The 72,089-nt window shown below is 46.2% G+C and overlaps 7 non-coding genes across 7 annotated transcripts; 4 read left to right on the top strand and 3 right to left on the bottom strand.

Moving 5' to 3' along the window:
- Positions 1 to 2,435: 2,435 nt before the first annotated feature.
- Positions 2,436 to 2,508, bottom strand: trnav-uac (transfer RNA valine (anticodon UAC)). Its single transcript has one exon. It is a non-coding gene; the product is annotated as a tRNA-Val (tRNA).
- Positions 2,509 to 8,769: 6,261 nt separating this feature from the next.
- Positions 8,770 to 8,841, top strand: trnaw-cca (transfer RNA tryptophan (anticodon CCA)). The gene has a single exon. It is a non-coding gene; the product is annotated as a tRNA-Trp (tRNA).
- A 17,422-nt stretch (positions 8,842 to 26,263) lies between these two features.
- Positions 26,264 to 26,346, bottom strand: trnal-cag (transfer RNA leucine (anticodon CAG)). The gene has a single exon. It is a non-coding gene; the product is annotated as a tRNA-Leu (tRNA).
- Positions 26,347 to 37,797: 11,451 nt separating this feature from the next.
- On the bottom strand, positions 37,798 to 37,869 carry trnaw-cca (transfer RNA tryptophan (anticodon CCA)). The gene has a single exon. It is a non-coding gene; the product is annotated as a tRNA-Trp (tRNA).
- Positions 37,870 to 48,090: 10,221 nt separating this feature from the next.
- trnan-guu (transfer RNA asparagine (anticodon GUU)) lies at positions 48,091 to 48,164 on the top strand. Its single transcript has one exon. It is a non-coding gene; the product is annotated as a tRNA-Asn (tRNA).
- Positions 48,165 to 60,876: 12,712 nt separating this feature from the next.
- On the top strand, positions 60,877 to 60,949 carry trnav-cac (transfer RNA valine (anticodon CAC)). Its single transcript has one exon. It is a non-coding gene; the product is annotated as a tRNA-Val (tRNA).
- Positions 60,950 to 66,741: 5,792 nt separating this feature from the next.
- Positions 66,742 to 66,815, top strand: trnan-guu (transfer RNA asparagine (anticodon GUU)). The gene has a single exon. It is a non-coding gene; the product is annotated as a tRNA-Asn (tRNA).
- Positions 66,816 to 72,089: the final 5,274 nt, after the last annotated feature.

Below are 72,089 nucleotides of genomic sequence, written 5' to 3' on the forward strand. Positions count from 1 at the left end.
CTTCTTCCTACCTTGAAACCGATTGTCTGTCCAAGTCTTTCACAGTCCCTTCATAATTCCAGTGTCGAGAACCAAGGGTCAGCGAGCGATTCGGAACCACTCATATAAGGTCAGAAGGGCAAGCTGACCCCCTGAAAACCATCCCTTACACTGCCGGCCACAACTCCTTCATAACCGATCTTATTCCTCTCACTACTTCTTTACCCATGGATTCCTCGTGAGGTTGTGGTGACCTGAAATTTCTAAAATCTTAATTTAAAACTAGAACTCTTAAACATTCTTGAACTCATATCGTGTTATTATATACATCTGCCACCCGTCTCCGACTGGCCAAGTTAATCCCTGTTCTTCTCCTTCCCTTATTCAGCCTCTGGTTTGCCTGTGTGGCCGGCGGTAAGGCGGTCTGTACCACAGGACCCAGAGTGTTCTGACTGGAGGTGTGCCTGAGTCCCACATTATCGGGGGAATGGCCCCTCTGGGGCAACAACACACTTCCCCTTTAGGTGTGGCTGCTGAGTTCATTTCATTAACTGAGGATTCTGCACAGCCGGGGGCTGTAGGCTGGGGACTCTCAGTTAGTGGCTGGTCCACCACGACCTCTCCTGTGAGTCGCTCACCGCCGAAGGCTGCCGGCTGGGGATCCCTATCCGTAGACTGATCCCTGATCTTGGGTATTCTGGAACGGATGGCCAACCTCCCGGGGCTGACCCACTGAAACTGGGCACTGGTGACCACGGTGTCTCCGGGAAGCGAGCCGGGACAGCTTTGTCAGGAATCTGTTTGAACATCTTAAACAGATTCACTGGCAGGCTGCTAACAACATGGGCAATGAACTCAGCACTTTAGCTTGAGTGTTCAGGACAGAACGCGCCCCTGAGCATGTATGAGGAAAAAGCTCCAGAAAATATTCTCGGCCAGGGAGCTTTCGCTTGTGAGGTGAACGTGTTAAGCGCGACACTGCGGAAACATCTCCACTTTCAGCACCAGGTCAGACAGAAATGTGAAGCGAGCAGGTGGACTGCAGAATCCCACTTTTAAGGAGTTGGTCGTGGTGTCAAACAAAGAGTTTCACTAAATGATTAAAAATAAGAAATGTCAAAGTCGAACATGCATCTCCAGAGGAGACTGCGATCTGAACACAGCACCTTAAACAACTCCGCCACCCTGAGTATTCAATGCTAGATGTGGCCACCTGCAGATTGATTTTGAACTTTTGTGTCCTGACACATGAAATAAATGAGGGCAGCAGGCGTATCTCTGCCTGACACCGGGGAAACAGTGAGACAGATCTTGGAGCAAGGGTCTGGTTATTGCCAAACAGCAAAGAAAATATTTTCTGGAAGAACAATGTTGAAAATAATTGCAACCCCAACATGATTAGAACACACAACCTTTCAATTTGGAGTCAGGCATGCTACCATTGCCTGACAAGGTCCACACATGAAGTCTGAGATGTTCGGCGATATGAAGGTTTCACAATACAAGAGGCTTTCAAATCCCCGCCGATTCCCACCAGGTGTCAGAAGCAGCGCTCACCTGCCAGTCACCGTATGTTTTTTTCTTAAACTTTTGTATTGTTTTCACGGGAAAGCATCATTAATTAACCCCTCACCTTCTTTTGCACAATGAAAGAAATGCTAACTGAGGGAGAGTCGATACTTCAATCATTTGTCCTGTGCTTTGGGGAGCGGGCAGTGAAGTGGACCTGAGTCCATGATTGCATCGGCCATGATCGTGTTAAATGTCGGAGCAGGCTCGAGGGGCGTATGGTTGACTACTGCTCCTATTTCTTATCTTCTTATGTTCTTATGCATGTTGACCCATTTTACTCACTGTATTTTATGAGTCTGGTTCAAAATCTTCATTGCTGATGACACCAGGATTCTGGGGCAACTTTTGTCAAATTTAACAGCACCGGTTATTCCGACCGTGCACAGAAAATAGAATCCTATGGTGCTCCTTTTCAGATTCAATGCAGCAGGATTTCAAATAAAGTAAAATAATTTTACAGTGAAAAGATTTAGAAGTGTTACTTGTATTTGTGTCTTTAATTAAACTTTGTGGCGTCTGACTCCAGTTCATGCCTCTGCTGAATAAGAAAGGAGGTTTTGACGTTGACCAGACTGCACTGCCCCTGATATTTGTGAGCTCATCCTCTATATTCAGTGGTTTCTCGCCCTTTGATGGGCTGCAGTGTGGCGGATATCACGTTGGCCTCACACGCGAAAGGTCCCCGGTGGATCCGTTTTCTCTCACTCAAAGTTATCTATTTATTGGTTAAATAAAGAGCAATTCAGGATTAAGGGAGCCCTTTTGCCAGGAGAATAAATAGCAAATAAAAACAGCAAATTCTGCAAATCTCAGCAAATCAGGCAGCATTTGCCAGGAGACTCAACTCGCCTCCGATTGTTCCCATTTCGCAAGTTTAAACAAAATGTTTCTGCCTGGGATCGAACCAGGGACCTTTTGCGTGTAAAGCAAACATGATAACCACTACACTACAGAAACCACTGGTACAGCAGCCCCAACAGAGGAGAGTTGACCAGTGAGCTCCCTCTGCTGATCGGGAATGAGGAGGCTCACCTGAAACAACTTCTGTCGCACACTGCAAGTTCTCAATCCTTCTCCTCCACTGCCCTTTACAGAAATGTCACGGATCACCCAGCCACCGTGTTCACTTCCACATCCTCACAGTGGGGCCACAGAGGCTACTACCGTTTCCCCGCGATCAGTGAACTCACCCAGTTTGTATAATTAAACCCGGAACACGTGCCCGGCAAAGGGCAGGAGAAGCCAGATAGTCTGTAAGCTCGGTCTATCACAGAAAGTATTGGTATTCATGGTGCTTACAGCAATTATTAATCGTCTCACAGACCTCAATTATTTTTATGCGATGAATTGATCGAGTATCGTTACCACGTCAGTGCGGCAGATCTTAACCCCTCGACCACCAGGGAACAGTTATGATAGATGTTGATATATTTATATATATTTATATAAGAACCTGAATATCAACGGCTAGCTACCTTGACCTCATGGCGAACAGCAGTGCATCTAACTTTGAGTGAAGTAAATTGTTCCACAATGAAACCCATTTCATCTTTTGTTCCCTTTTAAACGCTAGAAACTGAGACAGGGGGAATACATAGAGAAATAAAAGCACAGGGATATAGACAAGAGGAAGAGAGAAGGGGAAAGATACTGTCCCCACCCAGAACTAATGCAGAAACCCCTCTGCTGCGCTCGGGGTGGCCACCCGCAGCCTGGATACACTAACGGGAGAACACCAGCGGCAGGTCGGGGCCATAAAAGGAACGGCGAGCGGCCCTGGGAGCAGCTTGGAGGTCCCGGGAGACTGCTCCAGGGAGCAGCGCGAGCTGGTGCAGGAGGGTGGCGGCAGCGAAGTGTGATGTCATCAAGGTCCAGGTCAGTGATTGGAGCGTGGGCAGATACAGCAGGAGCGGCGAGATCGGGACGAAGGAGCGGCGAGAGACTGTGGAGGGATGTGATCGGGGCCCAGGGGAGGCATGAGTTCAGGGCCAGGGGCCCAGGGGCCCAGGGGCCCAGGGGCAGCACAGACCAGCCCACTCTGTGATATGTGTGCACACTGGGTCCGTGCAGCAGAGCTGGTCTCCAGTCGTCGTGTTTAACCCTTGGCACTGGACGAATACTTCGAACTGTCAAGCCCGTGTGATGGCTGGGGTGCAACGGCCAGCACACGTTAAAAAAAATCCACGCACAGGCATCTTCCACCCTTCAACATACATTTCAGGGCCTGGAATATTGAAACACCTGTGAACTCATCCTTCTTTGGCGAGGAAGCAAGTCATCCTCTCTTCGAGGGACTGCCTATGATGATGATGAACTGGATTTGCTGCAGTCCGCGGGCAGCAGGTGATGAAAGCGGGCGTGAGAGGGTGAGTGACAGGTGGGCACTGCTTCTGATGCTGTCTGACCCACGCTGGGAGTGGCCGGGGATTTTAAAGCCCTTTCATTGCACCAATGCAGGGCAAATGAAACTGTGTTTCAGGAACCTTCATGTTTCCAAACATGGACAATTTGCACTGTAGACCTCGTGGTGCAACGGTAGTGTGTCTGACTCCCGATCAAAAAGCTGTGTATTCAAATCATGTTGGGATCATTGTTCTTCAAAAGTTGCAAACTTCTTTGCTGTTTGGCAATAACCTTACACTTGCTCCAATGTTTGTTTCCCTGGTGTCAGGCACAGATATGCCAGATGCCTTCATTTACTTCATGTCACAAGACACAAAAGTTCAAAATTTAAATGAACTTACAGTCTGGATGGCCGAGCCGTCGAAGGTGCTGCGTTCAATTTGCAGTCTGCTCTTAAAGCGCGGTTTCAAATCCCTTTTCTTATTTTTAGTCATTAAGCAAAACTCATTTGCTTGGCACCACGACCAGCTCCTTAAAAGTGGGATTCAGCAGTTCACCTGCTCGCTTAACATTTCTGTCTGACCGGGTGCTGAAAGTGGCGATGTTTCCGCAGTGTCGCGGTTAACACGTTCACCTCACACGCGAAAGCTCACCGGGTGGGAATATTTTCTGGAGCTTTCTCCTCATGCATGCTCAGGGCGAGATTGTTCTCCTGTGAAAGGTCATATGATCAGAAACATGTAAGGATTAGGAGCTGGAGTAGGCCATTCGGCCCCTCGAGCCTGGTCCACCATTCAAGAAGATCCTGGCAGTTCTTCGACATCAAGTTTAAACATCTGGGGCGGAGCCAACAGGCGCCTGGCTGCAATCAGTGACAAAAACGTTTGCTGTAGCAGAAGCACAGCGAGCTCAGTTGATACAGCGTGAGATTTTTAATATCAGATTCTCGGGTTCGAACACCAAGTTTGTTGATTACTTTTTAACTACATTTTATGTTGCTTTCACGGGAATACATCGTTAATTAACCGATGATCTTCTTTTGCACAAATAAAGAAATTCTAACTGAAGGAGATTCCATAATTGGATAATTTATCTCTGCTCTGCAAGTTAACTCTTAAACCATAAACCATTTTACACACTGCTTTCGGGGTCTGGTTCAAAATGTTCATTGCTGGTAGCATCAACAGGAGACTGGGGAAACAGTGAGACTGACTTTAGAGCAAGGGTCTGGTTATTGTGAAACACCAAAGATAATATACATTCTGAAAGAATAACATCGAAAGGAAATGACACCCGACACCCAGAAAGAAGTGTTACGACAGAAGATGAAATGCTGCATCCCTTTCTGCAAAAAATTCCTTTCACAAACATTTCTCTGACCGAAGCTGCACAAAACAAAAATGTTCGTTTCCAAGTCATTAAACTCCCGAATTTCCGCTTCACCAGAATCTCCTGAATCAGATGCCTCTAGTTTTGCCGACTCAATCCATGTCCCTTTGCAATGTTCTGCTTCCACCCACACTATAAAATGTGCCGCTAACTTATAGAATCATGGAATGGTTACAGCACGGAAGGCCATTCGGCCCGTCGAGCCAGTGCCGACTCTCAGCGAGTCCCACTCCCCCGCTCTTTCCCCATAGCCCTGCAATTGTTTTTCCTTCAGACACTTATCCAACTCCCGTTTGAAAGATAAGATTGAGTCTGCCTCCACCACCCTTTCAAGCCGTGCATTCCAGATCCGAACCACTTGCTGCTAAATGGTCATCTCCTGTTGCTATGTGTAATGTCTGGGAAACACGAGATCAATTCCTGCCACACTCACAGACTTCCTAAATATAGCACCGTCTTTCTATTCTCATAAAACCAGCTCCTGAAGTGTAGGCCAGCTGTGTAGGTGAAAGCTCTGGTTATGTTCCTAACATCACTTCAATTGCAGTGTTTCCGTAGTGTAGTGGTTGTCACATTTTCTTCACCCGCGAATGATCTTTGGTTCGAAACTGGGCGGAAACATTTTGAAAACCCGTTTAATTAAATATTAGAAAAAATGGATTTATTCGTATTAATGCTTCAATATTAACAAAACACAATGTCCCACAGCCTTGTTAAATTTTCTGATATCTATGTTCAGTTCTGTATACACTCAAACTCGACAGTTCAACTGAATGCTCATAAAAGTATTGGAGTGGGAACTCACTGGATAACAGCACAGCTGGCAATGTTTGCAGAATATATTCGTGACACCAAAGCACACAATGACAAGCTGGAACTGTGCGGCACAGTATCCTCGGGGAAAACAGTTGAAGTCCCTGAGAGGGCTTAAACCACCAACTTTTTGGTTAACACCGAACACCCTAACCCATTGCGCCACAGAGACTGACACAAGTGCATACTGCAAGAAACCCCAAACCAGGGCGTCCGTCAGTTAAAGCTTCAGATTGCTCCGATCAGTTGGAACTTGTCCACTCTCAGTTGCACTTTTCCCAAATAAAGGGTGGGACATTCATTGTGGATGTGTGGAAGCAGTCTGATCCCGCACACTGCAGACACTTCCATGTCACTGCCAACCAGCTCTCCCGCAACCGGTGTGATCTACCTTCCAGCCTTCTGGTGCCTTGTCTGTGACAAAGTATTCTGATTGTCCCGAAGCCTTATTAGGTTTGAATTCCTTTTCAGCTCCTGACTGCGGATATTCCTGTGATTAAACGGGAACTAAATGCTTGCAGGGACAGTTGGATTCACCATTTCTTTGCTTGGTGAAATTTCAAAGATTGAAAGTGACGCACATCAACCCCAAACCTCGTCACCTACTCGCTAACCGCTACACGCTGCTCCCGTGAGATGGAAGCCCAGTTGCTGTTTCAAGCTTGAATGCAGGTACAAGCAGAACCCTATCAAAGAAAGTCCAAGTCCCTGAGGCACCTGATTATTTGCACCAAACTCCTTTGTAAAGAGTTGAGGTTCGTGTGGGGTGATTTGGGCACATCTTTCCCCATACTACAACACTTCAAACATAACTCAACGGCTGTAAAGCGCTTTGGGGCGTCATGAATTCCTGAAAGGCACTGCAGAAATGCAAGTCTTCCTTTGCAAAATTTCTATGCAATTTCAAAACTCGCCGGCAAAATAATGGACTCGTCCAGGATTGGAACCCAGGACTTCTCACAAATTTCATTTAACTTCGACTCATCTAAAGTCACACCTTTAGATCAATGAACCAACTGCTTGACAATCATAACGGTAATGTATAGCCATTATAAAAGCAATTTTTTGTGTGTGGCTGCTCTTGATTAGAGAAGCACTTGAGACGGAATCAGTGACTTTGCTTTTTCGACCTGTCTTCTGAAGCGCCGCACGATCCCACTCCGACAGTCAATGAGCTGTTGAGACGTTAGTGTATCCAGGCTCTGGGTGGCCACCCCGAGTGCAGCAGAGGGGTTTCTGCATTAGTTCTGGGTGGGGACAGTATTTCCCCTTCTCTCTTCCTCTTGTCTGTATCCCTGTGCTTTTATTTCTCTATTTATTCCCCCTGTCTCAGTTTCTAGTGTTTAAAAGGGAATAAAAGATGAAATGGGTGTCACCGTGCAACAATTTCTCTCGCTCAAAGTTAGATTCACGACCGTTGTGCCATGAGGTCTAGACAGCTTGCCGTTGACATACAGGTTCATATATAAATATATATTTTTATATTTATACAAATTATCGAAGCTGTTCCCTGGTTGAGTGGTTAAGATCCCGAGCATTAACCCTTTCCATTCTCAATCAGTTCATCGCAGAAACATAATTGAGGTGTGTGAGAGGATTAATGATTGCTGTAATCGCCGTTAATAACCCCACTACTATCTGTTACAGAATGAGCTTGCACACTCTCCTGCTTCTCCTGCCCTTTGCCGGACACATGTCCCGGGTTTAATTTTACAAACTGGGCGAGTTCGCTGACCGCGGGGAGACGGTAGGAGCCTCTGTGGCCCCACTGTGAGGATGTGGAAGTGAACACGTGACATTTCTGTAAAGGGCAGCGGAGGAGAAGGATTGAGAACTTCCAGTGTGGGACAGAAGTTGTTTCAGGTGAGCCAACACATTCCTGATCCTCCTCTCTTCTTAGGTAATCCCGGAGTCGAGGATGACTTGCTTCCACATTAAAAATCAGTGGTGATCAGCACAGAGGGAGCTCACTGGTCAGCTCCCGTTTGTTGAGGTCCCTGTGCCAGAGGTTTCCCTAGTGTCGTGGTTATCACGTTTGCTTTACATATGCAAGGTCACCGGTTCGATGCCGGGCGAGAACATTGTGTTGAAATTTCCTATAGGGGAACAATCGGAGGCGAGTCTTGTCTCCTGGCAAATGTTAACTGACCTGCTGAGATTTCCAGCATTTGCTGTTTTTATTTGCTCTTTATTCTCCTAGCAAAAGGAATCCCTTATTCCTTAATTGCTCTTTATTTCACCAATAAATAGATAACTTTTAGCGAGAGAAAATGGATCCACTGGGGAACTTTGGCGTGTCGGAATAACCGGTGCTGTTAAATTTGACAAAAGTTGCACCAGATTCCTGGTGTCGCCAGCGATGAGGATTTTGAACCAGACTCCTAAAACACAGTGTGTAAAATGGGATATGGTTGAACAGTTAACATGCAAAGCACAGAACAAATGATTGAAGTATCGACTGTCCCTCAGTCAGCATTTCTTTCATTGTACAAAAGAAGATGACGGGTTAATTAATGATGCTTTCCCGTGAAAACAACACAAAAGTTAAACAAAAACATACGGTGACTGGCAGGTGAGCGCTTCTTCTGATACCTGGTGGGAATGGGCAGGGATTTTAAAACCCCTTGTATTGCGGAATCTTCATATAGACGAACATCTCACACTCCCTGTGTAGAGCTTGTGGCGCAACGGTAGCGCGTCTGACTCCAGATCAGAAGGTTGTGTGTTCAAATCACGTCAAGGTCACTGCTCTTTTGGGTAATCCCGGAATTAATATTTTATTTGCTGTTTGGCAAGAACCAGACCCTTGCTCCAAGGTCTGTCTCACTGTTTCCCCGGTGTCAGGCAGAGAAACACCTGTTGCCCTCATTTATTTCTTGTGACAAGACACAAAAGTTCAAAATCAACCTGCAGGTGACCATATACAGCACTGGATAGTCAGGACAGCCGAGCGGTCTAAGCTGTTGTGTTCAGTCTGCTCTGAAAGTGTGGGTTTGAATCCCACTTCTAGCACCTTTTATTTTTAGTCATTAAGCAAAACTCATTTGCTTGGCACAACGATCAGCTCCTAAAAAGTGGGATCCTGCAGTTCACCTGCTCGCTCAGCATCTCCGTCTGACCTGGTGCTGAAGTTGGAGATGTTTCCGCAGTGTGGCCGTTCACACGTTCTCCTTACTGTCATGTATCTCACACCACTCTACAGTTCTAAGTCATTTTGAACATCTCTTTCAGCCAGGTGTGGGTACCTTCAAAGGGGCTAAAGTTAAAATCTACATCACACAGGATGCCAGACCGGTCCATCACAAGGCTAGAGCTGTGCCTTATGTGATGAGGGAAAAGATTGAACACGAACTGGACCTGCGGGAAGGCTTTATCTCACCCGTGGAATTTAGCGACTGGTCAAGTCCCATCAGCCCCGTCATGAAGCCTGATGGATCCGTACAAATCTGTGGGGATTACAAGTCTACCATAAACAGAGTCTCCCTGCAGGACCAATACCCGCTGCCCAGAGCAGAGGACCTATTTGCCACGTTGGCTGGAGGAAAACTTTTCTCGAAACTAGATGATACATCTGCGTATATGACGCAAGAACTGACCGAAGAGTCTCAGCTACTCACCACCATCAACACACATCGAGGCCTTTTTATGTACAATCGATGCCCATTCGGCATCAGGTCGGCAGCTGCTATATTCCAGCGCAACATGGAGAGTCTGCTCAAGTCCATCCTGGGGACGGTTGTGTTTCAAGATGACATACTCATCACGGGCAGGGACACCGACTCCCATCTCCGCAATTTGCAGGAAGTACTAAGTCGATTGGATCGAGTAGGCCTAAGAGTTAAGAAATCCAAGTGTCTGTTTCTCGCGCCTGAAGTTGAATTTTTGGGCAGAAGGATTGCCGCTGATGGAATCTGCCAACAGAATCAAAAACCGAAGCAATTCGTCTGGCACCCAGGCCCTGGAATATCTCGGAACTGCCTGCCTTTCTCGGGCTATTCAATTACTTTGGGAACTTTATACAGAACTTGAGCACGCTGCTGGAGACTCTCCACATGCTACTCAGAAAGGGGTGAGATTGGTTTTGGGGGGACGCCCAAGAACGCGCCTTCAATAAAGAACTCAATCTTCTATGTTCCAACAGTGTTTTAGCCTTTTTTGACCAAGGTACAAAGTTAGTTCTTACATGTGATGCGTCAGCGTACAGGGTCGGGTGCGTTTTACAGCATGTCAATGATGCGGGTAAATTACAACCCATTGCTTATGCCTCCAGGTCACTTTCGCGGGTGGCGTGCGGGTACGATATGGTTGAGAAGGAGGAACTCGCGTGCGTGTACGGTGTCAAAAAGATGCACCAATAACTTTTCGTGGCCAAGTTCGGGTTAGAAACCAACCATAAACCCCTCACGTCCCCGCTACCTGAGTGCAAGGCAATAAACGCCAAAGCCTCGGCACGCATTCAGCGGTGGGCACTCATGCTGGTGTCTTACGACTACACAATAAGGCACAGACCAGGCACAGACAACTGTGCCGATGCACTTAGCAGGCTACCCCTGGCGAACACAGAAGGTTCGGACGAACAGGACTGTGAGATGGTCATGGCAATCAGTGCCTTTGAATCCACAGGTTCGCCCATGATGTCGCACCAAATCAGAGCCTGGACGAAAGATGCGTTTTAACTGGTGACTGGGCAGAGAGCCGCGATGCCTGCCCCGAGGAGATCAAACCTTTCCATAGGCGCAGGCATGAACTATCACTACAGGCAGACTGCCTGATGTGGGCAGCCGAGTAGTTATGCCCTTGCGAGGCTGAGAGGCGTTGTCCGGGAGCTCCACCGCGAGCACCCGGGGATCGTCCTAATGAAGGCCATAGCCAGATCCCACGTCTGGTGGCCTAGCATTGACGCGGACTTGGAGCTCTGCATCCGTCGGTGCACCATTTGTGCCCAACTCAGTAATGCCCCCAGGGAGGCCCCCTTAAGCCCCTGTCCCTGGCTCACAAAAACCGTGGTCGCGGGTGCATGTAGACTATGCGGGCCCATTCATGGGCAAAATGTTCCTCGTAGACGTTGATGCATTTTCAAAATGGATCGAGTTCACCATTTTAAACTCGAGCACTACATCCACCACTGTGGAGAGCCTGAGAACCATGTTTGCAATGCACGGAATTCCTGACATATTGGTCAGTGATAATGGTCCGTGCTTCACTAGCGCAGAATTTCAAGAATTTATAGTTGACCACGGGATAAATCACGTTAAGACGGCACCGTTAAAGCCGGCCTCCAATGCCAGGCGGAGCAAGCAGTGCAGATCATTAAACAAGGCATGCTCAGAATCCAAGGTCCCATGCTGCAGAGCCGCCTGTCGCGACTGCTGCTGGCATACAGATCTCGTCCACATTCGTTGACTGGGGTTCCCCCCGCGCAACTATTGATGAAATGAACCTTAAAGACCAGGCTCTCGTTAATCCTCCCAGACATGCATGAAATTGTTGAGGCTAAGCGCCGGAAGCTAACTGAGTACCATGACCTAAATTTGAGGGGGAGGTGGAATGAGATAGGGGACAAAGTGCTTGTGCTAAACTATGGCAGGGGTCCCAAATGACGTACAGGGACAGTAACAGGCAAGGAAGGAAACAGGCTACTGGTTGTACAAATGGACAATCGCCAAACCTGCCGGAGGCATGTAGACCAAGTAAAAAGTAGATTCACCAACAATACTGCAGGACGAGAGGCAGACTACAGTATGGAACTCACACCACACCTGGTGGACTGACAGAGGGAACAACATGAGGAAAGGGCAGTCTCAACAGACAGCCCAGGCGAGATACCAGCAATCACACTGAAAGAAAAACAGGCACCAAGGCAAACAACTGAACCACAACTAAGACGCTCCACGCGAGAGCGTAGACCACCTGAGAGTCTGAATCTATAAAGACAATAAGACCTTGGGGGAGTTTGATGTCATGTATCTCACACTACTGTATATAACTGTATCTTACCATGCTATACATGACTGTAACTAGATATGACCTGTAACCACAAGCATACGTTACCACCAGAGGTGCACTTGTAGGAGACACTGCATACCTGTTCCACACAGGTATATAAAGGCAGGTCTCAGGCAAGTGTGGCACTTGAGAGCTGTGAAATAAAGGTGCAGGTCCAGAGTGACCTTGACTTCAGCATGTGCCTCGTCTGAGTCTGTACTGCAGGGTCAGGACTTTACACTTACAAGCGAAAGCTCACCGGGTGGGAATATTTTCTGGAGCTGTCTCCTCATGCATGCTCAGGGGCGAGTTTGTTCTCCTGTGAAAGGTTATAAGATCATAAACATGTCAGGATTCGGAGCCGGAGTAGGCCTTTCGGCCCCTCGAGCCTGGTCCGCCATTCAAGAGGATCCTCTCAGTTCCTCGACAGCAAGTTTAAACATCAGGGGCGGAGCCAACAGGCGCCTGGCTGCAATCAGCGACAAAAAGGTGCATTTGGCAGAAGCCCGGCTCGGTCAATCGGTCGAGCATGAGAATCTTAATCTTGGATTCAGGGGTGTGAGCCCCACGTTAATTGTTAAAACATGTCCCATTTTACACACTGTGCTTTAGGGATCTGATTCAAAATGTTCATTGCTGGTAACATCAACAGGAGACTGGGGAAATAGTGCAACTGACTTTAGAGCAAGGGTCTGGTTATTGTGAAACAGCAAAGGAAATATCAATTCTGGAAGAATGACATCGAAAAGAAATGTGACCCCGACACCCAGAAAGAAGTGTTAAGGCAGAAGATTAAATGCTGCATTCATCTGTGCAAAATATTCCTTTCACAAACATTTCTCTGACCAAAACTGCACAAAACAAAAATGTTCCTTTCAAATTCATTAAACTCCCGAATTTCCGCTTCACCGGAATCTCCTGAATCAGATGCTTCTTGTTTTGCCGACTCAATCCATGTCCCTTTGCAATGTTCTGCTTCCACCCACACTATGAAATGTGCCACTAACTTATAGAATCATGGAATGGTTACAGCACGGAAGGCCATTCGGCCCGTCGAGCCCGTGCCGACTCTCAGCGAGTCCCACTCCCCCGCTCTTTCCCCTGAGGCCTGCAATTGTTTTTCCTTCAGACACTTATCCAACTCCTGTTTGAAAGATAAGATTGAGTCTGCCTCCAGTACATTCCAGATCCTAACCACTCGCTGCTAAATAGCCAGCTCCTGTTCCTATGTGTAAAGTCTGGGAAACACTGGATCAATTCCTACCACACTCACAGCCTTCCTAAATATAGCACCGTCTTTCTATTCTCGTAAAACAAGCTCCTGAAGTATAGTCCAGCTGTGTAGGTTAAAGCTCTGGTTATGTTCCTAACATTACTTCAAATGCAGTGTTTCCGTAGTGTAGTGGTTGTCACATTTGCCGAACACGCGAAAAGTTCCTGGTTCAAAATTGGGTGGAAACATTTTGAAAACTTGCTCAATTAAATATTGGAAAAAATGGATTGATTCATATTCGTGGTTCAATATTAACAAAACACAATGTCCCACAACCTTGTAAAATTTTCTGATATCACTGTACAGTTCTGTATACACTGAAACTCTACACTTGAACTGAATGCTCATAAAAGTATTGGAGTGGGAACTCACTGGGTAACAGCACAGCTGGTAATGTTTGCGGAATATGTTTGTGCAGTCAAAACGCGCAATGACAAACTGGAACCGTGCAGCACCGAATCCTCAGGGAAAACACAGTTAAAAACTTCGCTTCTGTGTGGGCTTGAACCACCAACTTTTAGGTTAATAGCCCAACGCGCTAAACCATTGCGTCACAGAGACTGACGTAAGTGCACACTGCACGACATCCAAAACCAGGGTGTCAGTCAGTTAAACCTTCAGATTGCTCCGACCGGGATGGAACTTGTCCACTCTCAGTTGTACTTTTCCCAAATAAAGGGTGGACATTCAGTGTGGATGTATGGAAGCAGTCTGGTCCCGCACACTGCAGACACTTCCATGTCACCGCCAACCAGCTCTCCCACAACCGGTGTGATCTGCCTTCCAGCCTTCCGGTGCCTTGTCTGTGACGAAGTATTCTGATTGTCCCGAAGACGGTATTCGGTTTTAATTCCTTTTCTGCTCCCGACTGCAGATATTCCTGTGAATAAACGCGAAGAAAGTGCTTACAGGGTCAGTTCGATTGACCGTTTCTTTGCTTGGTGAAATTTCAAAGATTGAAAGCGACGCACATCAACCCCAGAAAATGCTGGAAACACTCAGCAGGTCGGGCAGTATCTGTGGAGGTGGGAAAGTGGGAATGATCGATGGGTTTGTTTGCGGCTTTGATCTGCTGCTGGGAAGTGAGGCAGCGCTGCAGGATGCTTTTTTTCGAGGTGTAAGCAGAGGTTTCCGTCGTGTAACGGTTATCACGTTCGCCACACATTTGAAATATCCTCGATTTGAGCACGGACAGAAACATTGTTTTGGAGAATATTTTTTTGTGGAATACATTTTTTAAAAGTAGCCCCAGGTTCCTTGTATCATGATCGATGGGCATTTTAACTCACTCTCCTAAAATACAGTGTGTGTAAAATCAGATAGGGGATAAAAGTTCATCAATGATTAAAGTTCCTTAACTCATTAAAGTTCAGTTCTTGAATTTTCCATCAATTCATTTCATAAACATAATTGAAGTGTGTGAGAGAATTAATAATGGGCTTTAATCGTTAAGGACCCCATTACTTTATGTTATACACCCAGGTTACACACTCTCTTGCTTCTGAAAGAGTTGAGGTCCATGTGGGGGTGATTGGGCACATCTTTCCCCACATTACAAGTGTGTCAGGAAACCAACCATCCAAAGCCCTTTCATTAACCACAGTGGTTCCCGCAATTGTCTGGTCTCAAAGCGGTTTTAGTCCTTGTCAATATCTCTTGTCCATTAACCGATGTTTCCCGATTCTGTCGGTCTCCCTGGCTCTCTTCAATCTGTGTGTGGCCACCTACGGATTGGATTTCAATGAATACCTGTGTTTGTGTTTTCAATAACAACAGAAAATGTTTCTTATATATTTCTTATGTTCTCTCCAAATCCTCGATATCTTTCCTAAATTGTGGTGCCCAGAACTGTAAACAGGATCCAACTGAGGCCTAAGCAGGGATTTATAAAGCTTTGGTGTAAGTTCCTCACCAGTGTAATCTATTTCACGTTATAAAGCCAAGGGTCCTGTATTCTTTTTTAATAACCTTATCAACTTGTCTACCCACCTTCAAATATTGCTGTGTGTAAATCTCTCGGTCACTCTGTTTCTGCATCCCCTTTAAAACAACACCATTTAGTTGAAGTTTCCAAAGATCACCACCGTGTGTTTCCCAGACCTTACACAGAGGGACATAGGAACAGGAGGAGACCATTTAGCCCCTCGAGCCTGTTCCACTATTCAGTGAGATCATGGCTGATCTGATCTTGGCCTCAGCTCCACTTCCCTGCCATCTCCGCCTAACCCTTGACTCCCATTACGTTCAAAAATCTGTCTACCTCCACCTTAAATATATTCAATGACCGAGCCTTCACAGATCTCAGGGGTAGAAATACAAAGATTCACGCCCCTCTGAGGGAAGAAATTCCTCCTCATCCCCATTTTAAATGGGCAACCCCTTATTCTGAAACTATGTCCCCTCGTTCTAGATTCCCCCACGAGGGGAAACATCCTCTCTGCATCTACCCTGTCTAGCCCCCTCAGAATCTTACACCTTTCAAAGATATCATCTCTCACTCTGCTAATCTCCAATAGGTAGATCCCAACCTGTTCAACCATTCTTCATAAGACAACCTTGTGAACCTTCTGTGAAATGCCCCCAATGTAAGTTTATCCCTCCTGAAATGAGGAGAGCAAAACTGTACGCAGTACTCCAGGTGTGGTTTCACCTGTGCTCTGTACAGTTGTTGCAGGACTTCCGTACTTTTATATTCCATCCCCCTTGAAATAAAGGCCAACTTTCCATTTGCCTTCCTAATTACTTGCTGTATCTGCATGCTAACTTTTTGTGATCAGGAAGGCCAATGGTATCTTGGCCTTTATTGCAAAGGGGATGGAGTATAAAAGCAGGGAAGTCCTGCGACAGCTGTATAACGTATTGGTGAGGCCACACCTGGAATACTGCATGCAGTTTTGTTTTCCATATTTACGAAAGGCTATACTTGCTTTGGAGGCAGTTCAGAGAAGGTTCACTAGTTTGATTCTGGAGATGAGGGGGTTGACTTATAAGGAAAGGTTGAGTCGGTTGGGCCTCTACTCATTGGAATTCAGAAGAATGAGAGGTGATCTTATCGAAACGTGTAAGATTATGAGGGGGCTTGAGATGGTGGATGCAGAGAGGATGTTTCCACTGATGGGGAGACTAGAACTAGAGGGCATGATCTTAGAATAAGGGGCCACCCATTTAAAACTGAGATGAGGAGAAATTTCTTCTCTCAGAGGGTTGTAAAACTGTGGAATTCCCTGCCTCAGTGAGCTGTGGAAGCTGGGACATTGAATAAATTTAAGAGAGAAATTGACAGCTTTTTAAATGATATGGGGATAAGGGGTTATGGGGAGCGGGCAGTGAAATGGAGCTGAGTCCATGATCGGATAAGCCATGATCTTATTGAATGGCGGAGCAGGCTCGAGGGGCCGTATGGCCTACTCCTGCTCCTATTTCTTATGTTCTTCTGTAAAAGGACTCCCAGATCCCTCTGCTCCACAGCATTTTGTAACCTCTCCCCATTTACGTAATTATTAGCTTTTTTTGTTTTACCGACCAAAGTGAATAACCTCATATTTCCCACATTATACTGCAGCTGCCAATTTTTTGCTCACTCACTGACCCTATCTATATCGCTTTGCAGATTGTTTGCGTCCTCCTCACAACTTGCTTTCCCACCATATCTTTGTATCAGCAGCAAATTTGTCTACATTACAAACATGCAGAGCCCAGAACAAATTATTTTGCACCCTGGCGATGTTTTCCCATTGCCTTTGAAGGCGTATTACGCAGATTACCCAGAATGAAACCGTACATTTAAGATTCATACTATGAGGGAAAATTGCACCTTATTTTATTAGTTCGAGGTGTTTCATTAATTGATTTGACATGCTGTATTTGTTTCAGGTGCTGTGGAAAAATGGATCCTTACTCATTGCTGACTCTAAGTTAGAACAAATGAGTGTTCGACAGTAAAATGAGCACTGCACTTTAATTGAGAATTACATATCCAGAGTTATAGTAGGTAGCCGCACACCGCAGTGAAGTAGAGCAGACCCGAGAGACTCAGCTAACATTTGGAAAGTAATCACTGAATTAACACAGAAGAGTGCAAAACATTCATCAGAACAATGTACAATCAATACAATGTGTCTGATTGTGTTTGAAGGAACACGGCCATTGGAGAGAGAGCATCATTTCCAATTACATTATATAATAAGTCTGATCAACATTTTCCAGTTTTGGGACGTTTAGCTTCAATTTCGGAATTTTGCATTTAAACATATTCTATGTTATGAGGGACTCAAATCAGCGGCCGTAATGTGTTTGTTCAAACTACAGAAACTAATTTCAACTCTGTTGCATCTTGACTGTCCCAGTGGGGAGCCCACAGGATATAATTGAAAGGCTCCAGGAATATTTCAGAGTTTAATTCAGAGAGATTGCCGAAAGCATGAAGAGGCAGCATCGCTTTACACAGAAAATGCCTAATACGTCCTTACTACAGAGTATAAATACACATGAGGCCCATGCTTGAGAGAAGGTCAGTCTGTGACCTGTCCTTTATTCCTTCGCACTCAAGTGATGAAGGTGGGTGGAGCTTCCCCTTTTATACCTGAAGGTCCAAGTTAGGTGTATCTCCCACCGAGTGGTCAGTGTTCTCACGGTGTACAACTTAGGTCAGTTTATACATGGGTTACAATGCTGGTTGAATACATGACATCACCTCCTACTCCAAAGTCTTATTGGGATCACAGGTTGAGTCTCTCTAGTGGTTTACGCTCCCTTGTAGAGCGCCTGAGTTGGGGCTCCAGTTGTTGGGCGCTGGCCTGAGCGTCTGCTGTTTGCAGTGCTCAGGCCTGTCCGGACTGCCCACAGTGACTGGGCTCTCCTCCCTTTGGTTCCGGTGTTCGGTCACCTGTGGTGGAGTGAACTCTATATCGTTCTCTTCCTCTGCTTCTTCTATGGGGTTGCTGAACCTCCTTTTTGTATGATCCACATGTTTGCGGCAGATTTGTCCATTGGTAAGTTTAACTACCAGAAACTTATTTCCCTCTTTGGCAACCACAGTGCCTGCGAGCCATTTGGGCCCTGCAGCGTAGTTGAGGACAAAAACAGGGTCATTTACATCAATACATCATGCCCTCGCATTCCTGTCATGGTAGTAATATTGTGACTGGCGCCTGCTCTCGACAATTTCTTTCATGTTGGGGTGTATAAGGGATAATCGGGTTTTGAGCGTCCTTTTCATTAGTAGCTCTGCGGGTGGAACCCCTGTGAGCGAGTGTGGTCGGGATCTATAGGCCAACAGGAGGCGTGACAAGCAGGTTTGTAGGGAACCCCCTTGGAATCTGAGCATCCCCTGTTTGATTATCTGCACTGCTCGTTCTGCCTGGCTGTTTGAGACTGGCTTGAACGGTGCCGTTCTAACATGGTTAATTTCATTGCCTGCCATGAAGTCCTGGAATTCAGTGCTTGTGAAGCACGGGCCATTGTCACTGACCAAGATGTCCGCTAGACTGTGGGCGGCGAACATTGCCCGTAGACTTTCTACCGTGGCAGAGGATGTGCTTGAATTTAAAATGTCACACTCGATCCATTTGGAGTAGGCGTCTACTACAACCAAAAACATTTTCCCCATGAAAGGACCTGCGTAGTCCACGTGAATGCGTGACCAAGGCTTGGCCAGGGGCTAAGGGGGGCTTCCCTGGGCGCATGGCCCAGCTGGGCACATGTGTTGCACCTGCGAACACAAAGTTCCAGATCTGCGTCTATCCCTGGCCACCAAACGTGTGACCTGGCAATTGCCTTCATCGTGACAATGCCCGGGTGCCCATTGTGGAGTTCTCTGATGAACACCTCTCTGCCCATCTGGGGCATGACTACGCGGTTTCCCCACAGTAGGCAATCGGCTTGAATCGAGAGTTCATCCCTGCCCCTGTGAAATGGTTTAAATTCCTCAGGGCATGCCCTGTACGTGGCTGCCCAGTCCCCATTCAGGACACATTTCTTGACTAGAGACAATAGCGGGTCTCTATTTGTCCAGACTTTAATCTGACGGGCTGTCACTGGTGAGCCTTCGCTTCCGAAAGCTTCAATAGCCATGACCATCTCAGCACCATGCTCGGTAGCCCCCTCAGTGGTGGCAAGTGGGAGCCTGCTGAGTGCATCAGCGCAGTTTTCAGTGCCCGGTGTGTGCCGAATTGCGTAGTCATAGGCAGCTAACGTGAGTGCCCACCTCTGTATGCGGGCCGATGCGTTTGCATTTATGGCCTTGTTTTCGGCCAAAAGGGACGTTATGGGTTTGTGATCTGTCCCCAGCTCAAATTTTCTGCCAAACAGGTACTGGTGCATTTTGTTTACCACATATACACATGCGAGCGCCTCCTTTTCGACCATCCCGTAGCCCCTTTCTGCCTGGGACAGACTTCTGGAGGCATAAGCTACCGGCTGTAACTGACCCTTGGCATTGACATGCTGCAACACACACCCGACACCATAGAACGACAGATCGCACGTTAACACAAGTTTCTTACATGGGTCATATAGCGTTAACAGATTGTTGGAACATAACAAATTGCGTGCTCTATTAAAAGCCCTTTCCTGGCTGTCCCCCCAGACCCATTCACGACCTTTGCATAGGAGCACGTGCAGCGGTTCCAGCAGCGTGCTCAATTTGGGAAGAAAGTTGCCAAAATAATTCAGGAGCCCCAGGATTGAACGCAGTTCCGTCGTGTTACGGGGTCTCGGTGCTCTCTGGATCGCTTCCATCTTGGATGCAGTTGGGCTGATCCCGTCTGCTGCTACCCTCATCCCCAGGAATTCTACCTCTGGAGCTAGGAAGACGCACTTCGCAGTTTTCAGGTGCAGACCTACCCGGTCCAATCTGCGTAGCACCTCCTCCAGGTTGTGGAGGTGTTCTTCAGTTTCGTAACCCGTAATGAGGATATCGTCCTGAAAAACCACCGTCCCTGGAATCGACTTGAGGAGGTTTTCCATATTTCGTTGGAAGAGAGCGGCGACCGAGCGAATCCCGAACGGACATCTGTTGTACTCAAACAACCCCTAGTGTGTCGTGATGGTGGTCAGCTTCTTCGACTCACTCGCCAGCTCCTGGGTCAGGTAAGCTGAGGTCAGGTCCAATTTTGAAAAAAGTATGCCACCGGATAGCGTCGCAAAGAGGTCCTCCGCTCTCGGTAGTGGGTACTGGTCTTGGAGTGACACCCGATTGATGGTGGCCTTGTAATCGCCACATATCCTGACTGACCCATCCGCCTTGAGCACTGGCACAATCGGGCTCGCCCAGTCACTGAATTCGACTGGCGAGATGATGCCTTCCCTCAGGAGGCGGTCCAATTCGCCTTCCATCTTTTCCCGCATCACGGGCGGCGCCGCTCTGGCCTTGTGTTGTACTGGCCTGGCGTCCGGGTTTATGTGAATCATTACCTTGGCCCCCATGAAAGTGCCAATGCCGGGTTGAAATAATAAGTCAAATTTGTCCAGGACCTGTGAGCATGATACTCGCTCCACAGAGGAAATTGCATTGACATCGCCCCATTTCCAGTTCATGACAGCAAGCCAACTCCTCCCCAATAGTGGGGGCCGTCCCATGGGACAATCCAGAGTGGCAACCTGTTCTCTGAATCTTTGTGGGTCACGACTACCGTGGCGCTGCCTTGCACCGGAATGATCTCCTTGGTGTAAGTCCGTAGCTGTGCGTCAATCGGCGATAATTTTGGCCTCCTGGCTTTGGATGCCCACAACTTTTTGAACTGTTTGATACCCATCAGGGACTGGCTGGCACTCGTGTCAAACTCCATTGATACTGGGATGCCATTGAGGAGCACTTTCATCAATATTGGTGGCGTCCTGGTGTATGAACTGTATACGTGCTCCACATGAACTCGCTGAACTTCAGCTTCCAGCGATTTCCCCCAGTGTGCATTTCTGCAATTTCTGCAGGCATTTTGCTCATCTCTGCAAACTCCGGCTGAATGTATGCCTCCACGCCTCCAGCATGAGTTACGGTTTGAAACTAAAGATCCCTTTCCAGTCGATCGTCCCTGACTGCCCCTGTTATTGTTCTTGAGTGCACTATTAACAGGTGTTGATGGCCCCATTACTGGCCGTATTGTCCCTTGCAATGGCGTGAATCACTGTTTAGCTTGCCATTGTCTCTGTCGAACTCCCCCTCTGGGTTCGACAACATGTTGGGGCATGCCTGACTGACCTTGTCTGCCTGGAGAACTGTGTGCTGCTTTAACAATGTTGAATCTCTGTCCCAACCATTCCTTAACACAGTACCTCTCGTCTGTTCTGCTAGTGGCCATGCTCGCGTGGTTTAAATCCCAGTTTCTTGTCGCCATTGATAGGTCCTTACTTCACAGTATAAATGCACACAAGGCCTATGCTTGAGAGTAGGTCAGTCTGTGACCTGTCCTTTATTCCATAGCACTCAAGTGATGAAGGTGGGTGGAGCTTCCCCTTTTATACCTGAAGGTCCAGGTTAGGAGTGTCTCCCACCTAGTGGTCAGTGTTCTCACGGTGTACAACTTAGGTCAGTTTATACATGGGTTACAATGCTGGTTGAATACATGACAATGCCTGCGACATTTTCCATCATTGATAAAATATTCTACGTGATCCTTGCAGTCACTGCTCTTCCTGGTCAGTGATTATATTCATTGACGTTGTGTAACTCTGTGTGTGATCCATATTTGGCCTTGTTCTGTATCTGACAATGTAGTGATGACCATTAAATGATAGGGGCAGTGACATAATTTCAAAAAATCGGAAGTCCACATTAGCCAAATTCCCACTGCTCATTTATGCCATTCCTTTAACAGAAACCGTAACTCTGTACTCTGCAGACATGCAAATTATGAAGTTATTGCTGTTGTTGGAACACTTTGTATACTTGCACCTGCCCTCGGCACTAAAAGCTCTCTTTCTTACTGGGATTCGCTGTCACAATATGGTTGTGAGAGCTGAGAGGCACTGGGCAGACTGCAATATCTGACCGGACTGAATCTGTATTACTGGGACTATCTGTCATTGTACAACTGTATTGAGTGTCGTTCATTGACTGGGGTCGAACATCTGACCATAGTGGCCATGTAATTGCTGGAATTCTTTGAGGATACAACGAGCATGGTGGATAGAGGTGTAGCGATGGATGTGGTGTATTTAGATTTCCAAAAGGCATTCGATAACGTTCCACACAAAAGGTTACTGCAGAAGATAAAGGTACGCGGAGTCAGAGGAAATGTATTAGCATGGATAGAGAATTGGCTGGCGAACAGAAAGCAGAGAGTCAGGATAAATGGGTCCTTTTCCGGTTGGAAATCAGTGGTTAGTGGTGTGGCACAGGGATCAGTGCTGGGACCACAACTGTTTACAATATACATAGATGACCTAGAAGAGGGGACAGAGTGTAGTGCAACAAAATTTGCAGATGACACTAAGATTAGTGGGAAAGCGGGTTGTGTAGAGGACTCAGAGAGGCTGCAAGGAGATGTGGATAGGTTAAGCGAATGGGCTAAGGTTTGGCAGATGGAATACAATGTCGGAAAGTGTGAGGTCATCCACCTTGGGGAAAAAAAAACAGTAAAAGGGAATATTATTTGAATGGGGAGAAATTACAACATGCTGTGGTGCAGAGGGACCTGGGGGTCCTTGTGCATGAATCCCAAAAGGTTAGTTTGCAGGTGCAGCAGGTAATCAGGAAGGCGAATGGAATGTTGGCCTTCATTGCGAGAGGGATGGAGTACAAAAGCAGGGAGGTCTTGCTGCAACTGTATAAGGTATTAGGAAGGCCGCACCTGGAGCACTGCGTTCAGTTTTGGTCACCTTACTTAAGGAGGGATATACTAGCTTTGGAAGGGGTACAGAGACGATTCACTAGGCTGATTCCAGAAATGAGGGGGTTAACTTATGATGATAGATTGTGTAGACTGGGTCTTTACTCCCTGGAGTTCAGAAGGATGAGGGGTTATCTTATAGAAACATTTAAAATCATGAAAGGGATAGACAAGATAGAGGCACAGAGGTTGTTTCTATTGGTGGGGGAGACTAGAACTAAGGGGCACGGCCTCAAAATAAGGAGGAGCCAATTTAAAACCAAGTTGAGAAAGAATTTCTTCTCCCAGAGGGTTGTGAATCTGTGGAATTCTCTGCCCAAGGAAGCAGTTGAGGCTAGCTCATTGAATGTTTTGAAGTCAAAGATAGATAGATTTCTAACCAATAAGGGAATTAAGGGTTACGGGGAGAGGGCGGGTAAGTGGAGCTGAGTCCACGACCAGATCAGCCATGATCTTATTGAATGGCGGAGCAGGCTCGAGGGGCTAGATGGCCTACTCCTGTTCCTAATTCTTATGTTCTTATGTTCTTATGTTCTTATAACACGGCGATGAGAATTGTACAGTGTACAGCAAGTGTGGTCCAAAGAAAGTTTTATACCAGTTCAACAGAACTTCACTACTTTTCAACACTATCCGTCTTGAATTAACCCTTGGTGCTCCATTTTCTTTTTATGGATGTATAACCCGCATCACGACCTTTACTGTTTTTTTGTATTTCAACTCTGAGATCCCTTTGCTCCTTGACCTCACTTAGATTCTTATTCTCACGTAGTATTTGACCTTATCTTTCTTACCAAATTACATGACCTCACTCTGTCTGTGTTGGATTGAATTTGCCAATTCAATGTCCAGTCTACAAGATTATTAATGTCTTGTTGTAGTTTGTTGCAGTCCTCCTTAATAATGTCTATCAGCCCCACCCCAATTTGGCCTCATCTGAAAGTGTAGAAATTGTTTTTTTGATTCCAAAGTCTAAATGGACAATTTAAATTGTGAACAGCATTGGTCCCACACTGATCCTCATGGGAGCCCACTTTACACCTTCTGCACTCAGAATAACAGTCCTATATCAGCTTTCTGTCTTGGGGTCAGCTCGCTATACATTCCACGACTTGTCCTCTAACACCGCAAGCTCTGACCTTAATCATTATCCTAATATGTGGTACCTCATCAAAGACTTTTTGGAAATTTCAGTATATTATATCGACCACATTACCCTGGTCTACTCTCCCTGTTACTTCTTCAATGAAATCAAAGAAGTTGGTCAAGCAAGACTTTTGCTTTTGAATCCACGCTGATTATACATAATTATATTTTTGGTTTATAGATATTCTTCTATTCTCTACTTTAGTAGGGATTCCATTATTTTCCTACCACCGAAGTTCCACTGACTGGTCTATAGTTCCCCGGACATGTTCTATCTTCCATCTCAAATATAAGTATTACGTAAGCTATCCGCCATTCCTCTGACATACACATTTTTCAAACTAATCATTAAATATTTGTAATAGTGCTCCTGCTATCTCTTCGCTGAATTATTTTAAAGTGTATGGATGTAATCCATCCAGACCAGGGGTTCAATCCTCCTTTCATTTGGTTCGTTCATTTAATATTTCTCCTCTTTACTTATTGCAGTTATATAATTTCCCATACATTATTCCACCGTCATGTCCATCTGCCCTGTGTCCCTGGTAAATACAGAGGCAAAGTAATTATTTCATATTTTATGTAATTTTTCCATCGCTTCATGTGATTTAATATTGTTCATGGATTTGTGGCCCTATTCCCATCCGACATTCTTTTTTAAATGAATGTGCCTGTAGAGTGTTAGATGAGCGATTATTTTATCAGCCACCTAATAGTGGGAAGGATAAAGAGGTGTAAATTTAGGTAAAATGCAGAAAGATTCAAGATCTGTCGTGATAATGTGGGACTTCAACGTAAACTGGGAAAATAACCATGCAAAGGGAAAATGCAGGGGAGGATTTCCTGAAATCTGTATTCGAACTTTCTCCATCAGTATGTTTCCAGCACGATGGGGAAGAAAGCAGTTCTGGATCTCGGAAATGGATTAAGTAGAGCATGTTTCTGTGGAGGAGCATTGAGGAAACAGTGATCACAATATCATTAGGTTTAGAGTAGTTATGGAAAAGGAGAAGGTATAATCATGTGTGAAAATACCCAACTGTAGGAGGACTAATTTTTTGAGTTGCAAGGGATCCGGCCCAGGTAGATTGAAACCAAAGATTTCTCAGTAAAACAGTAAATGCACATTGGGAGACATTCAAAAAGGAGATAGATCGGGTAACGACTAGACACGTTCTCATGCAGGGTGCAGAAATAGCATGATAGCTAGCTACAGCTCGGTGGATGAATGAAGATCAACTAAAACACAAAAACGGAAGCTTGTGATAAACTTCAGGCTCATATTTCAGTAGAGAAACAAGCAGAATACAGAATGTACAGAGAAGGACTATCAAAGGAGGAGGAAGTAGAATCAGCAGAAAAACAGGATATTCGCCCATAGTACTTATCTAAGGAAGGACACACTTGCCTTGGAGGTGGTGCAACAGAGGTTCAACAGATTGATTCCTGGGATGAGAGGGCTGTCCTATGATGAGAGATTGTGTAGAATATGCCAATTCACTCTGGGGTTTCGAAGAATGTTGCTTTCACAGGAAAACATCATTAATGAACCCATTTTCTTCTTTTGCACAATGAAAGAAATGCGAACTGAGGGAGAGCTGATAATTTAATCATCTGTTCTGTGCTCTGCATAAGAACACAAGAACCAGGAGCAGGAGTCCGCTATTTGGCCCTTCGAGCTTGCCTTCTTTTGCACTGAAACAAATTATAACCGTGAGTTTAAATTAGCAGTGCGGGATATTTATCGGGCACCTTTCAATGCTTCACAAAACCATTCCTTTCGCTACGGCCACCCGGGATCGTTTCCCGGTTTGGGAAGTAACTTTGATATCACCGTTTGTAATTGAAGTGGAGTAATTTTATTATGTTAGATGGATGTCCCAAAGCACTTCAGAGTGGTGTCAAAACAAATGAGTTTGCAATTAAAAACACTGAATGTCAGGAGTGGGATTTTAACCCACGCCTCCCGAGGAGACTGCGACCTGAACGCAGCACCTTGGACCGCTCGGCCATCCTGACTGTTCGATGCTTCAGTTACAAGTTATTACTCGGGAAAGTTTCAGACCAGGCGCTTGTTCAGTGTTGCTGGAAGGGCCAGTTATCGGGATATCCTCTCCCCCGGGGTTTTCCTGAGCCTGTGCTCGGTGCACGGGGAGGTTTGGCCCGGGTCTGAGGTAGCTTGCATCCCAGGGATGAACAATAACCCTCTGAGCTCTGGCACTGGGGACAAGCGAATAATTAATAAGCCGTTTGTGGGTTTCAAATGCAACTTAGATCTGATGGAAGAAACCGATAGTGTTGTTTCGCAGAATGAAAGAAATGCAAAAAGGGACAATCGAAATTTCAATAACTGAACTTTAATAATTAGTGAAACTTTAACCCTTGTTGAAGTTTTATCCCCAATCTGATTTTACACACTCTGTATTTGAGTAGATTAGTTTTAAAATGTTCATTGCTCATGCGACAATGTACCCTTAATTGCTTTTGTTCAATTTTATTGCAGACAAGTTTTTGCTTCACAAATAATGTTTCCGCCCAGGCTCGCAACAGAGACCTTTCGCGTGTAAGGCAAACATGATAACCGCTACACTACGGAAACTGCTGCTTAGCTCAGTGCCCAGAGAGAAGTGTTCAGCAACAAGCTGAAATGCTCAATCCCTCTCTCTGCAAAAAGTTCCATTCACAAACAATTCTCTGACCGGAACTGCACCAAACAACAATGTTCTCCTTTCAAAGTAATTAAACTCCCCAATTTCCACATCTACAATTTTAAGGACAAGGACTGAAAGCGCTTTGCGATCAGAAAATTGCCGGAAACCCCTGTGGTTAATGAGAGGGCTTTTGATGGTTGATTTCCGTACACACCTTGTGTTATGTATTTAACCCTTGGCGATCTGTATCACACCACCACCAGAGGGCCGACCTGTTGGAGTCCCAAGGGATTCCAGCATCCATTGTGAGCATGGTATATAAGCACTCTGGAGTCTTATTAAAGGAGCTAATGTCACACTTACTCATTGTTCACAGTACTCAGTTTCATTCTTTATTATGAGCGTATCAATTGGCGACGAGACAATGAACAACCACGCGAAAATGCAAGTAACAGTTGGTATAACTTGATAACAGCACAGCTGGCAATGGTGGCGCAATATATTCGTGCAGCCAAAACGCACAATGACAACCTGGAAATGCACGGCACCGAATCCTCAGGGAAAAACAATTAAAGGCTTTGTCCCTGAATGGGCTACGATCCACCAACCTTGCAGTTAAAAGCTGAACGCACTGATCCATTGCACCACAGAGACTGATAGATGCACATATTGCAAAACATCCCTGTGATATCTTCATAGAGCACAGCACACACAGCTTCCTAACATGCAGGCTGCTCTCTCGGAACTCTCCGGAACGAGCCTGTTCTGTTTAATGATTAACTGTACAGTTTCAGTACACAATACGTCCACATCCACAGTGTGGAGCTACAAGCATTCCATGCTTCCAGACATTAAAATCCCAAACAAGGGTGTCAGTCAGTTAAATCTTCAGATTGATCTGACCGGGATGGAACTTGTTCACTCTCAGTTGTACTTTTCCCAAATAAAGGGTGGGACATTCATTGTGGATGTGTGGAAGCAGTCTGGTCCCGCACACTGCAGAAACTTCAATGTCACCACCAACCAGCTCTCCCACAACCGGTGTGATCTACCTTCCAGCCTTCCGGTGCCTTGTCTGTGACGAAGTATTCTGACTGTCCCGAAGCCGGTATCCTTTGTCATCAATCGGGTTTTAAGTTGTTTCGGTAATTTTTACCAGCTGGACAGTCGAGGCACAAATTGTAGAGTGGAAAACTTGCGTGGACCCCGGTTTTCTAGTGGTTGATTTTCCTGGTTGTGTCCGTCGGTCGCGGTGGTCCGGTTGATGCCTGTTACCAAGTCAGTTGGTATTGATGTTCCACTGATTGGTTTTTTGAAGTTCTTTTCTCCGATGTCGTGATGTCTCTTCCTGTGTTTTCTCGCCGTGTGCTCTCGATCTTGATCTTGTTGTTCCAAAGTAATGGTCAGAAAAATAGATTGCTCTTGGCACGATAGGCTCCCAGTTATACTCTGAGAGGCTGCTTAATCTTCGTGCCAAATTTAATGTTTCTTTTGTTTAAGTTTTGCTGCCCATTGATTTTAAGTGGTCTTCTTTGTATAAGTTTTGGCAGACTAGCTAACTGAGACTTGATTAAATGTTTTAATCTGGTGTTGATAGATTTTGGGATGGTGATACTCCTTCTTTATGAACTGATGAACTCTTGTCCATTGAAATAGCACTGCTTTGGCTTCGGGAAGTCTGGGCTGAGCCAGATATTTCCATACATGTTGAAAAGGTGTTGGAATATGGATGTGATATTTGGGTCCTGTGGGTGGGGTGGATAATGTTTCTTCCGTGGTCGATTGTTAAAATGCTAATGTTTTCTGGGAGCCTGATTACGGTTAAACAGCTCCCCAAGACAAACTGATTAGCTACAATATCCAAACTCTAAATCCCACCCTTCTGTCACTGCAGCTTTTCCCCACAGGCCCAAACATGCCTTTTAAAATCCCAAACTTGGTTAAGAATTGTAGATTTCCTCCATATGCTTTTTAGAATCCCAAACTTTATGTTTAATAGTCCTAAATCGAATTTCTTTTTCAGTGAGTCCAAACACTGGGGGGTTTCCATGAATTTTGGAATCTACATTGGCAGTCCCTTGGAATCGAGGAAGACTTGCTTCCACTCCTAAAGTGAGTTCTTTGGTGGCTGAACAGTCCTATACGAGAGCCACAGACCCTATCACAGGTGGGACAGATAGTCGTTGAGGGAAGGGATGGGTGGGACAGGTCCTGCTGTCTAAACTTGATTTCTGCATGCACTCGGCGATGAGACTCGAGGTGCTCAGCGCCCTCTCGGATGCACTTTCTCCAGAAGGGTGATCTTGGGTCAGGGACTCCTGGGTGTCAGTGGGGATGTTGCACTTTATCAGGGAGGCTTTGAGTGTGTCCTTGTAGAGTTTCTGCTGCCCACTTTGGCTCGTTTGCCATGAAGGAGTTCCGAGTAGAGTACTTGCTTTGGGAGTCTCGTGTCTGGCATGCGGACTATGTGGCCTGCCCAGCGGAGCTGATCGAGTGTGGTCAGTGCTTCAAAGCTGGGGATGTTAGCCTGAATAAGGCTGTTGATGTTGGTGCATCTGTCCTCCCAGGGGATTTGTAGGATCTTGCGGAGACATCGTTGGTGATATTTCTTCAGCAACTTGAGGTGTCGACTGTACATGGTCCATGTCTCTGAGCCTTACAGGAGGGCAGGTATTACTACAGCCCTGTAGACCATGAGCCTGGTGACAGTTTTGAGGGCCTGGTCTTCAAACACTCTTTTCCTCAGGCGGCCGAAGGCTGCACTGGCGCAAGGAGGCCGTGTTGAATCTCGTCATCGATGCCTGCTCTTGATGATAGGAGGCTCCCGAGATATGGGAATTGGTCCATGGTGTCCAGGGCCGCGCCGTGGATCTTGATGACTGGGGGGTAGTGCTGTGCGGTGAGGACAGGCTGGTGGAGGAACTTTGTCTTACGGATGTTTCGCGTAAGGCCCATGCTTTCATACGCCTCAGTAAATACGTCGACTATGTCCTGGAATTCAGCCTCTGCATGTGCGCGGACGCAGGCCTTGGTGAGGCCTCACCTGGAATATTGTGTACAGTTTTGGTCTCCGAATCTGAGGAAGGACATTCTTGCTATTGAGGGAGTGCAGCGAAGGTTCACCAGACTGATTCCCGGGAGGGCAGGACTGACATGTAAAGAAAGACTGGATCAACTAGACTTTTCTTCACTGGAATTTAGAAGAATGAGAAGGGATCGCAGAGAAACATATACAGGTCTGATGGGATTGGACAGGTTAGAGGCAGGAAGGATGTTCCCGATGTTGGGGAAGTCCAGAACCAGGGGTCACAGACGAAGGACAAGGGGTAAGCCATTTAGGACCGAGATGAGGAGAAACTTCTTCACTCAGAGAATTCTGAACCTGTGGAATTTTCTACCACAGAAAGTTGTTGAGGCCAATTCGTTAGATATATTCAAAAGGGAGTTAAATGTGACCATTACGGCTAAAGGTATCAAGGGTATGGAGAGAAAGCAGGAAAGGGGTACTGAGGTGAATGATCAGTCATGATCATATTGAATGGTGGTGCAGGCTCGAAGGGCCGAATGGCCTACTCCTGCACCTGTTTTCTTTGTTTTTATGTTTCTATGTTTCTATGCAAAGCACAGAAAAAAATGGTTGAAGTATCGACTCTGCCTCAGTTAGCATTTCTTTCATTCTGCAAAAGAAGGTGACGGGTTAATTAATGATGCAATCCCGTGAAAGCAACACAAAAGTTGAACAAAAAAACATACGGTGACTGGCAGGTGACCGCTGCTTCTGACACCCGGTGGGAATGGGCGGGGATTTTAAAGCCCCTTGTATTGTGAAACCTTCATGTAGTCAAACATTTCCGATGTGCTGTATCGACCTCGTGGCGTAACGGTAGTGCGTCTGACCCCAGATCACGTCGAGGTCACTGTTCTTCAGGGTAATTCGGGAATTAATATTTTCTTTGCTGTTTGGCAATAACCAGACCCTTACTCCAAGGTCTGTCTCACTGTTTCCCCGGTGTCAGGCAGAGATACACCTGCTGCCCTCATTTATTTCATGTGACAGGACACAAAAGTTCAAAGTAAACCTGTAGTTGGCCACATATTGCCCTAAATAGTCAGGATGGCCGAGCGGTCCAAGGTTCAGTGTTTAGATCGCAGTCTCCTCTGGAGGTGTGGGTTCACCTCACACTTCTGACACTTCCTGTTTTTAATCATTAAGTGAAACTCATTGTTTGACACCACGACCAACGCCTAAAAAGTGGGATTTTGCAGTCCACCTGCTCGCTTAACACTTCCGTCTGACCTGGTGCTGAAAGTGGAGATGTTTCCGCAGTGTAGCGGTTAACATGTTCGCCTCACATGTGAAAGCTCACCAGGCGGGATTATTTTCTGGAACTTTCTCCTCATGCATGCTCAGGGGCGAGTTTGTTCTCCTGTGAAATGTCATAAGATCATAAGCATATGAGGATTAGGGGCCGGAGTCGGCCATTCGGCCCCTCGAGCCTGGTCCACCATTCAAGAAGATCCTGGCAGTTCCTCGACAGCAAGTTTAAACATCTGAGGCGAAGCTGTAATCAACGACAAAAAGGTGCATTTTGCAGAAGCCCAGCTAAATCAGTCAGTAGATCATGAGATTCTAAATCTCAGGGTCAGAGGTGCGAGCCCACGTTTGGTGATTATTTTTCATCGAATTATATAATCAGAAGTTTACAGCACGGAAGGAGGCCATTTCGGCCCATCGTGACCGTGCCGGCCAGTTACAGGCTCTCCAGCCTAATCTCACTTTCCAGCTCTCGGTCCATAACCCTGCAGGTTACGACACTTCAGGTGCACATCCAAGCACATTTTAAATGTGGTGAGAGTTTCTGCCTCTCCCACCCTTTCAGGCAGTGAGTTCCAGACCTCCACAACCCTCTGCGTGAAGAAATTTCCCCTCAAATCACCCCTACACTTTCTACCAATGACTCAAATTTTATGCCCCATGGTTGTTGACCCCTCTGCTAAGGGAAATGGGCCCATTCTGTCCACTATATCAAGGCCCCTCATAATTGTATACACTTCAATGATGCCTCCCCTCAGCCCACTTTGTTCCAAGAAAAACAACCCCAGCCTATCCAATCTGTCCTCATAGCTAAGATTCTCCACTCCCGATAACATCCTCGAAATCTCCTCTGTAAGTCTCCAGTGCAATCACAGTCTTCTTCCTGTAAAGTGGTGACGAGAACTGCAGGCAGTACTCCAGCTGTGGCCTAACCAGTGTTTTATATTCAAGCATAATCCACCTGCTCTCTTATTCTAGGCCTCGGCTAATAAAGGCCAGCATTCTGTATGTCTTCTTAACCAGCTAATCCACCTTGCCTGCTACCTTAAGGGATCAGTGGACATGCACTCCCAGGTCGCTTTGTTCCTCTACAATTCTCAATGTCCTACCATTTAATGTTTAATCTCTTTCTATTGTGTCTGTAAGCACTCAAGTAATGACTCCATGAGGCAAGGTATTGTACTTGAACTGTGGTGACCTGAGTCCATTTATTGCAGCTCCTGAGTGAGGGGACATTATGGTGAGCTCCGTTTTATACCTAGTTACCTGTCGTGTACCGGCGACCACAAGATCTCCACCAGTTGCACCCTCTGGTGGTACAGGCATCGTATATACAGTGTGAAGATACATCCAGTAGTCTTATGTAACTGTACATTGTGTGTACAGGGAGTATACTTATATTAAACAGACACAACATCACTCTCCCCAAAGTCTTGTGCCACTGGCCTTTGCATTGTGTGCTCTGGCCCGAGACTTGAGTGCCCAAAGCCCTTGCACCTTGTCGATGCTTTGGCTTGGTTCTCTCCCTGTGGACCCGCAAGTCCTTATTGCCACGACATTGGGAAATGTTCAGCAGTGGATTGTTGGAGGTTGCAGTGGGGGTTTAGTGGGTTCTGGGTGTGATCCATGTGTGTCCATGGCTTAATACATCCATTCCCCCCCCCCCGCACCCTCCCCCCCCCATACATAGACCATGTGTGTGGCTCAACACCTGCATGTGCAGACCTGTACAGACAGAAAGAACAAAAAAAACATCGGATTAGTTACATCACTGTTTGGGTTCTACAGTAGTGGAGCAAGTACATTTTACAGGTAAGGTACATACGTGGTATCACAGTCTTGCCCCTGGGTTGTGTAGGTGCAGGTGGGTGAGGACACTAGTTCCAGAGTAACCAGACTGTGTCCAGGTTGTCTGATGGTGGCGCTGTGTCCCCTGCCAGCTGGGTGGGCTCAGATCGCTCACCTGGCTGAGTCTCAGAGCCTTTGCCGTTGCCTAGTGATGGGCAGAGCCACAGGAGCGTGTGGCCTCCCTGTCCTCCTTTGAAGGGTGCGGTGTCTTCCTGCTGCTCTTCAGCGATAGTGGGAGCCTGGTCATCCCAGGTCCCGTTGGGAGGGCAGGAGGGTGATATCCGCTCGCTCCCAGTACTGGCCCTGGTGGCCAGAGAGGTGGAGCCGATCGGGGGCAGGGTACCGGTCGTGGTGCCTTTGCCGTCCGCTGATCACTGGCCCTGCAGCTGGTATGCTCCCTCTGTGTGTGGCCACACTCCCTGGGGTATCACATTGGTCCCGGAGGGGCAGGCTACATGATCGCGGGACCTGGGTGCTGACGGGAGGTTGCCCTTGGTTTTGTCGGCATGCTTGTAAATCCCAGCATCGCACGTCATCACTTCGTTTACTCTCACAATACATTGGTTCTGACCGCAATTGCCCGAATTATCATGATTCGTTACATTTACAAACTTGAAATTGTCAGTTACATCTTTTACATTTGTATCACCATCATCGCTGTATAAAGAGTGGAACTGTCCCTTTAATTGTGATGGGTTGCCGGTCTCCTTTAAGAGGGTCTTTCAATCTTTACCCCAATCCTGTTCGCCGTTCGGCATCACGTGTTGCTCCCTTTTGGTCTGGCTGCCGCCATCTTGACTTCAGGCCCTTCATCTCGTGGTCCAGACGCCATCTTCTTTCTCTCCATGAGGTAGACTGCGGTGATCCTTTTCTTCCCAGGCTCTGCCACGGAAGACAGGAAGTTATCTTCTGCGTGAATTTTCTTCTCCGGAGTCCTGCCACTGGAGCCTGGAAGGTGAGGTCTGGTTGTTTGGGCTGGATCATCTCGCCGTTGGGTTGAGCGGTCTGTGTCGTCGCCTCACAGTCGCGTTGGGCGGTTGGTTTTTCAGGTGTTGTGCTAGATCCAACTTCGGGGCCATGGGGGATGTCGATCGCTGGAGGTTGGAGCTATTCCCAGCTCCAAGTGATCTTTTTCATCCATCTTCTTCCTAATAGCTTTGGACCAACCCAGCAACGATCCACAAATGTAACCTGTGCATCTCGCCGCCATGGGACACCTGGACATCCACGCTGCCAACGACTGGGATGTATCGTTTGTGTAGGTGAGCAGTTTCACTTCGATCGGGATCATTTTAGGTCGTTCGATTGGATTGTCCCAGAGTTTCTCAAAGGCTGCCTGATTCATCAGTGACTGGCTCGCCCCTGTGTCCACCTCCATCGTGACTGGAACATCGTTGACTTCAACTTCCATTTTCACCGGGGACCTCTCGGTGGTGCAGGTTAACACTACGTACACCTCATCGTCGCTGGACTCCGGATGATCAGCCAACTCTTCATCGACTCGGTGAGTATGATTTCTCTTGCATATTCGCTGGAGGTGGCCCTTCATGTTACAGCCTTTGCAAGTATAGTCTTTATAGCGGCACTGGTGGGCCTTGTGATTTCCTCCACAGCGCCAGCATGGGGTTGGCCGGTTGGCCACATGTGGCGGACTCAGGATTGTGGGACTCGGGGTTCTGTTCTCTCTTCCCTGAGAGAGACTGCTAGCAGCAGCCCTGCCTCTAAAAGGCACCTTTCGGTTCACAGTACTTGCCGGGTTAGAGTCCTGGGGGTGAGACATCCACTTGGAATCGCAGGCCGAGATCATGAACGCCTGGCTCACGTTAATTGCCTTCTGCAGGGTGACCGTGGTGTCCGCAGAGAGCAGCCTGTGGAGAAGGCCCTTGTGACCGATTCCAATAACAAAGATGTCCCTTAGTGGTGAGGTGAGGTGATCACTAAAATCACATGCTGCAGCCAATCGTCTCAGGTCTGCAGCATATTTTGCGATTTCTTGGCCTTCGGATCCACCGGTGGGGAGAGAACCGGTGTCTGGCTGTGAGGATGCTCTCTTTAGGTTTGAGCTGTTTCTGTATCAGCGTTACGAGCTCAAGATATGTTATTGTCTTCTCTGGGACTAGCAGGTCCCTGACAAGGCCATAGACGGTGGGCCCACAACTACTGAGCAGGATAGCTCTGCACTTATCAGCCAGCGAGGTCGGGTCGTCTCCCCCCATGTCATTTGCAATAAAGAAGTGTTCAAGTCTTTCCACAAAGGCCTTCCAATCTTCCCCATCGGCGAATTGTTCAAACGTGCCAAGGTTAGCCATTGTCACATGGAAATTCGTATTCTCGTCACCAGTTATTGTGTCTGTAAGCACTCTCGTAATGACTCCACGAGGTAAGGTATTGTACTTGAACTGTGGTGACCTAAGTTCACTTATTGCAGCTCCTGAGTGAGGGTACAGTTCTGTGAGCTCCCTTTTATACCTGGTTACCTGTTGTGTAGAGGTGACCCCGAGGTCTCCACCAGTTGCACTCTCTGGTGATACAAGCATAGTGCATACAGTGTGAAGATACATCCAGTGGTCTTATGTAACGGTACATTGAGTGTACAGGGTGTATACTTATTTTATACATGCACAACAAAGATCATCGGTTAATTAATGGTGTTTTCCCGTGAAAGCAGGATAAAATTTATCAATGATTTAATTTCTGCATTTGGAAAGACATGGGTTAATCACGGATAGTCAGCATGGGTTTGTTCAGGGAAGGTTTTGTCTGACTAACTTGATAAAATTTTTTGAGGAGGTAACCAAGTGGATCGATGAGGGCAGTGCGTATGATGTAATGTATAAGGATTTTTGCAAAGCTTTCGCCAAGTTCCCACATGGAAGACTGGTCACGAAAGTAAAAGCCCATGGGATCCAGGGCAAAGTGGCAAGTTGGATCCAAAATTGGCTCAGAGGCAGGAAGCAAATGGTAATGTTTGATGGGAGTGTTTTGGACTGGAAGGATGGTTCCAGTGGGGTTCCACAGGGCTCAGTGCTTGGTCCCTGACTTTTAGTGGTAACATCAATGATCTAAACTTAAATATAGGAGGTATGATTAAAACGTTTTCAGGTGACACTAATTTAATCCAGAGAAGTGTGAGGCTGTGCATTTGGGGAGGGCAAACAAGGAAAGAAACACACATTAAATGGTCGGATATTGAGAAGTGTGGAAGAAGAAAGGGAACTTGAAGAGCATGTCCACAGATCCCTGAAGGTAGCAGGCCAGTTGGATAAGGTGGGTAAGAAGACGCACGGAATGCTTACCTTTATTGGCTGAGGCATGGGATAGAAGAGCAGGTTGGTGATGCTTGAAATGTATAAAACACTGGTTCGGCCACAGCTGGAGTATTGCATGTAGTTCTGGTCACCGTATTGCAGTAATTATGTGATTGTACGAGAGGGTACAGAGGAGATTTACGAGGATGTTGCCAGGTGTGGAGAATCTTAGCTGTGAGGACAGATTGGATCGGCTGTGTTTGTTTTCATTGGAACAGAGGAGGCTGAGGGGAGACAACATTGAGATGTATAAAATTATGAGGGGCGTAGATATAGTGGATAGCAGAGGGGTCAAAAATCAGGGGGCATATATTGAATGTAATTGGTAGAAGGTTTAAAGAGGATTTGAAGGTAAAATTCTTCATGCAGAGGTTTGTGGGGGTCAGGAACTCGCTGCCTGAAAGAATGGCGGAGGTAGATACCGCAAGTAAAAAGTATTTGGATGTGCATCTGAAGTGCCGTAACCTGCAGGGTTATGGACCCACAGCTGGAAAGTGGGATGAAGCTGGATCGCCTCTTGTTGGCCGGGGTGGAAGTGATTGGCCCAAATGGCCTCCTTATGTGCTGCAAACTTCTCTCAATCGATAATTCTATGAAAAATGTAAATGTCCAATGTGGGTGTCGAAACCACGACCCAGAGATTAAAAGTCTTATGTTTTACTGACTGAGCTCGCCAGGCTTCTGCCAAACATACCGTTCTCTCACTGATTGCAGACAGGCGCATGTTGGCTCTGCCCCAGATGTTTAAACTTGCTGTCGAGGAACTGCCAGGATCTTCTTGAATGGTGGACCAGGCTCGAGGGGCCGAATAGCCTATTCCGGTCCCTAATTCTTACATGCTTATCATCTTATGAACTTTTCACAGGAGAACAAACTCGCCCCTGAGCATGCATGAGGAGAAAGCTCCAGAAAATATTCCCGTCTGGTGAGCTTTCGCGTGTGAAGCGAACGTGTTAACCGCGACACTGCGGAAACATCTCCACTTTCAGCACCAGGTCAGACGGAAATGTTAAGCGAGCAGGTGAACTGCTGAATCCCAGTTTTAAGGAGTTGGTCGTGGTGTCAAACAATGAGTTTCGCTTAATGATTAAAAATAATAAATGTCAGAAGTTGGATTCAAACCCACACCTCCAGAGAAAACTGCGATCTAATCACAGCACCTTAGACCGCTCGCCGGTGTGTGTGGCCACCTGCAAGTTGATTTGGAAGTTGTGTGTCCTGTCACATGAATTAAATGAGGGCAGCAGGCGTATCTCTGCCTGACACCGGGGAAACAGTGAGACAGACCTTGCAACAAGGGTCTGGTTATTGCCAAACAGCAAAGAAAATATTAATTCTGAAAGAACAGTGACCCCGACGTGATTTGAACACGCAACCTTCTGATCTGGAGTCAGACACGCTACCGTTGCGCCACGAGGCCTACACAATGTGTTTGAGATGTTCCTCTATATGAAGCTTTCACAATACAAGGGGCTTTAAATTCCCCGCCCATTCCCAGCAGGTGTCAGAAGCAACGCTCACCTGCCAGTCACCGTATGTTTTTTTCTTAAACTTTTGTGTTGCTTTTATGGAAAAGCATCATTAATAAACCCGTCACCTTCTTTTGCACAATGAAAGAAATGCTAACTGAGGGACAGTCGATACTTCAAACATTTGTCCTGTGCTTTGCGGAGCGGGCAGGGAAGTGGACCTGAGTCCATGATCGCATCGATCATGATCGTATTAAATGGTGGAGCAGGCTCGAGGGGCGTATGACCGACTCCTGCTCCTATTTCTTTTGTTCTTATGTTCTTCAGCATGTTGACCCATTTCACACACTGTATTGCCGATGTCACCAGGAATCTGGGGCAACTTTTGTCAAATTTAACAGCACCAGTTATTCATTCCGTGCAGAGAAAGTAGAATCAGTCGTGAAGATAAAATCCCATGGTGATCATTTTCAGATTCAACGCAGTAGGATTTCAAATAAAGTGAAAGAATTTTACAGTGAAAAGATTTGGAAGTTTTACTTGTATTTGTGTCTTTAATTAAACTTTGTGACGTCTGACTCCCGTTCATGCCTCTGCTGAATAAGAAAGGAGGGTTTGACGTTGACCAGACTGCACTGCCCCTGATATTTGTGAGATCATCCTTTATATTCAGTGGTTTCTCGCCCTTTGATGGGCTGCAGTGTGGCGGATATCACGTTGGCCTCACACGCGAAAGTTCCCGGTGGATCCGTTTTCTCTCACTGAAAGTTATCTATTTATTGGTTAAATAAAGAGCAATTCAGGAATAAGGGAGCCTTTCTACCAGGAGAATAAATAGCTAATAAAAACAGCAAATGCTGGAAATCTGAGCAGGTCAGGCAGCATTTTCCAGGAGACTAAACTCTCCTCCGATTGTTCCCTTATAGCAAGTTAAACATAATGTTTCTACCCAGAATCAAACCGGGTACTTTTCACGTATAAAGCAAATGTGATAACCACTGCACTACAGAAACCTCTGGCACAGCAGCCCCAACAGAGGGGAGCTGACCAGTGAGCTCCCTCTGTGCTGATCGGGAATGTGTTGGCTCACCTTAAACAACTTCTGTCCCACACTGAAAGCTCTCAATCCTTCTCCTCCGCTGCCCTTTACAGAAATGTCACGGATCACCCAGCCACCGTGTTCACTTCCACATCCTCACAGTGGGGCCACAGAGGCTCCTACCGTCTCCCCGCGATCAGTGAACTCACCCAGTTTGTAAAATTAAACCCCGAACACGTGCCCAGCAAAGGGCAGGAGAAGCCAGATAGTCTGTATGCTCGATCTATCACAGAAAGTATTGGTATTCATGGTGATTACAGCAATTATTAATTGTCTCACAAACCTCAATTATTTTTATGCGATGAATTGATCGAGAATTGAAACCAGTTTAGTGCGCCGGATCTTAATCCCTCGACCACCAGGGAACGGTTATGATACATGGAGATATATTTATATATATTTATATATGAACCTGAATATCAACGGCTCGCTACCGAGACCTCATGGTGCAACGGTAGTGCATCTAACTTTGAGTGAGAGAAATTGTTCCACAGTGATAACCATTTCATCTTTTGTTCCCTTTTAAACACTAGAAACTGAGACAGGGGGAATAAATAGAGAAATAAAAGCACAGGGATAAAGACAAGAGGAAGAGAGAAGGGGAAAGATACTGTCCCCAACCAGAACTAATGCAGAAACCCCTCTGCTGCGCTCGGGGTGGCCACCCACAGCCTGGATACACTAACGGGAGAACACCAGCGGCAGGTCGGGGCCATAAAAGGAACGGCGAGCGGCCCTGGGAGCAGCTTGGAGGTCCCGGGAGACTACTCCAGGGAGCAGCGCGAGCTGGTGCAGGAGGGCGGCGGCAGCGAAGTGTGACGTCATCAAGGTCCAGGTCGGTGATTGGAGCGTGGGCAGATACAGCAGGAGCGGCGAGATCGGGGCGAAGGAGCGGTGAGAGACTGTAGAGGGATGTGATCAGTGCCCAGCAGAGGCATGAGTTCGGGGCCAGGGGCCCAGAATTAGCACGGGCCAGCCCACTCTGCGATATGTGTGTGCACCAGGTCCGCGCAGCAGAGCTGGTTGCCTGTTGTCTTGGTTAACCCTTGCCACTGGACCAAGACCTCGCTCTGTCAAGCCCGTGTGATGGCTGGGGTGCAACGGCCACCACACGTTAAAAAAATCCACGCACAGGCATCTTCCACCCTTCGGGATGTCGTTCGGATCCTTCATTGAAACACCTGTGAAATCATCCTTTTTCAGCGTGGAAGCAAGTCATCCTCGTTTCGAGGGACCGCCTATGATGATGATGATGATGGATACATTAACGTCCCAACAGCTCATTGACTGCAGGATTGGGACCGTGCGGCGCTTCAGAAGATATGTCGAAAAGGCCAAGTCACTAATTTCGTTTCATGTGCTCCTCCGATCAAGAACAGCAACACACATTAAAAATGCTTCAATGATAGTTACATCTTATCTCCACATTTGCTAAGCAGGTGGTGTGTTGGTCTAGGGGTATGATTCTTGCTTCGTTGGTTGTTACTTGAAATTTGCAGAAAGATCCTGGCTTCAAATCCCAGACCAGCCGTGAGATTGCATTGAAATTTTGCAAAGAAGGACTTGTATTTCTGCAGCGTCTGTCAGGAACTCATGATGCCCCAAAGCGCTTCACAGCCGTTGAGTTGCCTTTGAAATGTTGTCATGTGAAGAAAGATGTGCCCAAATCACCTCAACTCTTTGCAAACGAGTTCATAGAATCAAAGAAGTTTACAGCACGGAAGGAGGCCATTTCGGTCCATCGTGTCCGCGCCGGCCAACTCGAGGCTCTCCAGCCTCATCCCACTTTCCAGCTCGAGGTCCATAACCCTGCAGGTTACGGCACTTCAGGTGCACATCCAAGCACTTTTTAAATGTGGTGAGGGTTTCTGCCTCTACCACCCTTTCAGGCAGTGAGTTCCAGACCCCCACTTTCCTCTGCATGAAGACATTTCCCCTCTAAACTTTCGGCCAATTACTTTAAATTTATGCCTCCTTGTTTCCCTCTGCTAAGGGAAATAGGTCCTTTCTATCCACTATATCTCGGAACCTCATCATTTTATACACCTCAATGAGGTCTCCCCTCAAACTCTGTTCCATGGAAAACAAACCCAGCCTATCTAATCTGTCCTCATGGCTAAGGTTCTCCACTCCCAGCAACATCCTTGTAAATCTCCTCTGCACCATCTTCAGTGCAATCATGTCCTTCCTGTAATATGGCGACCAGAACTGCAAGCAGTACTCCAGCTGTGACCTAACCTGCCCCACCGACCCCATCTCTTGTATTCTATGCCTCGGCTACTAAAGGCAATCATTCCATATTCCTTCTCAACGACCTTAGCTACCTGGCCTGCTACTTTCAGTGATCTGTGGACATGCACTCGCTGGATTCTGGGGAGGACCCAGCAGATTGGAAAACTGCAAATGTAATGCCCCTATTTAGAAAAGGAGGCAGACAAAAAGCAGGAAACTATAGACCAGTTCGCCTAACATCTGTGGTTGGGAAAATGTTGGAATCCATTATTAAAGAAGCAGTAGCAGGATATAGAAACATCTAAAAATAGAAAATAGGTGCAGGAGTAGGCCATTCGGCACTTCGAGCCTGCACCAACCTTCAATAAGATCATGGATGATCATTCAGCTCAGTACCCCTTTCCTGCTTTCTCTCCATACCCCTTGATCCCTTTAGCTATCAGAGCCACGTCACCCTCTTGAACATATCTAACATCTGGCATCAACGACTCTGCGCCAGAGAATTCCACAGGTTAACAACTCTCTGAGCGAAGAAGTTTCTCCTCATCTCAGTCCTAAATGGCTTACCCCTTATCCCATATACTCCGACCCCTGGTTCTGGTCTTTCCCAACATCAGGACCTGTCCAGTCCCGTCAGAATTTTATATGTTTCTATGAGATCCCCTCTCAGTCTTCCAAACTCCAGTGATCTCTCGATCCCTTGATTCCCCGAGACTCGAAAAATCTATCTAACGCAGCCTTGAATATATTCAGAGACTCAGCATTCACAAGCATGTGGGGCAGAAAATTCCAAAGATTCATATCCCTCTGAGTGAAGAAATTCCTCCTCATCTCTGTCTTAAATGGCCGACCCCTTAACCTGAGACTGTGGCCCCTGGTTCGAGACACTCCAGCCCGGGGGAAACAACCTCTCAGCATCTACCTTGTCAATCCCCTTCAGAATATTGTGTGTTTCAATGAGATCACTTCTCATTCTTCTAAACTCTGGAGAGTATCGGCCCATTCTACACAATCTCTCAACTTAAGACAGTCCTCTCATCCCAGGAATCAATCTGGTGAACCTCTGTTGTACCACCTCCCAGGCAATTATTTCCTTCCTCAAATAAGGAGACCAAAACTGTGCACAGTACTCCAGGTGTGGTCTCACCAGGGCCCTGTACAATTGTAGCAAGACTTCCTTACTCTTGTACTGTGGGCTATATATTAGGTACTATGGGCCGAGTGCCCTGTTTTTTGGCTGTTTCGATGGTTGTATAAAAAGTTATTAAAATTGACAGTTGCTCGGGAAATATATTTGTATTTCCTGCAGTGTACTCCTTACGCTTCAAGGGCTAGATTTTCCCCAAGCAGTTTTGTCGGCGCACTGACCTCAAGCGCATCGACTTTGCGCGCTGGAAATGGCTCGCGGAAAAACTCGCCCCATCCTGGCCGCTGTGTACAGTCCCCGGAGTCCTGGCGTGGCGTCGAAGGTGAAGTGGGGGGCGGAGCCAAATGCCTGCGCTGAAAACACTGCTGACACCTTCGCACATGGGCAGTAGGGAGAGAAAACTTGGCACTCTGCCATTTTTAAACAGTGTCAAACCCGATGAAAAGCACAGCAGCTTCTCAGCTTCTCCGGTCGCTCGGCGGGCTCTCCCCCTGTCCCTCCCCGATAAAACGCACAGCTCCAGCAGCTGCAACTTCTCCGGTCCACAAGCTCACACTTCTCCGGTGTGTAGAGGCAGTATTTCCCCTTCTCTCTTCCTCTTGTCTATATCCCTCGGCTTTGTTTTCTGGATTTATTCCCCCGGCCTCATTTTATGTGTTTAAAAGGGAACAAAAGATGAAGTGTGTGACACTCAGGAACAATTTCTCTCACTCAAATATATCTATTTAGTGAAGTGAAATAAAGAGCAATTGAAGAATAAGGGAGAAGCCACTGTCACCCTTTTGACAGGAGAATAAACTCGCCCATGGCTGTTCATCCACAGAAAGGTTAAACATTATCTTCCTGCACGGGATCCTTCCGCGCGGAAAGCAAACGTGATAACGGCTCCACTGCGGAAACCGCTCTGACCAGAAGTACAGCAGAGTGCAGCTGACCAGTGAATGCCTTCTGTGCTGATTGGGAATGTGTTGGCTCACCTTAAACAACTTTTGTCCCTCACTGACAGCTGTCAATCCTTCTCCTCCGCTGCCCTTTACACAAACATGTCACTGATCCCCACCCACCACCCCACATCCCCATCGTGTTATCTTCCATGTTAGCACAGTGGGGCCGCGGAGACACCTACTCTCTCCCCACGGTTAGTGAACTCAGTCAGTCTGTAAAATTAAAGGGGAACAAGTGTCCCGCAAAGGGCAGGGGAAGGGAGAGAGTCTGTAACCTGGGTTTAATTGTTTGTCAAAGGCTACCCGTCCTGTTGTGTATTTCCAGCAGTTTCCTACTTTCACAGGTGGAGATACCGGGGCTGGACAATGTTCCTTAAATACAATGAGGTCGGGATAAAAGTTCCTCACATACTCAGGGCAAATTAAATGATTGAAGTTCTACAATGGATTAATTAATGATGTTTAAATCAATGAATCTTCTTTTCCACATGAGATGCATGTAACTCTTTCTTCTAAGGTTTTAATTTTGATGGAAGTGCAATTTCCCTGGCCGGAAATCGACCCAGGGCCGCGGTGATGAGAGCGCCGAATCCTAATCACTGGACCACCAGGGAACGCTGCATTGCTGCATCGCTGCATCGTAATGCTTGGTGTCATTATTGTCCTTTTCAATCCACTTGTTTCACAACGAAACACTTCGTAACCGTGATCTGAATTTAACGCCACGTCATTCTTTGAAATCACCTTTAAATGATTGGGTAAAACCACTCCTTGTACCAGCGAAAAACAGCTTCGATTCCAGGTCAGGGCGGTAACTTCTGTAACAGCTTTTTTCAATTCAAAACCTTATAAAATTGAAGACATGCAGCTAATAAGAAAAAATAAGAATTAATTAAATCACAGTTAAATAACCGATAACCTTTTTCAGGATGAAATAAATATTAATATAGCTACTGAGGGACAGTAGTATCTTTAATCATTCATTTTCTCTTTACATGTGATGAATTTTTATCCCGATCTCATTTACATGCTGTATGAGAAATTGTAAGTGTTTATGACTCAGTTGTAAAACCATTGATTGTGTGTGTGTCTATTCTTGATAGGAGGAGCACTTGAGACCGAAGTTCCAGTTCGATATATGCATCAATAGAATCAATTTTCACCAGTTCCTTTAAACCCAATAACATAATTTATTTTGATTGGACTGGATGGAGGAACATGATCCATGTAAAAAATTGTTATCGTTTTACTTGTGCTGAATGCTCATAAAAGTATTGGAGTGGGAACTCACTGGATAACAGCAAAGCTTGCAATGTTTGCGGAATATATTCGTGCAGCCAAAATGCACAATGACAACCCGGAACTGTGCGGCACCGAATCCTCGGGGAAAAACATTAAAAGGCTTCGCCCGGAGATGGGTTTGGATTACCCACCTTTCAGTTACCAGCCGAATGCGCTAAACCATTGCGCCACAGATACACACTGCAAGACATGCAAAACCAGGGTGTCAGTCAGTTAAAGCTTCAGATTACTCCGACCGGGATCGAACTTATCCACTCTCAGTTGTACTTTTCCCAAGTAAATGGTGGGACATTCACTGTGGATGTGTGGAAGTAGTCTGGTCCCGCACACTGCAGACACTTCCATGTCACCACCAACAAGCTCTCCCACAACCGGTGTGATCTACCTTCCAGCCTTCCGGTGCATGTCTGTGACGAAGTATGGTTCAAAAGTTTTGGAATAGTTGGTTCCATGGTGTAATGGTGAGCCCTCTTGATTTTAAATCTAGCGATCTGAGTTTAAATCTCGGTGAAACATAAATTCTTGTTGTCCCAGCTGCTGAAAATTTGGGACAAACAAGTGAAAGACACCTGGTGCTGGTGGGCAGTTTTGTTGCCTTTTTAATTGATGCTTGATCTACAAGTCTAGTTGTCAAATTGTGTGCTCAACCGTCAGTTATCTGCTGCAAATCACCGGAGGACAAATCACTTTGTTGTCTAATGCTGCCTTTGTCTGCACAATGTGTGCTGAGATTATCTGTGCAATATGCATTCCGCAGGATGAATAAAAGCAATGCTTTTTGAAATGCAGGCACTGCATGTTTTGCACTCGATAAAACGTTGCATTTTCTTTTCATTAATTTTACATTAATGCATTGCAATGCCAATGCACTTTTTACGTGGCAAGATCGATAATTAGCAGAGCGTAATGAAGACATCGCAAAGTTTCTGTTTAAAGAATGGACTCAGTCGAGAATATTTTGTGGATTTTATTTTTCTGAGACTATTTTCCCTGTGCTGGGGTCACCCTGCGCAGATATGTGAAAAATCTGGTTTTGTTAAAACTCCAGAGACCGCTGGCAGTTCGCTCGGACAAAAGAGCTGTCAGTCATCCATTGACAAAAGAGCTGTCGGCCAGGAAGGGGGGCCACTGACAAAGCCACGCTAATTTGTAAAAGCACTTCTCACCTCCAACTCAGAAGGAGACACAGAACAATGAACCCACCAGCCTGGCCAGCCAAGGAGGAGCTGGGTCTTTCCCAACACAAAGGCTCAGAGAGATGCCCAGACTAAGGGCCATCAGCCCAATGCATGGGTGGGATGGCCCATCACTGACTAAGTACCCGTGCTTAGAAACAAAGGGGTTTTAAAGATTGGCGGGATAGATAGGGGTAGCAAGACTCCCAGAAAGACAGGGTCCTTTCCACTTTATTTTTAGCTTGGAGCTTGGTGTGAAGCTTGGAGCTTGCAGCTTGCAGCTTGCAGCTTGTGTCTAGAGAGAGCCCTCTCTCCCTCTCGCTCTCGCTCCACCGATCGATGTACCAGAGGAAGGGGCCGCAGTACTGCAGAAGAAGCCACCGAGACTGAAGACCAGTCAGTGACTTCCCACAGCTGAGCTGAGCAAGGAAACGGGCTGCGTGTGGTGTGAACATGGTCGCGAGTGTCCCAAGCCAGTAACCAGATATCCCAGGCCAGCTGGGTAAGGGCTCAGGGTTTTCTCAGAAGTGAAGCTTTCCAGGGCTATTCTGGGGAGGGTAATTCATTGGTAGGGGTGGGGTTAGAATCCACCAGGGAATTACTGCCTGTTACTAGGTTCATTTCTGTACTGTATGTATGTTGTTTGTAACCGGGATTTTATTCTCCACAGAGACAGTGATTTCGTTTAGCAGTGCATGTTTTAGCCATTGTATGTTAGACCAAATAAATATACTACGATTTATCACTGAAGCATCCCTTTCCGTGACTCATTTAATTTACACTCTGAATAATAATTCCCGGATCTAGAACTTTCGTAACGTGGGGGCGATTCAAACCGTCCGACTGGCAATTGGGCGAGGATCACAAACACTGACAATATTTACGAAAGGATATACTTGCTTTGGAGGCAGTTCAGAGAAGGTTCACTGGGTTGACTCCGGAGATGAGGGGGTTGACTTATGAGAAAAGGTTGAGTAGGTGGGGCCTCTACTCATTGGAATTCAGAAGAATGTGAGGTGATCTTATCGAAACGTATAAGATAATGAGGGAGCTTGATAAGGTGGATGCAGAGAGGATGGTTCCACTGATAGGGGAGACTAGAACTAGGGGGCATAATCTCAGAATAAGGGGCCGCCCATTTAAATCTGTGATGAGGAGGAATTTCTTCTCTCAGAGGGTTGTAAATCTGTTGAACTCACTGCATCAGAGAGCTGAGAAAGCCACGACATTTAATACATTTAAGACAGAGATAGCTTCTTAACTGATAAGGGAATAAGGCTTATGTGGAACGGGCAGGGATGTGGACTTGAGTCCATGATCGGATCAGCCATGATCATATTAAATGGTGGAGCAGGCTCGAGGGGCCATATGGCCTACTCCTGCTCCTAGTTCTTAAGTTCTTATGTTCTGAATTGCGACACACAAAAAAATGCTTTGATCATGGTTACACCTGATCTTCACGTTTGTCAAACAGTTGGCTCGTTGGTCTCGGGCTGTGATTCTCTCTTCGGAGTTGTTCATTGAAATTTACGAGGGGTCCCAGAGGAGCCCTGATATTGCTCGCATATTTTGAAATTGCATCGAACTTTTGCAAAGTAGGACTTGCATATCTGCAGCGCCCTTCAGGAACTCATGACGCCCCAAAGCGCTTTACAGCCATTGAGTTATGTTTGAAGTGTTGTAGTTTGGGGAAAGATGTGCCCAGATCACCAAACATGTACCTCAACTCTTTGCAAAGAGTTTGGTGCAAATGATCAGGCGTCTCAGGGACTTGGACTTTCTTTGAATAAGTTCTGCTTGTACCTGCATTCAAGCTTGAAACAGCAACTGGCCTTCGATCTCACGGGACGTTTGGGGTTGATGTGCGTTGCTTTCAATCTTTGAAATTTCACCAAGCAAAGAAACGGTGAATCCAACTGTCCCTGTAAGCATTTAGTTCCCGTTTAATCACAGGAATATCCGCAGTCAGGAGCTGAAAAGGAATTCAAACCTAATACCGGCTTCGGGACAATCAGAATACTTCGTCACAGACAAGGCACCGGAAGGCTGGAAGGTAGATCACACCGGTTGCGGGAGAGCTGGTTGGTGGTGACATGGAAGTGTCTGCAGTGTGCGGGACCAGACTGCTTCCACGCATCCACAATGAATGTCCCTCCATTTATTTGGGAAAAGTACAACTGAGAGTGGACAAGTTCCATCCCGGTCGGAGCAATCTGAAGCTTTAACTGACTGACACCCTGGTTTTGGATGTCTTGCACCTTATACTTCCATCAGTCTCTGTGGCGCAATGGGTTAGCGCGTTCGGCTGTTAACCGAAAGGTTGGTGGTTCGAGCCCACCCAGGGACGAAGAGTTTAACTATTTTTCCCCGAGTATTCGGTGCCGCACAGTCCCAGGTTGTCATTGTGCGTTTTGGCTGCACGAATCTATTCTGCAAATGTTGCCAGCAGTGCTGTTATCCAATTAGTTCCCACTCCAATATTTTATGAGCATTCAGTTCAAGTAAAACGATAACAATTTTTTACATGGATCATGTTCCATCCAGCCCATTAGAAATAAATTATGTTATTGGGTTTAAAGAAACTGGTGGAAATTGATTCTATTGGTACATATATAGAACTGGAACTTCGGTCTCAAGTGCTCCTCCTATCAAGTATAGACACACACACAATCAATGGTTTTACAACTGAGTCATAAACACTTACAATTTTAAACCATTCTCATACAGCGTGTAAATGAGATAGGGATAAAACTTCATCACATGTAAAGAGAAAATGAATGATTGAGGATACCACTGTTCCTCAGTAATTATATTATTATTTATTTTATTCTGAAGAAGGTTATCGGCTAATTAACGGTGATTAAAAGAATTCTTACTTTTGCACGTTGGCTGCATGTCGTCAATTTTATCAGGTTTTGAATTTAAAAATGGGTTACAATGCTGGTTGAATACATGACCCCAAAGTCTTTTTGGGATCACAGGTTGAGTCTCTCTGGTGGTTTACGCTCTCTTGTAGAGCGCCTGAGTTGGGGCTCCGGTTGTTGGGCGCTGGCCTGTGTGTCTGCTGTTTGCGGTTCCTCAGGCCTATCCGGACTGCCCACAGTGACTGGGCTCTCCTCCCTTTGGTTCCAGTGTTCGGTCACCTGTGCTGGAGTGAACTCTGTATCGTGTTCTTCCCTGCTTCTTCTTTGGGGTTGCTGAACCTCCTTTTTGTTTGATCCACGTGTTTGCGGCAGATTTGTCCATTGGTTAGTTTAACTACCAGAAACCTATTGCCCTCTTTGGCAATCACAGTGCCTGTGAGCCATTTAGGCCCTGCAGTGTAGTTGTGGACAACAACAGGGTATTTACACCAATATATCGTGCCCCCGCATTCCTGTCATGGTAGTTATATTGTGATTGGCGCCTGCTCTCAACAATTTCTTTCATGGTGTGGTGTATAAGGGATAACGGGATTTGAGCATCCTTATCATGAGCAGCCCTGCGGGTGGAACCCCTGTGAGTGAGTGTGGTTGGGATCTATTGGACAACAGGAGGCGTGATAAGTGGCTTTGTAGGGAACCCCCTTGGATTCTGAGCATTCCCTGTTTGATTATCTGCACTTTTCGTTCTGCCTGGCCGTTTGAGGCTGGCTTGAACGGTGCCTTTCTGACATGGTTAATTCCATTGCCTGCCATGAAGTCCTGGAATTCAGTGCTTGTGAAGCACAGGCCATTGTCGCTGACCAAGATGTCCGCTAGACCGTGGGAGGCGAACATTGCCCGTAGACTTTCTACCGTGGCAGAGGATGTGCTTGAATTTAAAATGTCACACTCGATCCATTTGGAGTGAGCGTCTAATACAACCAAAAACATTTTTCCGATGAAAGGACCTGCGTAGTCATCATGGATTCGTGACCAGGGCTTGGCGGCCAATGGCCAGGGGCTAAGGGGGGCTTCCCTGGGCGCATTGCACAGCTGGGCACACGTGTTGTACCTGCGAACACAAACTTCCAGATCTGCATCTATCCCTGGCCACCAAATGTGTGACCTGGCAATTGCCTTCATCATGACAATGCCCGGATGCTCATTGTGGAGTTCTCTGATGAACACCTCTCTGCCCATCTGGGGCATGACTACACGGTTTCCCCACAGTCGGCAATCGGCCTGAATCGAGAGTTCATCCCTGCCCCTGTGAAATGGTTTAAATTCCTCAGGGCATGCCCTGTACGTGGCTGCCCAGTCCCCATGCAGGACACATTTCTTGACGAGAGACAAAAGCGGGTCTCTATTTGTCCAGACTTTAGTCTGACCGGCTGTCACGGGTGAGCCATCGCTTGCGAAAGCTTCAACAGCCATGACCATCTCAGCGGCATGCTCGGTAGCCCCCTCAGTGGTGGCTGGTGGGAGCCTGCTGAGTGCATCGGCGCATTTTTCAGTGCCCGGTCTGTGCCGAATTGTGTAGTCATAGGTGGCTAACGTGAGTGCCCACCTCTGTATGCGGACCGATGCGTCTGCATTTATGGCCTTGTTGTCGGCCAAAAGGGACGTGAGGGGTTTGTGATCTGTCTCCAGCTCAAATTTCCTGCCAAACAGGTACTGGTGCATTTTCTTTACCGAATATACACATGCGAGCGCCTCCTTTTCTATCATCCCGTAGACCCTTTCTGCCTGGGACAGACTTCTGGAGGCATAAGCTACCGGCTGTAACTGACCCTTGGCATTGACCTGCTGCAACACACACCCGACACCATAGGACGACGCATCGCACTTTAACACAAGTTTCTTACATGGGTCATATCGCGTTAACAGAACAGATTGTTGGAACATAACAAATTGTGTGCTCTATTAAAAGCCCTTTCCTGGCTGTCCCCCCAGACCCATTCGCGACCTTTGCTTAGGAGCACGTGTAGCGGCTCTAGCAGCGTGCTCAATTTGGGAAGAAAGTTACCAAATAGTTGGGGAGCCCCAGGAACAAACGCAGCTCCGTCGTGTTGCGGGGTCTGTGTGCTCTCTGGATCGCTTCCGTCTTGGACGCAGGAGGGCTCATCCCTTCTACTCCTACCGTCATCCTCAGGAATTCTACCTCTGGAGCTAGGAAGATGCACTTCGCCTTTTTCAGTCGCAGCCCTACCCGGTCCAGTCTGCGTAGCACCTCCTCCAGGTTGTGGAGGTGTTCTTCAGTATCGTAACCCGTGATGAGGATGTCGTCCTGAAAAACCACCGTCCCTGAAATCGACTTGAGGAGGCTTTCCATATTTCATTGGAAGATCGCGGCGGCCGAGCGAATCCCGAACGGACATCTGTTGTACTCAAACAACCCTTGTATGTCGTGATGGTGGTCAGCTTCATCAACTCTCTCGCCAGCTCCTGGGTCATGTAAGCTGAGGTCACGTCCAATTTTGAAAAAAGTTTGCCACCGGATAGCATCGCAAAGAGATCCTCCACTCTCGGTAGCGGGTACTGGTCTTGGAGTGACACCCGATTGATGGTGGCCTTGTAATCACCATATATCCTGACCGACCCATCCGCCTTGAACACCGGTACAATCGGGCTCGCCCAGTCACTGAATTCGACTGGCAAAATGATACCTTCCCTCAGCAGGCGGTTCAATTCACCTTCTATCTTTTCCCACATCACGTACGGCACCGCTCTGGCCTTGTGGTGTCCTGGCCTGGCTTCCGGGTTTATGTGAATCACTACCTTGGCCTCCATGAAAGTGCCAATGCCGGGTAGAAATAATGAGTCAAATTTGTGCAGGATCTGTGAGCATGAAACTCGCTCCACAGAGGAAATAGCATTAACATAAACCCATTTCCAGTTCATGACAGCAAGCCAACTCCTCACCAGTAGTGCGGCACCGTCCCCCGGGACAACCCAGAGTGGCAACCTGTTCTACGAATCTTTGTGGGTCACGATTGTCGTGGCAATGCCAAGAAGCAGAATGATCTCCTTGGTGTATGTCCGTTGCTGTGCGTCAATCGGTGATATTTTTGGCCCGACTGGCCTTGGACGCCCACAACTTTTCAAACTATTTGTTACCCATCAGGGACTGGCTAGCCCCCGTGTCTAGCTCCATTGATACTGGGATGCCACTGAGGAGCACTTTCATCATTATCGGTGGCGTCCTGGTGTATGAACTGTATACGTGCTCCACATGAACTCACTGAACTTCAGCTACCAGCGATTTCCCCCAGCGTTCATTTCTGCAATTTCTGTAGGTATTTTGCTCATCTCTGCAACTTCCGGCTGAGTTTGTGCCTCCATGCCTCCAACATGAGCTGTTGTTGGAAACAAAAGATCCCTTGCTAGTCAATCGTCCCTGACTACCCCTGTAACTGTCCTTGAGTGTGTCATTAACAGGTGTTGATGGCCCCATTACTGGCCACATTGTCCCTTGCAATGTTGTGAATCACCGTTCTGCTTGCCATTATCTCTGTCGAACTCCCCCTCTGGGTTCGACTACATGTTGGGGCATGCCCGATTGCCCTTGTCTGCCTGGAGAACTGTGTGCTGCTTCAACAATGTTGATTCTCTGTCCCAACCATTCCTTAACACAGTATCTCTCGTCTATACTGCTAGCGGCCATGCTCACGTGTTTTAAATCCCAGTTTCTCGTCGCCATTGATACATCCTTACTATACAGCAGAAATGCACACGAGGCCCAGGCTTGAGAGAAGGTCAGTCTGTGGCCTGTCCTTTATTCCTGAGCACTCAAGTGATGAAAGTGGGTGGAGCTTCCCCTTTTATACCTGAAGGTCCAGGTTAGAAGTGTCTCCCACAAGTTCACCCCCTAGTGGTCATTGTTCTCACAGTGTACAACTGAGGTCAGATTATATATGGGTTACAATGTTGGTTGAATACATGACAATAAGCACTTAAAATTTTAAACCATTCTCCTAAAATACAGTGTGTAAACGAGATAGGGATAAAAGTTCATCACATAGAAACATAGAAACATAGAAAATAGGTACAGGAGCAGACCATTCAGCCCTTCTAGCCTGCACCGCCATTCAACGAGTTCATGGCTGAACATGAAACTTCAGTACCCACTTCCTGCTTTCACGCCATACCCCTTGATCCCCCGAGTAGTAAGGACTTCATCTAACTCCCTTTTGAATATATTTAGTGAATTGGCCTCAACTCCTTCCTGTGGTAGAGAATTCCACATGTTCACCACTCTCTGGGTGAAGAAGTTTCTCCTTATCTCGGTCCTAAATGGCTTACCCCTTATCCTTAGACTGTGACCCCTGGTTCTGGACTTCCCCAACATTGGGAACATTCTTCCTGCATCCAACCTGTCCAAACCCGTCAGAATTTTAAACGTTTCTATGAGGTCCCCTCTCACTCTTCTGAACTCCAGTGAATACAAGCCCAGTTGATCCAGTCTTTCTTGATAGGTCAGTCCCACCATCCCGGGAATCAGTCTGGTGAATCTTCGCTGCACTCCCTCAATAGCAAGTATGTCCTTCCTCAAGTTAGGAGACCAAAACTGTACACAATACTCCAGGTGTGGCGTCACCAAGGCCCTGTACAACTGTAGCAACACCTCCCTGCCCCTGTACTCAAATCCTCTCGCTATGAAGGCCAACATGCCATTTGCTTTCTTAACCGACTGCTGTACCTGCATGCCAACCTTCAATGACTGATGTACCATGACACCCAGGTCTCGTTGCACCTTCGCTTTTCCTAATCTGTCACCATTCAGATAATAGTCTGTCTCTCTGTTTTTACCACCAAAGTGGATAACCTCACATTTATCCACATTATACTTCATCTGCCACGCATTTGCCCACTCACCTAACCTATCCAAGTCACTCTGTAGCCTCATAGCATCCTCCTCGCAGCTCATACTGCCACCCAACTTAGTGTCATCCGCACATTTGGAGATACTACATTTAATCCCCTCGTCTAAATCATTAATGTACAATGTAAACAGCTGGGGCACCAGAACAGAACCCTGCGGTACCCCACTAGTCACTGGCTGCCATTCCGAAAAGTACCCATTTAATCCTACTCTTTGCTTCCTGTCTGACAACCAGTTCTCAATCCACGTCAGCACACTACCCCCAATCCCTTGTGCTTTAACTTTGCACATTAATCTCCAGTGTGGGACCTTGTCGAAAGCCTTCTGAAAGTCCAAATATACCACATCAACTGGTACTCCTTTGTCCACTTTATTGGAAACATCCTCAAAAAATTCCAGAAGATTTGTCAAGCATGATCTCCCTTTCACAAATCCATGCTGACTTGGACCAATCATGTCACCATTTTCCAAATGCGCTGCTATGACATCCTTAATAATTGATTCCATCATTTTACCCACTACTGAGGTCAGGCTGACCGGTCTATAATTCCCTGCTTTCTCTCTCCCTCCTTTTTTAAAAAGTGGGGTTAGATTGGCTACCCTCCACTCGATAGGAACTGATCCAGAGTCAATGGAATGTTGGAAAATGACTGTCAATGCATCCGCTATTTCCAAGGCCACCTCCTTAAGTACTCTGGGATGCAGTCCATCAGGCCCTGGGGATGTATCGGCCTTCAATCCCATCAATTTCCCCAACACAATTTCCCGACTAATAAAGATTTCCCTCAGTTCCTCCTCCTTAATAGACCCTCTGACCACTTTTATATCCGGAAGGTTGTTTGTGTCCTCCTTAGTGAATACTGAACCAAAGTACTTGTTCAATTGGTCTGCCATTTCTTTGTTCCCCGTTATGACTTCCCCTGATTCTGACTGCAGGGGACCTACGTTTGTCTTTACTGACCTCTTGCTCTTTACATACCTATATGTAAAGAGAAAATTAATGATTGAAGCTAGTAAAAGATCCTCTCGGAATAAGTGATCACAGTATGGTTGAATTTGAAATACAGATTGAGGGTGAGGAAGTAGTGTCTCAAACGAGCGTACTATGCCGAAACAAAGGGGACTATAGTGGGATGAGGGCAGAGTTGGCTAAAGTAGACTGGAAACACAGACTAAACGGTGGCACAATTGAGGAACAGTGGAGGACTTTTAAGGGGCTCTTTCATAGTGCTCAACAAAAATATATTCCAGTGAAAAAGAAGGGCGGTAAGAGAAGGGATAACCAGCCGTGGATAACCAAGGAAATAAAGGAGAGTATCAAATTAAAAACCAATGCGTATAAGGTGGCCAAGGTTAGTGGGAAAATAGAAGATTGGGAAAATTTTAAACGACAGCAAAGAATGACTAAGAAAGCAATAAAGAAATGAAAGATAGATTACGAAGGTAAACTTGTGCAAAGCATAGAAACGGATAGTTAAAGCTTTTACCGATATGTAAAACGGAAAAGAGTGACTAAAGTAAATGTTGGTCCCTTAGAAGATGAGAAGGGGGATTTAATAATGGGAATCTATATGGGTAGAGCTGCAGAATACCAAAGGGCAAAAAACGTTAGTGGGAGTTGTGTACAGACCTCCAAACAGTAGTAGTGATGTTGGGGAGGGCATCAAACATGAAATTAGAGGTGCGTGCAATAAAGGTGCAGCAGTTATAATGGGTGACTTTAATATGCACATAGACTGGATTAACCAAACTGGAAGTAATACGGTGGAGGAGGATTTCCTGGAGTGCACAAGGGATGGTTTTTTAGACCAATATGTCGAGGAACCAACTCGGGGGGAGTCCATCTTAGACTGGGTGTTGTGTAATGAGAGAGGATTAATTAGCAATTCTCATTGTGCGAGGCCCCTTGGGGAAGAGTGACCATAATATGGTGGAATTCTGGATTAGGATGGAGAATGAAACAGCTAATTCAGAGACCATGGTCCAGAACTTAAAGAAGGGTAACATTGAAGGTATGAGGCGTGAATTGGCTGGGATAGATTGGCGAATGATACTGAAGGGGTTGACTGTGGATGGGCAATGGCAGACATTTAGAGACCGCATGGATGAACTACAACAATGTACATTCCTGTCTGGCGTAAAAATAAAAAAGGGAAGGTGGCTCAACCGTGGCTATCAAGGGAAATCAGGAATAGCATTAAAGCCAAGGAAGTGGCATACAAATTGGCCAGAAATAGCAGCGAACCCAGGGACTGGGAGAAATTTAGAACTCAGCAGAGGAGGACAAAGGGTTTGATTAGGGAAGAGAAAATGGAGCACGAGAAGAAGCTTGCAGGGAACATTAAGACGGATTGCAAAAGTTTCTATAGATATGTAAAGAGAAAAAGGTGAGTAAAGACAAACGTAGGTCCCTGCAGTCAGAATCAGGGGACGTCATAACTGGGAACAAAGAAATGGCGGACCAATTGAACAAGTACTTTGGTTCGGTATTCACTGAGGAGGACACAAACAACCTTCCGGATATAAAAGGGGTCGGAGGGTCTAGTAAGGAGGAGGAACTGAGGGACATCCTTATTAGTCGGGAAATTGTGTTGGGGAAATTGATGGGATTGAAGGCCGATAAATCCCCAGGGCCTGATGCACTGCATCCCAGAGTACTTAAGGAGGTGACCTTGCAAATAGTGGATGCATTGACAGTCATTTTCCAACATTCCATTGACTCTGGAACAGTTCCTATGGAGTGGAGGGTAGCCAATGTAACACCACTTTTTAAAAAAGGAGGGAGAGAGAAAACAGGGAATTATAGACCGGTCAGCCTGAAATCGGTACTTGATAAAATGATGGAATCAATTATTAAGGATGTCATAGCAGTGCATTTGGAAAGAGGTAATATGATAGGTCCAAGTCAGCATGGATTTATGAACGGGAAATCATGCTTGACAAATCTTCTGGAATTTTTTGAGGATGTTTCCAGTAGAGTGGACAAGGGAGAGCCAGTTGATGTGGTATATTTGGACTTTCAGAAGGCTTTCGACAAGGTCCCACACAAGAGATTAATGTGCAAAGTTAAAGCACATGGGATTGGGGGTAGTGTGCTGACATGGATTGAGAACTGGTTGTCAGACAGGAAGCAAAGAGTAGGAGTAAATGGGGACATTTCAGAATGGCAGGCAGTGACTAGTGGGGTACCGCAAGGTTCTGTGCTGGGGCCCCAGCTGTTTACACTGTACATTAATGATTTAGACGAGGGGATTAAATGTAGTATCTCCAAATGTGCGGATGACACTAAGTTGGGTGGCAGTGTGAGCTGCGAGGAGGATGCTATGAGGCTGCAGAGCGACTTGGATAGGTTAGGTGAGTGGGCAAATGCATGGCAGATGAAGTATAATGTGGATAAATGTGAGATTATCCACTTTGGTGGTAAAAACAGAGAGACAGACTATTATCTGAATGGTGACAGATTAGGAAAAGGGGAGATGCAAAGAGACCTGGGTGTCATGGTACATCAGTCATTGAAGGTTGGCATGCAGGTACAGCAGGCGGTTAAGAAAGCAAATGGCATGTTGGCCTTCATAGCGAGGGGATTTGAGTACAGGGGCAGGGACGTGTTGCTACAATTGTACAGGGCCTTGGTGAGGCCACAACTGGAGTATTGTGTACAGTTTTGGTCTCCTAACCTGAGGAAGGACATTCTTGCTATTGAGGGAGTGCAGCGAAGGTTCACCAGACTGATTCCCGGGATGGCGGGACTGACCTATCAAGAAAGATTGGATCAACTGGGCTTGTATTCACTGGAGTTCAGAAGAATGAGAGGGGACCTCATAGAAACGTTTAAAATTCTGACGGGGTTAGACAGGTTAGATGCAGGAAGAATCTTCCCAAGGTTGGGGAAGTCCAGAACCAGGGGACACTGTCTAAGGATAAGGGGGAAGCCAATTAGGACCGAGATGAGGAGGAATTTCTTCACCCAGAGAGTGGTGAACCTGTGGAATTCTCTACCACAGAAAGTTGTTGAGGCCAATTCACTGAATATATTCAAAAAGGAGTTAGATGAAGTCCTTACTACTAGGGGAATCAAGGCGTATGGTGAGAAAGCAGGAATGGGGTACTGAAGTTACATGTTCAGCCATGAACTCATTGAATGGTGGTGCAGGCTAGAAGGGCCGAATGGCCTACTCCTGCACCTATTTTATATGTTTGTATGTTTCTAAATGTGGAAATGGCTGAGACCTTAAACAATTATTTTGCTTCGGTCTTCACAATGGAAGACACAGAAACCATGCCAGAAATTGCTGGTCAAAGGAATGTGGGAAGAGAGGACCTTGAAACAATCACTATCACTAGGGGGTAGTGCTGGACAGGCTAATGGGACTCAAGGTAGACAAGTCCCCTGGTCCTGATGAAATGCCAGGGTATTAAAAGAGATGGCGGATGTTATAGCAATTGCATTCGTTATAATCTACCAAAATTATCTGTACTCTGCGGAGGTACCAGCGGATTGGAAAGCAGCTAATGTAACGCCTCTGTTTAAAAAAGGGGGCAGACAAAAGGCAGATAACTATAGGCTGCTTAGTTTAACATCTGTAGTAGGGAAAATGCTTGAAACTATCATGAAGGAAGAAATAGTGGGACATCAAGATAGGAATAGTGCAATCAAGCAGACGCAGCATGGATTCATGAAGGGGAAATCATGTTTAACTAATTTATTGGAATTCTTTGAGGATATGACGAGCATGTTGGATAGAGGTGTACCGATGTATGTGGTGTATTTAGATTTTCAAAAGGCATTCGATAAGGTACCACACAAAAGGTTACTGCAGAAGATAAAGATAGGCGGAGTCAGTGGAAATGTATTAGCATGGATAGAGAATTGGCTACCTAACAGAAAGCAGAGAGTCGGGATAAATGGGCCCTTTTCGGGTTGGAAATCGGTGGTTAGTGGTGTGCCACAGGGCTCGGTGCTGGGACCACAACTGTTCACAATATACATAGATGACCTGGAAGAGGGGACAGAGTGTAGTGCAACAAAATTTGCAGATGACACAAAGATTAGTGGGAAAGCAGGTTGTGTAGAGGACAGAGAGGCTGCAAAGAGATTTAGATAGGTTAAATGAATGGGCTAAGGTTTGGCAGATGGAATACAATGTCGGAAAGTGTGAGGTCATCCACCTTGGGAAAAAAAAACAGTAAAAAGGGAATATTATTTGAATGGGGAGAAATTGCAACATACTGCGGTGCAGAGGGACATGGGGATCCTAGTGCATGAATCCCAAAAAGTTAGTTTGCAGATGCAACAGGTAATCAGGAAGGCGAATGGAATGTTGGCCTTCATTGCGAGAGGCATGCAGTACAAAAGCAGGGAGGTCCTGTTGCAACTGTATAGGGTATTGGTGAGGCCGCACCTGGAGTACTGCGTGCAGTTTTGGTCACCTTACTTAAGGAAGGATATACTAGCTTTGGATGGGGTACAGAGACAATTCACTCGGCTGATTCCGGAGTTGAGTGGGTTACCTTATGATGATAGATTGAGTAGACTGGGTCTTGACTCGTTGGAGTTCAGAAGGATGAGGGGTGATCTTGTAGAAACATTTAAAATAATGAAAAGGATAGACAAGATAGAGGCAGAGAGATTGTTTCCACTGGTCGGGGAGACTAGAACTTGGGGGCACAGCCTCAAAATGCGGGGGAGCCAATTTAAAACCAAGTTGAGAAGGAATTCCTTCTCCCAGAGGGTTGTGAATCTGTGGAATTCTCTGCCCAAGGAAGCAGTTGAGGCTAGCGCATTGAATGTATTCAAGTCACAGATCGATAGTTTTTTAACCAATAAGGGAATTAAGGGTTATGAGGAGCGGGCGGATAAGTGGAGCTGAGTCCACGGCCAGATCAGCCATGATCTTGTTGAATGGCGGAGCAGGCTCGAGGGGCTAGATGGCCGACTCCTGTTCCTAATTGTTATGTTCTTATGTTCTTATGTACCAGTATCCCTCAGTAACCATATTATCATTTCTTTAATTCTGCAAAAGAAAGTTATCGGTTCATTGAACATGATTAAATGAATTAATTTTTTCACATTAGCTGCATGTTGACATTTATATAGGGCTATTAGTTTGAAAACTGTGTTGTAAATATTATCTCCCTGACCAAGAATCGAACCTATGTTGCGGTGGTACAAGGGGTGGATTCAGTGAATCATTTGAATGTGATTTCAAGTGGCGTTTACTGTAGTGTATGTAGTCACCTTTAGTAATGACTCCACGAGGCAATGTATGATACTTAAACTGTGGAGACCTGTAGTCATTTATTTGAAGCTCCTCGAGTGAGGACACCAAGCTGTGAGCTGCTTTACATACTGGGTTGCAGGTAACCTTTCGGTCTCAAGCAGCAGCATGCTCTGGTCTAGGTAAGGTGTGTACAGTGTAAGAGTACATTCAGTGTTGCATAGCAGTGTTACAGACATCACACATACACAACAGTTACAATCTTTTTCGGTGTGAATCAAGTGAACTGAAAATGACAATAATATCATGAACTATAATGATGCAGCAGTAAAACGTTCTGTCGGTCCCTGGTTGTCGAGTGGTAAGGATTCAATACTCTCAACGTTGTGTCCTGGATTCAATTCCCACCCTGGGAAGTTGTACTTTTAATTCAAAACCTTATAAAAAAAAGAGTTCATTTATTTTACAGATCTATATGCAAATCATGTATAAAAAATAAGAATCATTGACTTGAACATCATTAATTAATACAAAAATTATTTTGTAAAACTTTTTCCATTTATTTTGCCATGAGCATGTGAGGAACTTTTATCCCGATCTCATTGGGTTTAATTGTGGTACAAATGACGAACCGGGGGCTGGTTTCAGGAAAGGTTTACGTAGTGTAGCCGTTATCATGTTCACCTCCCACATGAAATGTCCCTGGTTTGAGACTGGGCGCGTGCTTTATTTTAGAATATATTTGCTGTGAAATACATTGAACAAAAGTAGCCCCAGGTTCCGTGTCTTATGAGCAATGAACATTTTAAACCAATCTCCTAAAATACAGGGTGAGTAAAGTCAGATTTATGGTTTGAGTCGGCACAACTAGAGCTTTCTGATCCAGAAGATTCGGGGGGTGCGTTAATTTGGGAGTTTGACGACTTTGAAAGGAACATTTTTGACTTGTGCAGCTTCGGTCAGAGAAATGTTTGTGAATAGATTTTTTCACAGAAAGGGATTCAGAATTACACCTTCTGGCTTAACACTTCTCTCTGGGCACTAAGTTTAGCAGTGATTTCTGTAGTGGAGTGGTTATCATGTTTGTCTCACACACGAAAGGACCCCGGTTCGAGCCTGGGCAGAAACATCATTTTAGAATATATTTGCTGTGAAATAAATTGAAAAAAGTACCCCACGTTCCTTGACTTCTGAGCAATGAACATTTAAAACCAATTTCAAAAATTCAGAGTGTGTTAAGTCAGATAGGGTGTAAAATATCATCTATGATGAAAGCGCCTGAAAATATTACAGTTCAGTTATTGAAGTATTGACTGTAAGTCTGCAAAACAATCCAGGTGGGAATATTGGCCCAAAAATTCCGGTTGGAGGCTTCCCGCGGACAATTCCTTTCCGATCGGTGATGTTTTAATCACCCCACCTCCCACAGAGTTTAGTGAATTGCATGTAATTATTTGAAAAAAGTTTGAATTAAAAAGTTACTTTCCGAACTCGGGCTCCCTCTGTGAATGCCTAACCACGAAACGAGCAGGATACACATTCAATAATTTAATTCCAGACTTCATATTTTCTTTGCTTTTTCACAACAACCAGATCTATGCTCCAAAATCTGTCTCACCGTTTCCCCGGTGTCAGTCAGAGAAGCACATGGGACTGAATCAGTGACTTTGCTTTTTCGACCTGACTTCTGAAGCGCCGCACGGTCCCACTCCGACAATCAATGAACTGTTGGGACGTTAGTGTATCCAGGCTGCGGGTGGCCACCCCGAGCGCAGCAGAGGAGTTTCTGCATTAGTTCTGGGTAGAGGCAGTATTTCCCCTTCTCTCTTCCTCTTCTCTACATCCCTCGGCTTTGTTTTCTGGATTTATTCCCCCGGCCTCTTTTTATGTGTTTAAAAGGGAACAAACGATGAAGTGTGCGACACTCTGGAACAATTTCTCTCACTCAAATATATCTATTTAGTGAAGTGAAATAAAGAGCAATTAAAGAATAAGGGAAAAGCCACTGTCGCTCTTTTGACAGGAGAATAAACTCGCCCATGACTGTTCATCCACAGCAAGTTTAAACATAATCTTCCTGCACGGGATCCTTTCACGTGGAAAGCAAATGTGATAAGGCTCCACTGCGGAAACCGCTCTGACCAGAAGTACAGCAGAGGGCAGCTGACCAGTGAATGCCTTCTGTGCTGATCGGGAATGTGTTGGCTCACCTTAAACAACTTCTGTCCCTCACTGACAGCTGTCAATCCTTCTCCTCCGCTGCCCTTTACACAAACATGTCACTGATCCCCACCCACCACCCCACATCCCCATCGTGTTATCTTCCATGTTAGCACAGTGGGGCCATGGAGACACCTACTCTCTCCCCGCGGTTAGTGAACTCAGTCAGTCTGTAAAATTAAAGGGGAACAAGTGTCCCGCAAAGGACACGGGAAAGAAGAGAGTCTGTAACCTGGGTTTAATTGTTTGTCAAAGGCTACCCGTCCTGTTGTGTATTTCCAGCAGTTTCCTACTTTCACAGGTGGAGATACCGGGGCTGGACCATGCTCCTAAAATACAATGAGGTCGGGATAAAAGTTCCTCACAAACTCAGGGCAAATTAAATGATTGAAGTTCTACAATGGATTAATTAATTATGTTTAAATCAATGAATCTTTTTTTCCACATGAGATGCATGTAACTCTTTCTTCGAAGGTTTTAATTTTGATGGAAGTGCAATTTCCCTGGCCGGAAATCGACCCAGGGCCGCGGTGGTGAGAGCGCCGAATCCTAATCACTGGACCACCAGGGAACGCTGCATTGCTGCATCGCTGCATCGTAATGCTTGGTGTCATTATTGTCCTTTTCAATCCACTTGTTTCACACCGAAACACATCGTAACCTTGATCTGAATTTAACTTCACGTGATTCTTTCAAATCACCTTTAAATGATTGGGTAAAACCACTCCTTCTGCCACCGAAAAACAGCTTCGATTCCAGGTCAGGGCGGTAACTTCTGCAACAGCTTTTTTCAATTCAAAACCTTATAAAATTGACGACATGCAGCTAATATGAAAAAATAAGAATTCATTTAATCACCGTTACATAACCGATAACCTTTTTCAGGATGAAATAAATAATAATATAGTTACTGAGGGACAGTAGTATCTTTAATCATTCATTTTCTCTTTACATGTGATGAATTTTTATCCCTATCTCATTTACATTCTTTATGAGAAATTGTAAGTGTTTATGACTCAGTTGTAAAACCATTGATTGTGTGTGTGTCTATTCTTGGTAGGAGGAGCACTTGAGACCGAAGTTCCAGTTCGATATATGCATCAATAGAATCAATTTTCACCAGTTCCTTTAAACTCAATAACATAATTTATTTAGATTGGACTGGATGGAGGAACATGATCCATGTAAAAAATTGTTATCGTTTTACTTGTGCTGAATGTTCATAAAAGTATTGGAGTGGGAACTCACTGGATAACAGCAAAGCTTGCAATGTTTGCGGAATATATTCGTGCAGCCAAAATGCACAATGACAACCCGGAACTGTGCGGCACCGAATCCTCGGGGAAAAACATTAAAAGGCTTCGCCCGGAGATGGGTTTGGATTACCCACCTTTCAGTTACCAGCCGAATGAGCTAAACCATTGCGCCAAAGATACACACTGCAAGACATGCAAAACCAGGTTGTCAGTCAGTTAAAGCTTCAGATTGCTCCGACCGGGATCGAACTTATCCACTCTCAGTTGTACTTTTCCCAAGTAAATGGTGGGACATTCATTGTGGATGTGTGGAAGTAGTCTGGTCCCGCACACTGCAGACACTTCCATGTCACCACCAACAAGCTCTCCCACAACCGGTGTGATCTAACTTCCAGCCTTCCGGTGCCTTGTCTGTGACGAAGTATGGTTCAAATGTTTTGGAATAGTTGGTTCCATGGTGTAATGGTGAGCCCTCTTGACTTTAAATCTAGTGATTTGAGTTCAAATCTCAGTAAAACCTAAATTCTTGTTGTCCCAGCTGCTGAAAATTTGGGACAAACAAGTGAAAGACACCTGGTGCTGGTGGGCAGTTTTGTTGCCTTTTTCATTGATGCTTGATCTACAAGTCTAGTTGTCAAATTGTGTGCTCAATCGTCAGTTATCTGCTACAAATCAGCGGAGGACAAATCACTTTGTTGTCGAATGCTGCCTTTGCCAGCACAATGTGTGCTGAGATTATCTGTGCAATATGCATTCCGCAGGATGAATAAAAGCAATGCTTTTTGAAATGCAGGCACTGCATGTTTTGCACTCGACAAAACGTTGCATTTTCTTTTCATTAATTTTACATTAATGCATTGCAATGCCAATGCACTTTTTACGTGGCAAGATCGATAATTAGCAGAGCAGAATGAAGAGATCACAAAGTTTCTGTTTAAAGAATGGACTCAGTCGAGAATATTTTGTGGATTTTATTTTTCTGAGACTATTTTCCCTGTGCTGGGGACACCCTGCGCAGATATGTAAAAAAGCTGGTTTTGTTAAAACTCCAGAGACCGCATGGCAGTTAGCTGGGACAAAAGACCTGTCAGTCATCCATTGACAAAAGAGCTGTCAGCCAGGAAGTGGGGCCACTGACAAAGCCACTCTAATTTGTAAAAGCACTTCTCACCTCCATCTCAGAAGGAGACACAGAACAATGAACCCACCAGCCTGGCCAGCCAAGGAGGAGCTGGGGCTTTCCCAACACAAAGGCTCAGAGAGATGCCCAGACTAAGGGCCATCAGCCCAATGCATGGGTGGGATGGCCCATCACTGACTAAGTACCCGTGCTTCGAAACAAAGGGGTTTTAAAGATTGGCGGGAAAGATAGGGGTAGCAAGACTCCCAGAAAGACAGGGTCCTTTCCACTTTATTTTTAGCTTGGAGCTTGGTGTGAAGCTTGGAGCTTGCAGCTTGCAGCTTGTGTCGAGAGAGAGCCCCCTCTCCCTCTCGCTCTCGCTCCACCGATCGATGTACCAGAGGAAGGGGCCGCAGTACTGCAGAAGAAGCCACCGAGACTGAAGACCAGGCAGTGACTTCCCACAGCTGAGCTGAGCAAGAAAACGGGCTGCGTGTGGTGGTGAACATGGTCGCGAGTGTCCCAAGCCAGTAACCAGATATCCCAGGCCAGCTGGATAAGGGCTCAGGGTTTTCTCAGAAGTGAAGCTTTTCAGGGCTATTCTGGGGAGGGTAATTCATTGGTAGGGGTGGGGTTAAAATCCACCAGGGAATTACTGCGTGTTACTAGGTTCATTTCTGTACTGTATGTATGTTGTTTGTAACCGGGATTTTATTCTCCACAGAGACAGTGATTTCGTTTAGCAGTGCATGTTTTAGACAGTGTATGTTAGACCAAATAAATATACTACGATTTATCACTGAAGCATCCCTTTCCATGACTCATTTAATTTACACTCTGAATAATAATTCCCGGATCTAGAACTTTCGTAAGGTGGGGGCGATTCAAACCGTCCGTCTTGCAATTGGGCGAGGATCACAAACACTTACAATATTTACTAAAGGATATACTTGCTTTGGAGGCAGTTCAGAGAAGGTTCACTGGGTTGACTCTGGAGATGAGCGGTCGACTTATGAGAAAAGGTTGAGTAGGTTGGGCCTCTACTCATTGGAATTCAGAAGAATGAGAGGTGATCTTATCGAAATGTATAAGGTAATGAGGGAGCTTGATAAGGTGGATGCAGAGAGGATGGTTCCACTGATAGGGGAGACTAGAACTTGGGGGCATAATCTCAGAATAAGGGGCCGCCCATTTAAATCTGTGATGAGGAGGAATTTCTTCTGTCAGAGGGTTGTAAATCTGTCAAACTCACTGCCTCAGAGAGCTGAGAAAGCCACGACATTAAATAAGTTTAAGACAGAGATAGCTTCTTCAATGATAAGGGAATAAGGCTTATGGGGAACGGGCAGGGATGTGGACTTGAGTCCATGATCGGATCAGCCATGATCATATTAAATGGCGGAGCAGGCTCGAGGGGCCATACGGCCTACTCCAGCTCCTCCTTCTTAAGTTCTTATGTTCTGAATAGCGACACACAAAAAAATGCTTTGATCATGGTTACACCTTATCTTCACGTTTGTCAAACATTTGGCTCGTTGGTCTCGGGCTGTGATTTCCCTTTGGATTTGTTCATTGAAATTTACGAGGGGTCCCAGAGGAGCCCTGATATTGCTCGCATATTTTGAAATTGCATCGAACTTTTGCAAAGAATGACTTGCATATCTGCAGCGCTTTTCAGGAACTCATGAAGCCCCAAAGCGCTTTACAGCCATTGAGTTCTGTTTGAAGTGTTGTAGTTTGGGGAAAGATGTGCCCAGATCACCAAACATGAACCTCAACTCTTTGCAAAGAGTTTGGTGCAAATAATCAGGCATCTCAGGGACTTGGACTTTCTTTGAATAAGTTCTGCTTGTACCTGCATTCAAGCTTGAAACAGCAACTGGGCTTCCATCTCACGGGAGGTTTGGGGTTGATGTGTGTCGCTTTCAATCTTTGAAATTTCACCAAGCAAAGAAACGGTGAATCCAACTGTCCCTGTCTGCATTTAGTTCCCGTTGAATCACAGGAATATCCGCAGTCAGGAGCTGAAAAGAAATTCAAACCTAATACCGGCTTCGAGACAATCAGAATACTTTGTCACAGACAAGGCACTGGAAGGCTGGAAGGTAATTCACACCGGTTGTGGGAGAGCTGGTTGGTGGTGACATGGAAGTGTCTGCAGTGTGCGGAACCAGACTGCTTCCACGCATCCACAATGAATGTCCCTCCATTTATTTGGGAAAAGTACAACTGAGAGTGGACAAGTTCCATACCGGTCAGAGCAATCTGAAGCTTTAACTGACTGACACCCTGGTTTTGGATGTCTTGCACCTTATATGTCCATCAGTCTCTGTAGCGCAATGGGTTAGCGAGTTCGGCTGTTAACCGAAAGGTTGGTGGTTCGAGCCCACCCCGGGACGAAGTATTTAACTGTTTTTCCCCGAGTATTCGGTACCGCACAGTCCCAGGTTGTCATTGTGTGTTTTGGCTGCACGAATCTATTCCGCAAATGTTGCCAGCAGTGCTGTTATCCAATTAGTTCCCACTCCAATATTTTATGAGCATTCAGTTCAAGTAAAACGATAACAATTTTTTACATGGATCATGTTCCTCCATCCAGCCCATTAGAAATAAATTATGTTATTGGGTTTAAAGAAACTGGTGGAAATTGATTCTATTGATACATATATAGAACTGGAACTGCGGTCTCAAGTGCTCCTCCTATCAAGAATAGACACACACACAATCAATGGTTTTACAACTGAGTCATAAACACTTACAATTTTAAACAATTCTCATACAGCGTGTAAATGAGATAGGGATAAAACGTCATCACATGTAAAGAGAAAATGAATGATTGAAGATACCACTATTCCTCAGTAATTATATTATTATTTATTTCATTCTGAAGAAGGTTATCGGCTAATTAATGGTGATTAAAAGAATTCTTACTTTTGCACGTTGGCGGCATGTCATCCAATTTTATCAGGTTTTAAATTTAAAAATGGGTTACAATGCTGGTTGAATACATGACCCCAAAGTCTTTTTGGGATCACAGGTTGAGTCTCTCTGGTGGTTTACGCTCTCTTGTAGAGCGCCTGAGTTGCGGCTCCGGTTGTTGTGCGCTGGCCTGTGTGTCTGCTGTTTGCGGTGCCTCAGGACTATCCGGACTGCCCACAGTGACTGGGCGCTCCTCCCTTTGGTTCCGGTGTTCGGTCACCTGTGCTCGAGTGAACTCTATATCATGTTCTTCCTCTGCTTCTTCTTTGGGGTTGCTGAACCTCCTTTTTGTTTGATCCACGTGTTTGCGGCAGATTTGTCCATTGGTAAGTTTAACTACCAGAATCCTATTGCCCTCTTTGGCAATCACAGTGCCTGCGAGCCATTTAGGCCCTGCAGTGTAGTTGTGGATAACAACAGGGTCGTTTACACCAATATATCGTGCCCTCGCATTCCTGTCATGGTCGTTATATTGTGATTGGCGCCTGCTCTCAACAATTTCTTTCATGGTGGGGAGTATAAGGGATAACAGGTTTTGAGTGTCCTCATCATTAGCAGCCCTGCGAGTGGAACCCCTGTGAGCGAGTGTGGTCGAGATCTATTGGCCAACAGGAGGCGTGATAAGTGGCTTTGTAGGGAACCCCCTTGGATTCTGAGCATCCCCTGTTTGATTATCTGCACTTTTCGTTCTGCCTGGCCGTTTGAGGCTGGCTTGAACGGTGCCTTTCTGACATGGTTAATTCCATTGCCTGCCATGAAGTCCTGGAATTCAGTGCTTGTGAAGCACGGGCCATTGTCGCTGACCAAGATGTCCGGTAGACCGTGGGCGGCGAACATTGCCCGTAGACTTTCTACCGTGGCAGAGGATGTGCTTGAATTTAAAATGTCACACTCGATCCATTTGGAGTGGGCGTCTACTACAACCAAAAACATTTTTCCGATGAAAGGACCTGCGTAGTCATCATGGATGCGTGACCAAGGCTTGGCGGGCCATGGCCAGGGGCTAAGGGGGGCTTCCCTGGGCGCATTGCCCAGCTGGGCACACGTGTTGCACCTGCGAACACAAACTTCCAGATCTGCATCTATCCCTGGCCACCAAACGTGTGACCTGGCAATTGCCTTCATCATGACAATGCCCGGATGCTCATTGTGGAGTTCTCTGATGAACACCTCTCTGCCCATCTGGGGCATGACTACACGGTTTCCCCACAGTAGGCAATCGGCCTGAATCGAGAGTTCATCCCTGCCCCCGTGAAATGGTTTAAATTCCTCAGGGCATGCCCTGTACGTGGCTGCCCAGTCCCCATGCAGGACACATTTCTTGACTAGAGACAATAGCGCGTCTCTATTTGTCCAGACATTAATCTGACCGGCTGTCACAGGTGAGCCTTCACTTGCGAAAGCTTCAACAGCCATGACCATCTCAGCGGCATGCTTGGTAGCCCGCTCAGTGGTGTCTAGTGGAAGCCTGCTGAGTGCATCGGCGCAGTTTTCAGTGCCCGGTCTGTGCCGAATTGTGTAGTCATAGGTGGCTGACGTGAGTGCCCACCTCTGTATGCGGACCGATGCGTTTGCATTTATGGCCTTGTTGTCGGCCAAAAGGGATGTGAGGGGTTTGTGATCTGTCTCCAGCTCAAATTTCCTGCCAAACAGGTACTGGTGCATTATCTTTACCGAATATACACATGCGAGCGCCTCCTTTTCTATCATCCCGTAGCCCCTTTCTGCCTGGGACAGACTTCTGGAGGCATAAGCTACCGGCTGTAACTGACCCTTGGCATTGACATGCTGCAACACACACCCGACACCATAGGACGACGCATCGCACGTTAACACAAGTTTCTTACATGGGTCATATCGCGTTAACAGATTGTTGGAACATAACAAATTGCGTGCTCTATTAAAAGCCCTTTCCTGGCTGTCCCCCCAGACCCATTCGCGACCTTTGCTTCGGAGCACGTGTAGCGGCTCGAGCAGCGTGCTCAATTTGGGAAGAAAGTTACCAAATAGTTGGGGAGCCCCAGGAACAAACGCAGCTCCGTCGTGTTACGGGGTCTGGGTGCTCTCTGGATCACTTCCGTCTTGGACGCAGTAGGGCTCATCCCGTCTACTCCTACCCTCATCCCCAGGAATTCTCCCTCTGGAGCTAGGAAGATGCACTTCGCCTTTTTCAGTCGCAGCCCTACCCGGTCCAGTCTGCGTAGCACCTCCTCCAGGTTGTGGAGGTGTTTTTCAGTATCGTAACCCGTGATGAGGATGTCGTCCTGAAAAACCATCGTCCCTGGAATCGACTTGAGGAGGCTTTCCATATTTTGTTGGAAGATCGCGGTGGCTGAGCGAATCCTGAACGGACATCTGTTGTACTCAAACAACCCCTTGTGTTTCGTGATGGTGGTCAGCTTCTTCAACTCACTCGCCAGCTCCTGGGTCATGTAAGCTGAGGTCAGGTCCAATTTTGAAAAAAGTTTGCCACCGGATAGCATCGCAAAGAGGTCCTCCACTCTCGCTAGCGGGTACTGGTCTTGGAGTGACACCCGATTGATGGAGGCCTTGTAATCACCATATATCCTGACTGACCCATCCGCTTTGAACACCGGTACAATCGGGCTCGACCAGTCACTGAATTCGACTGGCAAAATGATACCTTCCCTCAGCAGGCGGTTCAATTCACCTTCTATCTTTTCCCGCATCACGTACGGCACCGCTCTGGACTTGTGGTGTCCTGGCCTGGCTTCCGGGTTTATGTGAATCACTACCTTGGCCCCCATGAAAGTGCCAATGCCGGGTTGAAATAATGAGTCAAATTTGTGCAGGATCTGTGAGCATGAAACTCGCTCCACAGAGGAAATATCATTGACATTGCCCCATTTCCAGTTCTCGACAGCAAGCCAACTCCTCCCCAGTAGTGCGGGACCGTCCCCCGGTACAACCCAGAGTGGCAACCTGTTCTCCGAATCTTTGTGGATCACGATTATCGTGGCGCTGCAAAGCACCGGAATGATCTCCTTGGTGTATGTCCGTACCTGTGCGTCAATCGGTGATAATTTTGGCCCTACTGGCCTTGGACGCCCACAACTTTTCAAACTATTTGATACCCATCAGGGACTGGCTAGCCCCCGTGTCTAGCTCCATTGATACTGGGATGCCACTGAGGAGCACTTTCATCATTATCGGTGACGTCCTGGTGTATGAACTGTATACGTGCTCCACATGAACTCACTGAACTTCAGCTTCCAGCGATTTCCCCCAGCGTTCATTTCTGCAATTTCTGTAGGTATTTTGTTCATCTCTGCAAACTCCGGCTGAGTTTGTGCCTCCATGCCTCCAACATGAGCTGTTGTTGGAAACAAAAGATCCCTTGCTCATCAATCGTCCCTGACTACCCCTGTGACTGCCCTTGAGTGTGCCATTAACAGGTGTTGATGGCCCCATTACTGGCCACATTGTCCCTTGGAATGGTATGAATCGCCGTTCTGCTTGCCATTATCTCTGTCGAATTCCCCCTCTGGGTTCGACTACATGTTGGGGCATACCCGATTGCCCTTGTCTGCATGGAGAACTGTGTGCTGCTTCAACAATGTTGATTCTCTGTCCCAACCATTCCTTTACACAGTATCTCTCGTCTATTCTGCGAGCGGCCAAGCTCACGTGGTTTAAATCCCAGTTCCTCGTCGCCATTGATACATCCTTACTATACAGTAGAAATGCACACGAGGCCCATGCTTGAGAAAAGGTCAGTCTGTGGCCTGTCCTTTATTCCTTTGCACTCAAGTGATGAAAGTGGGTGGAGCTTCCCCTTTTATACCTGAAGGTCCAGGTTAGAAGTGTCTCCCACAAGTTCACCACCTAGTGGTCATTGTTCTCACAGTGTACAACTGAGGTCAGATTATATATGGGTTACAATGTTGGTTGAATACATGACAATAAGCACTTAAAATTTTAAACCATTCTCCTAAAATACAGTGTGTAAACGAGATAGGGATAAAAGTTCATCACATGTAAAGAGAAAATTAATGATTGAAGCTAGTAAAAGATACTCTCGGAATAAGTGATCACAGTATGGTTGAATTTGTAATACAGATTGAGGGTGAGGAAGTAGTGTCTCAAACGAGCGTACTATGCTGAAACAAAGGGGACTATAGTGGGATGAGGGCAGAGTTGGCTAAAGTAGACTGGAAACACAGACTAAACGGTGGCACAATTGAGGAACAGTGGAGGACTTTTAAGGGGCTCTTTCATAGTGCTCAACAAAAATATATTCCAGTGAAAAAAGGGCAGTAAGAGAAGGGATAACCAGCCGTGGATAACCAAGGAAATAAAGGAGAGTATCAAATTAAAAACCAATGCGTATAAGGTGGCCAAGGTTAGTGGGAAAATAGAAGATTGGGAACATTTTAAACGACAGCAAAGAATGACTAAGAAAGCAATAAAGAAAGGAAAGATAGATTACGAAGGTAAACTTGTGCAAAGAATAAAAACGGATAGTTAAAGCTTTTACCGATATATAAAACGGAAAAGAGTGACTAAAGTAAATGTTGGTCCCTTAGAAGATGAGAAGGGAGATTTAAAAATGGGAACTGTGGAAATAGCTGAGACCTTAAACAATTATTTTGCTTCGGTCTTCACAATGGAAGACACAGAAACCATGCCAGAAATTGCTGGTCACAGGAATGTGGGAAGAGAGGACCTTGAAA

This window comes from Pristiophorus japonicus, unplaced genomic scaffold (assembly GCF_044704955.1).
Source record: "Pristiophorus japonicus isolate sPriJap1 unplaced genomic scaffold, sPriJap1.hap1 HAP1_SCAFFOLD_262, whole genome shotgun sequence".
NCBI lineage: Eukaryota > Metazoa > Chordata > Chondrichthyes > Pristiophoridae > Pristiophorus > Pristiophorus japonicus.